At 44.1% G+C, this 72089-nt stretch overlaps 2 protein-coding genes across 9 annotated transcripts in view; both read right to left on the bottom strand.

Annotated features, from left to right (window-relative positions):
- Positions 1-487: 487 nt before the first annotated feature.
- zbtb24 (zinc finger and BTB domain containing 24) lies at positions 488-42164 on the bottom strand. Of its 4 annotated transcripts, none has more exons than XM_068027224.1 (7): positions 42135-42164; positions 33332-34333; positions 27867-28034; positions 25375-25458; positions 18805-18888; positions 8166-8247; positions 488-3020 (listed from the first exon to the last, which is right to left on the bottom strand). In XM_068027224.1, the coding sequence occupies exons 2-7, from the start codon at positions 34290-34292 to the stop codon at positions 2171-2173; spliced, it is 2229 nt and encodes a 742-aa protein (XP_067883325.1). In that variant the 5' UTR covers positions 34293-34333; positions 42135-42164; the 3' UTR covers positions 488-2170. The 4 variants fall into 4 exon arrangements, with proteins under 4 accessions (XP_067883325.1, XP_067883330.1, XP_067883316.1 ...); XM_068027229.1 differs by having other exon boundaries at positions 33332-34330; positions 42135-42156; XM_068027215.1 differs by lacking the exon at positions 42135-42164 and adding an exon at positions 35980-36236 and having other exon boundaries at positions 33332-34330.
- Positions 42165-50334: 8170 nt separating this feature from the next.
- ak9 (adenylate kinase 9) overlaps positions 50335-72089 on the bottom strand; it is a 455773-nt gene continuing 434018 nt past the window's right edge. For 4 of the 5 annotated variants that reach the window (XM_068027233.1, XM_068027231.1, XM_068027230.1 and 1 more), the window contains 3 exons: positions 54686-54788; positions 52824-52938; positions 50335-51059 (listed from right to left, as the gene is read on the bottom strand). In XM_068027233.1, the coding sequence (XP_067883334.1) occupies positions 50848-51059; positions 52824-52938; positions 54686-54788 (430 nt within the window). In that variant the 3' untranslated portion in view covers positions 50335-50847. Of the gene's footprint in view, positions 51060-52823; positions 52939-54685; positions 54789-56670; positions 56768-72089 lie in introns of those variants that run through there. The other variant, XM_068027249.1, reaches the window with a different exon arrangement.

The following is a 72089-nucleotide window of genomic DNA, read 5'->3' on the forward strand; positions in this document are numbered from 1 at the left end:
CGGCTTGTTAGTTGATTGGCAAGTTGATCACACAACTAAGGGCTGCACTAAAAAGAATTACATTGTGGGACAGCTACTGTGGCATCTGCTCCTCGGTACAGATGGGGCTCAAGACTGATCCAGGGTTCCTCCTTCTAACGAGCTGAGATCTTAAGGGTCGATTGCCAGCAGCTGGTTCTGAACAACACCAACAATGGTCCGATCCAAAGAGAATTTGGCTAATTAAGAAACAACTGCATTACCCAACATACGTTTCTCAGCACAGTAAATATTTTACTAACATTTCAAACAAGTAAACAAATTTAATATAGAATTCATAGTTTTCAGGGGACAAATGCCACCCCAGCAATCCCTGTTAGTCATGCAATTTTGATCTAGATTTGACTGTACATTATACACAAATATATAATATACAAATGTTAATAATTTAAAACATTTAAATAACACAAATGAATGAATTTAGCTCAAAAAGCTTTTATTGGGGTGGGGGGGGGGGGGGTGGGAGAGGGGGCTCACCTTTGTTTTTCTGTCCTTTTCAGGCCCAGTTGCATGTGTACCATTCATCATCTGGAATTATGCATCAAAGCCTTGTTTCCTGGCCTTCACTGGCGATGGCCTGTAAATGGCTAGGACAAAATGCTCAGGGGCATAGCAGGTGGAGGGGGAATGGAAAAAGAGAAAAGCAATTCACTGTTCAATTACCCTACTTATTTTGTGAGGAGGTTCACCACGGACAACAACATCTTACCATCTGGGAATACGGCAGGCATGTGCAGCAGCTTGCAATGACTGCACTGTAGCAATCAATATGTACTTTATTAAAAGTTCTTATCCATTTTAAAAGTTATAATTATTTGCATTGTTGTTTGCACAAAACATTTGATTTGTAAACTGATCAATGGAAGCAAAGGACCTTTAAAAAACAATCTTAAATTTAATTTAAAATTGTCTTATGCTGTTTTATTGCTGTTGCATGTTATTTGTGCAAAGTGTTGAGACCCTGATCAGTAACTGGACACACTGGGAGCAGAAACTGTGACATCCATCACAACAAAGTGTGCAAGTAACAACATTATATAATTCTTACATACATAAAATATTCTGCAAGCACTGTGTTAACATAAATATATATTTTACACACTTGGGATGTGGCAATCAGAACTATTAACTGTCCACATATCAGTACTAACAAATTGAAGCACATCATGTGCTTAAGCAAAAAAACCTAAGTGCTTGCAATGCTTAAAGCAAAAAGTGAATTTATTTGTAAAATCTGACCTCTTTTTTTAAAAAGAGAAATAATAAAAGCACACTTGTGTAATTTTAATTACCTTAACTACTACATCAGAAACTAAAGCTTAAAAATAGAGGAATAGAGGGAGAAGAAAGAAGTAACTTGTGAGGTACTGTATTACAAAATATATCTTAAAGTTGCAGAGCAAAAGATTTTTCAACTTGATGCCATTCCTGAGCTTAGGATGCAGTCTTTTTTTTAAATGTTCAGCTTCTAAAACAGAAGTGAGGCACATAATCGTACAAGTACTTTGCATTCTGTGATCTGAGAGTCATTTAGACATCATAAGAGTTTAAACTGTAAGCATAGATGAGAATTCTAATATTTAAATAACAGCAATTAGGATAGGAAGAGCAAAGGGTTAATTTTGCTGTAAAGCTTTCAAGTATCACTGGTTCAGAAAAGGCACAACAGAACACACATTTACAGCTATATTGGTGTTTGAGCATTTTTGTGTTGATCTGACAAAGAATGAGAGTGTTTTTCACGAAAAGAACATGCTAAAAAGTGTGGGTACTAACCAATGATTTTCAACCTACAGTTTAAGTATATGCAAATGATTTCACTCCCCCCTCCCATTTAATTTTGAGGGAGGAGGTAGAGGGGAAAGAAAATCGAGCATAATATTTTGCAAGACTCAACAAAATCTCTACAGAGAATGGGAAACATACAAAGAAGTAAAAACAAAAGGAGAAAAAAAATCTGTAATAAATTAACTTTGAAATGCATTCTTAAAATAGACAAATAGAGATGCTATTTTAGATATAATCTCTGGAAACTGTAGTATCTCACATTGTGGGATAACGTTTTTGTTACACGATCATTAAAAGGTATTCCATTTTCAGTAAGCAGTTTCAACTACTGTTATTGATTTTCCTAGTTGTGTGTGACTAAATTGGTGGTATAGAGATAAGAAACACTGTCCGCTTGCAACTGGAACGTTTGATCTGCAATCTGCTCTCCTTGTATTTGCTGTGAAGCTCGGTTCACAGAGATCGTTTGAGATGTTGGTTCAGAAACATGTGCAGATCGACTCCGTTGGAGGTGCTGAGCTGCTTCCTGGTTCAAATGAACTGGCTGAGTGGCTTCCTGCCCAAGACTAATAGGCTGTGATCTCCCATGTGCTATCTGCAGTTGCTGAGCTTGATCCTGGAGGTGCTCCATTGCCTCTTTTGTCAACGTGATCACATGCATCTGTTCTGTCTGTCCTGGACATTCCTGGTTTGCCACCATGCCAATGGCCTGAATGTGGTCGGTTTGCCCAGGCTGAGCTACCAAAGTCAAATTCTGCACGTGCTCTCCTTGCTGAGTCAACAGAGCCAAGTTTGAGGTCTCGTCCTCACGGAGACTCTGCGACCCCTCTGCTGAAATAATACTGATGCTCTGTCCGTGGTTGGGCATGAAATTAATGTTATGAACATCATTGGTTACCACTAGCTGTATTTGTTGCTGACCTGCAGTAGGAAGTTGGTACTGCTGCAGTTGCAAGATGGTCTTCACTTCCTCTGTACTCCCATCACCTGGATCATTCATAATTCCATGGGTTTTCCTCTCCTTGCTGTGAATCTTCATATGGGATCTAAGGTTGTCAGCACGAGTGAATCGCTGATTACATGTTGGACATTCAAAGGGCTTGTTTCCAGTGTGCATGGCATCATGACGTCTTTTTGCGCTAGGATCAGCAAAGGATTTTCCACAGATACTGCAGGAAAAGGGTTTTTCTCCCCTAGAATAAATTAAATATTGTACATTAATTTCCACATGTCAAATTTGAAAAGTGACATTATTTCCAGTTAGGTAAGGATAATATATTCCCAATCAAGAAGTACTTTTTCAGGAGTGGAGGGAAGTATACAATGGTGTTTCCCAGGGGGCTGTATTAGGACCACTGGCCTGTTTGATATATATTAATACCCTGGACTTGGATATACATGGCATAATCTTAAAGTTTGCAGATGACACAAACTCAGAAAAGTAGTAAACAGTGAGAAGGATAGTAGCAGACTTCAAGAGATATAGACTAATGAAATGGGCAGACACATGGCAGATGAAATTTAATGCAAGGAAGGGTAAAGTGATGCATCCTAGAAGGAAGTATGAGGCGAGGCAATATAAATACATGGTTTAATTGTAAAGGGGTGCAGGAACAGAGAAATTGGGGGTGAATTTACAGAAATGATTGCTCGTGGCACGACAAGTTGAGAAGGCTGTCTTTTTTTAAAATGCGTATGGAATCCTTGGCTTTATAAAGAGAGGTATAGAGCACAAAATCAAGGAGGTTAAACTAAATTGATAAATCACAATTTACGCCTCAGATGGAGTAATGGGAACCATAATATAGGAAGGATGTCAAGGCCTTGCAGAAGGTGCAGAGTATTAGAATAGTAACAGGGATGAAGGACTTCAGTTATGTGGAGAGACGAGAGAAGATGGGATTGTTCTCCTCAGAGTAGAGAAGGTTAAAGGGAGATTTAATGGAGGTGCTCAAAATAATGAAGGGTTTCAATAGAGTAAATAAGAAACTTCTGGTGGCAGAAGGGTCTGTAATTGGAGGACAGAGATTTAAGGCAATAGGCAAAAGAACCAGAGGAGAGGAGTTGAGAATTTTTTTTTTTCCAGTGAGTTATTGCGATCTGGAATGCACTGACTGAGAGGATAGTGGCAGCAGATTCAATAACAACTTGTAGTTATATAGCACCTTTAACGTAGTAGAACATCCCAAGGCACTTCAGAGGACTGTTATCAAACAAAAATTGACACCCAGTCACATAAGGAGCTATTCGGCCAGATAACCAAAAGCATCTAAAAGGAGGCAGAGAGGTGGAGATGTTTAGGGAGGAAATTTCAGAGCTTAGGGCTTTGGCAGCTGAAGACATGGCTGCCAATGGTCGAGCAATTAAAATCAGGATGATCAAGAGGGCAGAATTAGAGAAGCAGATATTGGAGAGCTGAAGGTGATTACAGAAGTCGAGAGGAACCAGGGATTGGAGGGATTTCAAATCAAGAATGAATTTTAAAATTGAGGCACTGCTTAACTGGGAGACAATGTAGGTCAGTGAGCACAGGGGCAATGCTTGATTGGGATTTGATGACATTCGACATTAGAAAGTTTAGGCAAAAAGGAAAAGGAGGTGGTGTTGCACTGATAATAAGGGATGGGATCGGTACATTAGGAAGAGAAGATCTCAGATCGGAAGAACAAAATGTGGAATCTGTTTGGGAGGAGCAAAGAAACAGCAAGGGGCAGCAAACATTGGTAGGAGTTGTTTACAGGCCACCAAACAGTAGTGATAGTGTGGGGCATGGCATTAATCAAGAGATTAGAGAAGCATGTGGCATGGGTAATACAGTAATCATGGGTGAATTAAATCTGCATATAGACTGGGTAAACCTAATTAGCACTAATGCTGTGGAGGACTAGTTTCTGAAGTGTGTTAGGGATGGTTTTCTAAAGCAGTATGTTGAGGAACTGACTAGACAACAGGCTATTTTAGATCTAGTATTATGTAATGAGAAAGGGCTAATTAATAATCTTGTTGTAAAAGAACCTTTGGGGATGAGTGACCATAATATGACAGAATTTTACATTATGTTTGAAAGTGAGGTAGTTCAATCTGAAGCCAGGGTGTTAAATTTGAACAAAGGAAATTATGAAGGTATGAGGGGCAAATTGGCTGAGGTGGATTGGGAAAATATATTAAAAGCTCTGACAGTACATAGGCAATGGATAGTCTTCAAAGAAATATTACACAGTTTACAGCAACTATACATTCCTTCAAGGCACAAAAACCCCAAAAGTAAAGGCAGTCAACCGTGGTTAACAAAGGAAGTTAAGGATTGTAGAAGATTAAAAGAAAAGGCCTATAAAGTTGCCAGAAATAGTAGTAAACCTGAAGATTGGGAGGATTTTAGAATACAGCAAAGGAGAACTAAGAAACTGATAAAGAAAGGGAGAATAGAATATGAATATAAGCTAGCAAAAAATGTAAAAACAGACTGTAAAAGCTTCTACAGGTACGTAAAAAGGAAACGTTTGGCTAAGACAAATGGGGGTCCATTACAGGCAGAGGCAGGAGAATTTATAATGGGGAATAGAGAAATGGCAGAGAAGTTAAATGATTACTTTGTGTCTGTCTTCACTGAGGAAGATACAAGAAATCTCCCAGAATTACAGATCAAAGGGATTAGGGGAAATAAGGAATTGAAGGAAATTAGTATTAGGAAGAAGGTTGTACTGGAGAAATTAATGGGACTGAAGGTTGATAAGTCTCCAGGACCTGATATTCTACATCCCAGAGTGTTGAAAGAAGTAGCTGTGATAGTGGATGCATTGGTGATCATCTTCCAAAATTCTATAGATTCTGGAGCGGTTTCTGCAGATTGAAAGGTTGCAAATGTCACCCCACTATTTAAGAAGGGAGGGAGAGTGAAAACTGGGAATTACAGACCTGTTAACCTTACATCAGTCGTTGGGAAAATGCTAGGATACTTGGATAATAATGATCTGATTGGGCATAGTCAACATGGATTTATGAGTGGGAAATCATGTTTGATGAACCTGTTGAGTTTTTTGAGGATGTTACTAACAGAATTGATAAAGAAGAGTCGGTGGACATAGTATCCTTGGCTTTTGATAAAGTACCCCACAGGAGATTGGTTAGCAAAATTAAAGCACATAGGATAGGTAGGTAATATACTGGCAAGGATTAAGGATTGATTAACAAGCAGAAAGCACAGAGCAGGAATAAATGGATCGTTCTTGCATTGGCAGGCTGTGACTAGTGAGGTACCACAGGGATCAGTACTTAGGCCCCAGTTGTTCACAATATATATCAATGATTTGGATGTGGGGACCAAATATAATATTTCCAAGTTCGTTGATGACACAAAACTGGGTGGGAATGTATGTTGTGAGTAAGATGCAAAGTGGCTTCAAGGGCATTTGGATAGACTTAGTGAGTGGGCAAGAACATGGCAGATGGAATATAATGTGGAAAATGAGAAGTTATCCACTTTGGTAGGAGGAACAGATGTGCAGAGTATTTCTTAAATAGTAAGAGATGAGAAAGTGTAAATGTACAAGGGGACCTGGGTGTCCTTGTCAATAAGTCACTGAAAGCTAACATGCAGGTGCAGCAAGCAATTCGGAAGGCAAATGGTATCTTAGCCTTTATCACAAGAGTATTTGAGTACAAGAGTAGTGAAGTCTTGCTTCAATTGTATAGAACCTTGGTTAGGCTGCATTTGGAGTACTGTGTGCAGTTTTGGTCCCCTTACCTTAGGAAGGGTATTATTGCATAGAGGGAGTGCAAAGAAAATTTACCAGACTTGTTCCCGGGATGGCGGGACTGTCCGATGAAGAGAGATTGGGAAACTGGGCTTGTATTCTCTAGAGTTTCGGAGAATGAGAGGTGATCTCATTGAAACCTACAAAATACTTAACGAGGTAGACAGGGTAGATGCAGCTAAGATGTTTCCGTTGGTTGGGGAATCTTGAACCAGGGGATAAAATTTCAAAATAAGGGGGAATCCACTTAGGACAGAGATGAGGAGAAATCTCTTTACTCAGAGAATTGTGAATCTTCGGAATTCTCTACCCCAGAGGGCTGTGGAAGCTCAGTCATAAAGCAGAGATTGACAGATTTCTAAATACAAGCGACATAAGGGGACATGGGGATAGTGTGGGAAAAAGGCATTGAAGTGGATGATCAGCTGTGATCATACTGAATGGCGGGGCAGACTCGATGGGTTGAATGGCCTGCTCCTGCTCCAACGTTCCTATGAGAGTTAGGACACTGGCAGCAGAGTTTTGGATAACCTCAAGTTTACCGAGGGTAGGATGTGGGTGGCTGGTCAGGAATGCATTGTAAATAGTCAAGTCTGGAGGTAACAGAGGCATGGAAGAGGGTTTCAGCAGCAGATGGACTGAGACAGGGGCAGAGTCAAGCGATTCAATAATAATTTTCAAAAGTGAATTGGATAAATAGTTGAAATGGAAAAATTTGCAGGGCTATGGGAAAGAACAGGGGAATGGAATTAATTGAATACCTTTCAAAGAGGCGGCAGAGGCACAATGGGTCGAATAGCCTCCTTCTGTTTTGTATAATTCTATGAATCTATGATATCCAAGTTTACTGATGAAACTAAGTAGGAAGTACAGTAAATAGTGCTTGTGGGAGCAGGAAGTTGCAAAGAGACATAATCATATTAAATGAGTGGTTAAAACCACAGCAAATGGAGCTCAATGTGGACAAGCATGAGTCAACCACTTTGGATCAAAGAAAGACACTTAGTGAAGAACAGAGGAACATAATCTTAAAATCAGAGGTAGGTTATTTAGGAGTGAAATCAGGAAGAACTATTCCACACAAAGGGTGGTAGAAATCTGAACTCTCTCCCCAAAAAGACTGTGGATGTTAGAACAATTGGCACTCTCAAAGCAGACAGATTTTCATTAGGTAAGGGTATCAAGAAATATGGAGCAACAGCAGGGAAATGGAGTTGAGGTGCATGATTTAATTGAATGACGGAGCACACTTGAGGGCTGAAGGGCTTTTCTGTTTCTTAACCCTCAACCAACACCAAAGACAGATTAGTTGTTCACTTACTACATGTTTCCCTACATTACAAATGACTATGCTTCAAAAGGACTTTATGGCTGTAAAGCATTTTGGGATGTCCCAAAATAATGAAAGATGCTATATAAATGAAAATTCTTCCTTTCATGTATAAAATTCCTCTTTCTTGAACACATAAAGCTATAAACGCACCTCCAGTTATGTTTAGTCAATGGATTAGTTCACCACAATTGTGTTATTTTTATATTCAAATCAATATGAGCAACGTTGATGCTGTAAGACACATTATATACCTGTGGATTCTTATGTGGGTCTGCAGGGTATTCTTTGCAGTAAAACATTTACCACAAATCTCACATGTAAATGGTTTCTCACCTGAAAAACCAAAAGGTAAGTGAGCATTATTGCCATATTTGGTTACCAAGACTACATATTTTTTTCTGACAGATGCTTCCCCCGAAATGTTAACCCATGTTTAATGCTGAAGGACTTTCTGTGCATTTCTAGCATTTGAACTTTGTTTCAGGAGTGCCAGTTCTAGTCTTTTGGTCTCAACGTTGTTTTGGTGGGCACAAAAAATTATTTTAAAAATAATGATGCTAGTAGCAGAGAATGGTATTGTTCCACCAATATTAGCATCAAGTACTTCTAGTTTAGTACAGTATGGGTAAATGTGGAGTAAAGCTTCTTCTGCAGTCACAATAAGGGCTGAGAATTCTTCTGTGAGTACATGTTTAACTCACTGACATCTTTGATGGTTTGTTATTCCTTTCTTGCCAAATTCTAAACGACTGTCTCTGCTCACATACACATGCCTCTCCTTCAAAAGTGCTATTGTCACCCCATCCTCAAGAAAAACACCCATATTCATTCTTTCCTTGCCAGCTATCAACACATATCTAACCTCATATTCTTCCATAAGATTCTTGAACATATTGTTGCATGAACACCCAGTTCCATGATCATCTCTCCCAAGAATATCTAGTTTACACTTTCTTCATAGGAGCAAAACTGACTTGCAACAGTCAGTAATGACATTTCCTGTGGCTGCAACCACATTGTGCCGTTGCCCCTCAAAGAACAAAGATAATTACAGCACAGGAACAGGCCCTTCGGCCCTCCAAGCCTGCGCCGATCCAGATCCTCTATCTAAACATGTCGCCTATTTTCTAAGGTTCTGTATCTCTTTTCTTCCTGCCCATTCATGTATCTGTCTAGATACATCTTAAAAGACGCCATCGTGCCCGCATCTACCACCTCCGCTGGTAACGCGTTCCAGGCACCCACCACCCTCTGCGTAAAGAACTTTCCACGCATATCCCCCCTAAACTTTTCCCCTTTCACTTTGAACTCGTGTCCTCTAGTAATTGAATCCCCCACTCTGGGAAAAAGCCTCTTGCTATCCACCCTGTCTATACCTCTCATGATTTTGTACACCTCAATCAGGTCCCCCCTCAACCTCCGTCTTTCTAATGAAAATAATCCTAATCTACTCAACCTCTCTTCATAGCTAGCGCCCTCCATACCAGGCAACATCCTGGTGAACCTCCTCTGCACCCTCTCCAAAGCATCCACATCCTTTTGGTAATGTGGCGACCAGAACTGCACGCAGTATTCCAAATGTGGCCGAACCAAAGTCCTATACAACTGTAACATGACCTGCCAACTCTTGTACTCAATACCCCGTCCGATGGAGGAAAGCATGCCGTATGCCTTCTTGACCACTCTATTTACCTGCGATGCCACCTTCAGGGAACAGTGGACCTGAACACCCAAATCTCTCTGGACATCAATTTTCCCCAGGACTTTTCCATTTACTGTATAGTTCACTCTTGAATTGGATCTTCCAAAATGCATCACCTCGCATTTGCCCTGGTTGAACTCCATCTGCCATTTCTCTGCCCAACTCTCCAATCTATCTATATTCTGCTGTATTCTCTGACAGTCCCCTTCACTATCTGCTACTCCACCAATCTTAGTGTCGTCTGCAAACTTGCTAATCAGTCCACCTATACTTTCCTCCAAATCATTAATGTATATCACAAACAACAATGGTCCCAGCACGGATCCCTGTGGAACACCACTGGTCACACGTCTCCATTTTGAGAAACTCCCTTCCACTGCTACTCTCTGTCTCCTGTTGCCCAGCCAGTTCTTTATCCATCTGGCTAGTACACCCTGGACCCCATGCGCCTTCACTTTCTCCATCAGCCTGCCATGGGGAACCTTATCAAACGCCTTACTGAAGTCCATGTATATGACATTGACAGCCCTTCCCTCATCAATCAACTTTGTCACTTCCTCAAAGAATTCTATTAAGTTGGTAAGACATGACCTTCCCTGCACAAAACCATGTTGCCTGTCACTGATAAGCCCATTTTCTTCCAAATGGGAATAGATCCTATCCCTCAGTATCTTCTCCAGCAGCTTCCCTACCACTGACGTCAGGCTCACCCTCGTTCTCCTTGACCTCCGTGCCATGGCTCGATGTTCAACCACTTCATCCACCTCTGTTTTTTTATTCATTCTTGGGATGTGAGCATTGCTGGCAGCATTTATTGCCCATCCCTAATTGTCCTTGAGAAGGTGGTGGTGAGCGGCCTTCTTCAGCCACTGCAGTCCATGTGGCATTGGTACACCCACTGTGCTGTTAGGGAGGGACTTCCAGGATTTTGACCCAGCGGCCAACATCTATCCCTCAACCAACACTACTAAAACAATGGTTATTTAATTCATTTCTGTTTGTGGGATTTGGCTGCTGTATTTGCCTAGCTTGAAATTATTACACTTCCAAAAGTAATCGGCTGTAAATTGCTTTGTGACATCCGAAAAGAAATCTGGAAATAAAAAACTTAGTTATCAGTAAAAGTAATCAAAACACTTTCAGACAGTGAGAGACTGAGTAGACTAGGCTTTGGTTCCCTAGAATTCAGAAGAATGACAGGTTATCCAACTGAAATATATAAAATTCTTAAGGGGCTTAAAGGGTAGATGCTGGGAGTATGTTTCCCCTGGCTCAGGAGACTAGAACAAGGCGTCGCAGTCTCAGAATAAGGGGTCAGTCATTTAGGACTGTGTCATGCTGGGCCCCCACCTGCCAAGAATGAGGCACATCAATTTTGTCATGCACACTGATTATTAACTGTTGCTGGAGCGAGGAAAATACTTGTTAAACAGATTAGTCGTGGCTGGAAAAAAACATTTACATACTAACAGACATCGAAGGTGAAGAGGCGCATTCCAGGGCCTACTAAGGAGGATACAATCCACAAGGGCTAGGACTGGTTAGACCAGCTGGTCACATGACTAACTGGCTGTTCCAGGGTTTTCTTTTGAACTAGCCACAAAGAGTTTGAATTCAGAAAGACTGTTTGCTCCTGGACTGAGAAGATCCCTCCTGTCTGCTCCCATCTCTTTCTCACAAGCCTCTGAATCCACTGAAGACACATGAAACCCTAGAGAGAAAAGTCTCCTGCAGTGAACAAGGTTTAAGAAGAATACTGGGCCCCAACGAAAAGCAAGATCTACCTACAATCAAGGACTCTACAGTGAGCTTGAAAAACCGTAACAACAACTCTTCAAATATTGCCTCAAATTTTTCCACTTCATTTTTCTTTTGCTCTTTTCTGTCTCTATTTGCATGTGTGTATTGTATATGCATGCTAGAGTGGGGCACGTTGCGTATCCATAGGCGTTAACCGAATGAGAGTTTAAGTTTAATAAATTTCAACTTTTCTTCTGTTTGCGCTGGTTTCTTTGCCTTATAATTGGAAAGCAGTGAACAAGGATTCACCAAGAGGGAGCTAAAAACAGTGTGTTTAAAATTAAACCCTGTTACGGTAAGACCAGGTGAAGGCTGAGAGGGATCCCTAGACACCTTTCTCACCTGGTCGTAACAACTGAGATATGGAGAAATTTCCTCACTCAAAGGGTTGTGAATATTTAATTCTTTACCCCAGAGAGCTGTGCATGCTCAGTCGTTGAGTATAATCAAGACAGAGATCGAGAGATTTTGGGTACTAAAGAAATGAAGGGATATGGGGATAGTGTGGGAAGGTAGAGCTGAGGTAGATCAGCCTTGATCTTATTAAATGGCAGAGCAGGTTCGAAGGCTGAAAGGCCTACTCTTGCTCCTATTTTTTATGTTCTTTATAATATGTACATGGTCTGACCTTTTTGTGACTCTAGTTTCACATCAACATGTTGACTCTCAACTGCCTTCTGAAGTGGGCAAACAAGCCATTCAGTTGTGTCAAACTGCTACAAAGATTTCAGCAGTTCAAGAAGGAGGTCTACCACAATCTTCTCAGGGCAACTAGTGATGAGCAGACTTTCTGGCAATGTCCACATACTGAGAATTAATGAAAAAAAATCATCTATGCAATATCATATCCATTACTAATAAATCTAAGGGAACAAAATGGGAATTAACTGTTTGACAAACCTGTTATTTCAACATTATTTCCGTGATATAATGGTTGAGATATTACATTTTGCAGAACATAAATAAGCAAATATAATGACCATATTGTACAATTTTTACGTCAACTGCTGCAAAATCTGAAAATCCTCAGAATTTAAGCTTCAGCTAAACTGATTTATCATTTTTTTTTTATTCGCTCATTGGATGTGGGCATCGTTGGCCAGGCCTGCATTTGTTGCCCATCCCTAATTGCCCTCGAGAAGCTGAAGGTGAGCCGCCACCTTGAACTGCTGCAGTCCTCGGGGTGTAGGTACACCCATAGTGCTGTTAGGAAGGGAGTTCCTGTTCTACAAAGGTGACATGGATAGGCCCTTAATAATTCAGGTTATCAACACTAATTCAAATGCAGATTAAGGAGTGGCCTCTCTATCCAACAACAAAACAGACAAAGGACCCCCCCTCAATGAACACCTTTACAGATCTGCAACTGTGATGTTGCATCTATGGAATGCTCTCAAAATTAAACGTTTTTTGAAAACTACATACAAAAGTTGTAAAGGATATTATGGGATTATACCTTTGACAAAATGTACACAAGTAATTGTGTTTACTTATTGTAAATGTGTAAACAAAGCTGATAGGAGATTGTGCAAGGGAGACAGCACACCTACTGCTAGGTCTAAGCACTTTAAATTTAGGTATTGCATCGCTTACACACCGTTATTCCAATAACAATCACTGACTCCTACTTAACGAAATCAAACACTAGATCTTTCATCTGTCTCAATTTCTATCATGCTTGTAGGGAACTGCTGAATCTGAGACTTTTGAGGGCTGTTTTGTATTGTGAACTCATTGAAAATTGACATCAATTCAGCTGTCAGGTAGAAAAGCAACCTGCCTCAAACCATGTTAAAATATTTGCATTTAACAGGCTGAATCATTGAAATCCCCATTATATTCAGTACCTGACTCATTATTTAAAATAGTTTCTAGCCACGATTAATGTTAGGGTGTAAAGGTGGTCGCCCTTTCAAACAAAGTACCCATTTCACAAATCAACAGATGGTAGGCAACCTTACATAAGAACTAGGAGCAGGAGTAGGCAATTTAGCTCCTCAAACTTGCTCCGCCATTTAATACGATCATGGCTGATCTCATCTTGGCCTCAACTCCACTTTCCTGCCCATTCTCCATAACCCTTCAACCCATTACTAATTAAAAATCTGTCTATCTCCTCCTTAAATTTATTCATTGTCTCAGCATCCACTACACTCTGGGGTAGTGAATTCCACAGACTCACGACCCTTTGAGAGAAGTAATTTCTCCTCATCTCTGTTTTAAATCTGCTACCCCTTATCCGAAAACTGTGACCTCTCGTTCTAGATTGCCCCACAAGAGGAAACATCCTCTCTATGTCTACTTTGTCAATCCCCTTAATCATCTTATATACCTCAATTAGATCTCCTCTCATTCTTCTGAACTCTAGAGAGTAAAGGCCTAAACTGTTCAATAGAAATTTGCCTTTCTATTCTTCCGACCAAAATAGATAACCTCACACTTATCCAAGTTAAACTCCATCTGCCAAATTTTGGCCCATTCACCTAACCTATCCATTTGTAAATTTCTTATTCCTTTATTGCAACTTACTATCCCACCTATTTTAGTGTCATCTGCAAATTTGGCTATAGTACCTTCTATCCCTGCAACCAAGTCATTAATATAGATTGTAAATAGTTGGGGCCCGAGGACCGAACCCTGTGTCACCCCACTAGTTACATCTTGCCAACCAGACAAAGACCCATTTATCCCGACTCTCTGTTTTCTGTTGGTTAGCCAATCCTCTATCCAAGCTAATAAACTGCCCCTAACCCCATGTGATCTTACCTTGTGTATTAACCTTTTGTGCTGCACCTTATCAGATATACTACATCTACAGGATCTCCATTATCCACTTTACTTGTTACATCTTCCAAGAACTCTAGCAAATTAGTCAAACATGACTTACCCTTCATAAAACCATGCTGACTCTGATGGATTGCGTTTTGACTTTCTAAATGTCCTGTTATTACTTCCTTAATAACAGATTCTAACAATTTCCCAACAACAGATGTTGAACTAACTGGTCTATAGTTTCCTACTTTCTGCCTCCCTCCCTTTTTGAATAAGGACGTTATATTAGCTTTTTTCCAATCCACTGGAACCTTTCCCATATCCAGGGAATTTTGAAATATTATAACCAATGGATCCACTATCCAAGCTGCCACTTCCTTTAAGAACCTAGGATGTAGGCCATCAGGTCCTGGGGACTTGTCTGCCTTCAATCCCAATAGTTTGCTCAGTACTTTTTCCCTAGTGATGATGACTGTTCTAAGTTCCTCCCTTACTATAACCTCTGCATTTCTCTTTGGCCTCCTTGTCTTGAGAGACAATGGGTAAGCGCCTGGAGGTGGTCAGTGGTGTGTGGAGCAGCACCTGGAGTGGTTAAAAAGGCCAATTCTATAGTGACAGGCTCTTCCACAGGTGCTGCAGAAAAATTTGTTTGTCGGGGCTGTTGCACAGTTGGTTCTCTCCTTGCGCCTCTGTCTTTTTTCCTGCCAACTGCTAAGTCTCTTCGACTCGCCACACTTTAGCCCCGTCTTTATGGCTGCCCGCCAGCTCTGGCGAACGCTGGCAACTGACTCCCACGACTTGTGATCAATGTCACAGGACTTCATGTCGCGTTTGCAGACGTCTTTAAAGCGGAGACATGGACGGCCGATGGGTCTGATACCAGTGGCGAGCTCGCTGTACAATGTGTCTTTGGGGATCCTGCCATCTTCCATGCGGCTCACATGGCCAAGCCATCTCAAGCACCGCTGACTCAGTAGTGTGTATAAGCTGGGGATGTTGGCCGCCTCGAGGACTTCTGTGTTGGAGATACGGTCCTGCCACCTGATGCCAAGTATTCTCCAGAGGCAGCGAAGATGGAATGAATTGAGAGGTCGCTCCTGGCTGACATACGTTGTCCAGGCCTCGCTGCCATAGAGCAAGGTACTGAGGACACAGGCTTGATACACTCGGACTTTTGTGTTCCGTGTCAGTGCGCCATTTTCCCACACTCTCTTGGCCAGTCTGGACATAGCAGTAGAAGCCTTTCCCATGCGCTTGTTGATTTCTGCATCGAGAGACAGGTTACTGGTGATAGTTGAGCCTAGGTAGGTGAACTCTTGAACCACTTCCAGAGCGTGGTCGCCAATATTGATGGATGGAGCATTTCTGACGTCCTGCCCCATGATGTTCGTTTTCTTGAGGCTGATGGTTAGGCCAAATTCATTGCAGGCAGCCGCAAACCTGTCGATGAGACTCTGCAGGCATTCTTCAGTGTGAGATGTTAAAGCAGCATCGTCAGCAAAGAGGAGTTCCCTGATGAGGACTTTCCGTACTTTGGACTTCGCTCTTAGACGAGCAAGGTTGAACAACCTGCACCCTGATCTTGTGTGGAGGAAAATTCCTTCTTCAGAGGACTTGAACGCATGTGAAAGCAGCAGGGAGAAGAAAATCCCAAAAAGTGTGGGTGCGAGAACACAGCCCTGTTTCACGCCACTCACGATAGGAAAGGGGTCTGATGAGGAGCCACCATGTTGAATTGTGCCTTTCATATTGTCATGGAATGAGATGATGATACTTAGTAGCTTCGGTGGACATCCAATCTTTTCTAGTAGTCTGAAGAGACCACGTCTGCTGACGAGGTCAAAGGCTTTGGTGAGATCAATGAAAGCAATGTAGAGGGGCATCTGTTGTTCGTGGCATTTCTCCTGTATCTGACGAAGGGAGAACAGCATGTCGACGGTCGACCTCTCTGCACAAAAGCCACACTGTGCCTCAGGGTAGACGCGCTCGGCCAGCTTCTGGAGCCTGTTTAGAGCGACTCGAGCAAAGACTTTCCCCACTATGCTGAGCAGGGAGATTCCACGGTCGTTGTTGCAGTCACCGCGGTCACCTTTGTTTTTATAGAGGGTGATGATATTGGCATCGCGCATGTCCTGAGGTACTGCTCCCTTGTCCCAGCACAGGCATAGCAGTTCATGTAGTGCTGAGAGTATAGCAGGCTTGGCACTCTTGATTATTTCAGGGGTAATGCTGTCCTTCCCAGGGGCTTTTCCGCTGGCTAGAGAATCAATGGCATCACTGAGTTCCAATTTTGTTGGCTGTATGTCCAGCTCATCCATGACTGGTAGAGGCTGGGCTGCGTTGAGGGCAGTCTCAGTGACAACATTCTCCCTGGAGTACAGTTCTAGGTAGTGCTCAACCCAGCGGTCCATTTGTTTGCGTTGGTCAGTGATTATGTCCCCTGATTTAGATTTTACCTGTTACTATTGGGATGGTACTCGTGTCCTCCACCGTGAAAACTGAGGCAAAATACTGATTTAGTGTCTCCGCCATTTCTGTGTTCCCCTCTTAACTTCCCAGTCTCATCCTCCAAGGGACCGACATTCACTTTAGCTACTCTCTTCCCTTTTATATACTTATAGAAGCTTTTGCTATCCGTTTTTATATTTTGCGCTAGTTTTCTTTCATAATTTACCTTTGCTCTTTTTATTACTTTTTTAGTAACCATTTGTTGATGTTTAAAAGTTTCCCAATCTTCCAGCCTGCCACTGACCTTTGCAATATGGTATGCCTTAGTTTTTGTCTATGTTATTCTTAACTTCCTTGCTTACCCACGAATGTTTTCTCCCCCTCTTAGAATCTTTCTTCCTCTCTGAAATATATTTTAGTTGGGAGGAATTGAATATCTCCTTAAACATCTGCCACAGCTCATCAACTGTCCTACCTTTTAGTCTTCCTGCCCAGTCCACTAGGGCCAAATCTGTCCTCATGCCTATGTAATTACCTTTGTTTAACTCCAGAACGCTAGTGTGGGACTCCAGTTTCTGGCCCTCAAACTGAATTTGAAATTCTAGCATGCTATGATCACTCTTCCCTAGAGGATCCTTAACTATGAGATCATTAATTAATTCCACCTCATTACACAATACCAAATCTATAATAGCCTGCTCCCTGTTGGTTCCACAACATATTGCTCCAAAAATCAATCTCTAATACATTCAATGAACTCTCCCTCGAGGCTACCCATGCCAATTTGATTAATCCAGTCTATATGCATATTAAAATCACCCATGATATTGCCGTACCTTTCTTACAAGCCCCCAGTATTTCCTGGTTTATACTGTGCCCCACTGCGGAACTACTGTTTGGGGACCTATAGCTTCCTCCCATCAGGGACTTCTTTCCCTTGCCATTTCTTAGTTCTACCCAGACTGATTCTACGTCTTGATCTCGAGTGCCTATATCATTTCTCACTACAGCACTGATCTCTTCCTTTACTAATAAAGATACACCACCTCCTTTTCCTTCCTGCCTATCCTTCCGAAATACTGAGTACCCTTGGATATTCAATTCCCAAACCTGGTTTCCCTGCAACCACATCTCAGTAATCGCCACTAAATCATACCCATTCGTCTCTATTTGCGCTGTTAACTCATTTACTTTATTCCGAATGCTTCGTGCATTCAGATACAAAGCCTCTAAGTTTGTTCTATTATCAAATTTCCCTACTCTTGTACGATTCCTTGGTGCAATCTGATGTTCACACGCTTTGTTCCTTCCTTTTATTTTCTGGTAACAATCAGCTTCATCACTAACCTGCACTCCTGCCTTCTCCTTTATATTTCATTTATTTATTTATTTCATTTAGAGATACAGCACTGAAACAGGCCCTTCGGCCCACCGAGTCTGGGCCGACCAACAACCACCCATTTATACTAACCCTACAGTAATCCCATATTCCCTACCACCTACCTGCACGAGGGGCAATTTACAACGGCCAATTTAGTTTTAGAGATACAGCACTAAAACAGGCCCTTCGGCCCACCGAGTCTGTGCCGACCACCAACCACCCATTTATACTAATCCTACACTAATTCCATATTCCTACCTCATCCCCACCTGTCCCTATATTTCCCTACCACCTACCTATACTAGGGGCAATTGCTAATGGCCAATTTACCTATCACCTGCAAGTCTTTGGCTGTGGGAGGAAACCCACGCGGTCACAGGGAGAACTTGCAAACTCCACACAGGCAGTACCCAGAATCGAACCCGGGTCCCTGGAGCTGTGAGGCTGCGGTGCGAACCACTGCGCCACTGTGCCGCTTTGACTTCCTAATTTTCCATGCAACTGAACCCTTCCCCCCACTATTTAGTTTAATCCCAGTTTAGTTCATCCAAGCCAGTATCAATGTTACTCGTTCTAGAAACTAGAAGGTGTATGAAAGCTGCTTCAGATGACTCAGGCAATTTTCTCTCTTCCTGTGGGGAAGAGCGTGGTATCTGTCCAGCATATCCACTCAATGCATGATTTGGTGCAAAAACAAAATAGAGGTAAAATAATAACAAGTGATTCTCACTTGTGTACCACATTGTCTCTAAAAATGTGTTCCTGTGCCATACATGGTGCAAGTTACCTGTGTGAGTTCTCAGATGTTTCTTGAGCTGAGCAGCATCCATGAATTTATGATGACAGTGCACACATTCTGGCATAGACTGACCTAGTAAAACATATCAAGGGAAAATATTTATGATAAACATCGATACATTTTGTGAAACTACAGCTGTGCTGTAAGGTCCAGCTGAAAATAATTGATTATCTTTAATAGTTTATCACATATAGTATATAAAAAAGGTAGGATAGAAGTAACTATAGACTTTGCCACCTTATTAATGCCAATGAAATTATATCAAATAATTTCCTGGGAGTATATGTGCACAAATCATTGAAGGTGACACAGCAGGTTGAGAAAGCAGTTAATAAGGCAAAGGGGATCTTGAACCTTATAAACAGAGGCATAGAATACAAAAGCAAGGAAGTTATGGTAAACCTTTCTAAAACACTGGTTCGGCCTCAAGTGCAGTATCGTGTCCAACTGAGCGCACCACACTTTAGGAAGCATTTGAAGGCACTGGAGAGGGTGCAGAAAAGATTTATGAGAATGGTTCCACAGATGATGGACTTCAGTTATGTGGACAGATTGGAGAAGCTGGAGTTGTTCTGCTTAGAGAAGGTTGAAAGGAGATTTGATAGAGGTGTCCAAACTCATGAGAAGTTTAGACAGAGTAAACAGGCAGAAACTACTGCCATTGGCGGAAGGGTTGAGAACCAGAGGACATCGGTATTTAAGGTGAATGGCAAAAGAACCAAAGGTGACATGAGGAAAAAACTTTTTTTTTTTTAAAGTGAGTGGTTAGGATCTGGAACGCACTGCCTGGGAACATGGAGGCGGCAGATTCAATCGTGGCTTTCAAAAGGGAACTGGACAAGCACCTGAAGAGATAACATTTGCAGGGCTACGGGGAAAAGACAGGGGAGTGGGACTAGCTGAGTTGCTTTTGCAGAGATGGCACAGATATGATGGGCTGAATGGCCTCTTTCTGTGCTGTAACCATTCCATGAATCTATGAAATAACTTTCTTTACTTCAATGAAGGTATTAACCCAAATGATTAAATGTATTGAGAATTCAGACAGTGATTCACCGATGCTAATTTTTACCCTGTAGAGAGCATCTCATCAAGGGTTGTGCAATGCATAAAACAAGACTGTCTTACAGACATTGTAAATCTAGCACTGGGGTATTATGGAAATTACACAAATGAGCATTTTTCATGGCTCTAAAATGGCCATTTCTTACAGGCATTATGGCACAGCTGTAGAGATTTCTGTAATAACCTCTGTTTCTGACAAAACCTGGGGTTAACCCGGGTCTGTAACCAGCATGCACAGATTTCAGAAAGTCAGGAGCAGAAGAGAAGAATTTTTCTTGATGACATTACTTGATCTTATGATTATGAGGATGGTGAAGAAAAGGAAAACAAACTTCTAAAATAAGCAAAACACCCAACATAAGAATACTGCATTATAGGATAATAAGTGAACTTAAAGGAAGTTAATGTATGAACCTACAAGGTTTATAGCATGCCTCCTTTATGTTGTCATCTCTGAAGAGTAACAAGGGATCAAATTTAATTGATCAAATACATAAAGAATCCTCATCTTTGTTTTCAAATCCTCCATGGCCTCACTACTCCATTCCCTATCTTTATAACATCCTCTAGACCTACAACCCCCTGAGATCTCTGCACTCCTCCAATTCTGGCCTCTTGCACATATTTGATTTTCAGCGCTCCACCATTGGCAACTGTGCCTTCAGCTGCCTGGACCCTAAATTCTGAATTTCCTCCCTAAGCCTTTCCACTTCTCTATGTTTTGTTCCTCCTTTAAGACGTTCCTTAAAACCTACCTCTCTGTCCAAGCTTTTGGTCATCTGCCCTAATAGCTCTGTGTGTCACCCTCTTCTGTCAAATTTTGTTTGATAAAATTCCTTGAAGCTCCTTGGGAAATTTTAAAAAGAAACACTTTAATTTATATAGCGCCTTCCATGACAGCAGCACATCCCACAGTGCTTTACAATCAATGAAGTAGAGTCATAGAGTTTTACAGCACAGAAACAGGCCCTTCGGCCCAACGCACCTGCGCCGACCAATTAGCACCCGTCCTAACTAACCCCATTTTCCAGCACTTGGCCCGCAGCCTTATCGGTTATGGCATTTCAAGTGCTCATCTAAATATTTCTTGAATGTCGTGAGTGTTCCTGCCTCTACCACCCCTTCAGGCAGTGTGTTCCAGATTCCAACCAACCTCTGGGTGAAAAAATTCCTCAACTTCCCTCTAAACCTCCTGCCCCTTACATCTACGCCCGCTAGTTATTAACCTCTCCGCTAAGGGAAAAAGTTTCTTCCTATCTATCCTATCAATGCCCCTCATAATTTTGCATACCTCAATCAGGTCCCCCCTCAGCCTTCTCTGCTCCAAGGAAAACAACCCCAGTCTATTGAGTCGGTCTTCATAGCTGAAATGCTCCAGCCCAGGCAACATCCTGGTGAATCTCCTCCACACCCTCTCCATAGCAATCACATCCTTCCTATAGTGTGGTGCCCAGAACTGTACACAGTACTCCAACTGTGGCCTAACCAGCGTTCTATACAGCTCCATCATAACCCCCCTGCTCTTATATTCTATGCCTCGGCTAATAAAGGCAAGTATCCCGTATGCCTTTCTAACTACCTTATCTACCTGTGCTGCTGCCTTCAGTGATCTATGGACAAGCACCCCAAGGTCCCTCTGACCCTCTGTACTCCCTAGGGTCCTACCATCCATTGTATATTCCATTGACTTGTTAGACCTCCCCAAGTGCATCACCTCACACTTCTCAGGATTAAACTCCATTTGCCACTGCCCCACCCATCTGTATCATCCTGTAGTCTAAGGCTTTCCTCCTCACTATTTACGACACCACCAATTTTCGTGTCACCTGCGAACTTACTGATCATACCTCCTATATTCACGTCTAAATCATTAATGTACGCTACAAACAGCAAGGGTCCCAGCACCGATCCCTGTGGTACACCACTGGTCACAGGCTTCCACTCGCAGAAACAACCCTCGACCATCACCCTCTGCCTCCTGCCACTGAGCCAATTTTGAATCCAATTTGCCAAATTGTCCTGGATCCCATGGGCTTTTACTTTCTTAAGGTCCCGCATGGGAGATTGGTTATCAAAAGCCTTACTGAAGTCCGTGTAGACTACATCAACTGCTTTACCCTCATCTACACATCTAGTCACCTCCTCGATAAATTCAATCAAATTTGTTAGACACGATCTCCCCTGACAAAGCCATGCTGACTATCCCTGATTAATCCCTGCCTCTCCATGTGGAGATTAATCCTGGCTCTCAGAATTTTTTCCAATAATTTCCCTACCACTGATGTTAGACTCACCGGCCTGTAATTACCTGGTTTATCCCTGCTACCCTTCTTAAATAATGGTACCACATTCGCTGTCCTCCAATCCTCTGGTATCTCTCCTGTGGCCAGAGAGGATCTGAAAATTTGTGACAGAGCCCCCGCTATCTCCTCCCTTGCCTCACATAGCAGCCTGGGATACATCTCATCTGGGCCTGGGGATTTATCCACCTTCAAGCCCGCTAAAACAGCTAATACTTTCTCCTTTTCAATGTTAATTTGATCAAGTATATCACAATCCCCCTCCCTGATCACTACACCTACATCGTTCCTCTCCATAGTGAACACAGATGAAAAGTAATCGTTCAAAACCTCCCCTATGTCCTCCGGCTCCACACACAGATTGCCTCTATGATCCCTAATGGGCCCCACTTTTTCCCTGATTATCCTCTTGCCCCTAACATACTTATAAAACGCTTTGGGATTTTCCTTTATCTTGTCTGCCAGTGATTTTTCATGCCCCCTCTTTGCTCTCCTAATTACTTTTTAAGTACTCCCCCACACTTTCTATATTCCTCTAGGGCCTCCACTGTTTTCAGCACTCTGAGTCTGCTATACGTCACCTTTTTTTTCCTGATCCAATCCTCTCTATTCCTTGACATCCAGGGTTCCCTTGACCTGTTGGTCCTACTCTTCACCTTTACAGGAACATGCTGCACCTGAACCCTCACAATTTCCCTTCTAAATGACTCCCACTGGTCTGATGCAGACTTTCTTGTCAGAAGCTGCTCCCAGTTCACTTTGGCCAGATCCTGTTTTATCATATTGAAATCTGCCTTCCCCCAATTCAGTACTCTTATTTCCAGTCCCTCTATGTCCTTTTCCATAACAATCTTAAATCTTACAGAGTTATGGTCACTATCCCCAAAATGCTCCCCCACTGCCACTTCTACCACTTGTCCGGCTTCATTCCCTAGGATTAAGTCCAGTACCGCCCCTCCTCTTGTAGGACTCTCTATGTGCTGGCTCAAAAAGCTCTCCTGAATACATTTGAAGAATTCCGCCCCTTTAAGCTTTTTGCATTAATACTATCCCCTCTAATATAGGGGAAGTTGAAATCCCCTACTATTATTACCCTATTATTTTTGCACCCCTCTGAGATTTGCCTACCTATCTGCTCCTCTATCTCTCCCTGACTGTTTGGAGGCCTGTAGTACACTCCCAGCCAAGTGATTGCCCCCTTTTTGTTTTTAAGTTCTATCCATATGACCTCATTAGAGGAACCTTCTAGGATATCATCCCTCCTACTGCAGTAATTGTCTCTTTAATCAACAGTGCAATGCCACCTCCTCTTTTATCCCCTCCCCTATCATGTCTGAAGATTCCATACCCTGGAATATTAAGCTGCCAGTCCTGCCCTTCCCTCAACCATGTCTCAGTAATAGCAATATCATATTCCCATGTGTTAATCAACACCCTCAATTCATCTGCCTTACTAATAAGACTCCTTGCATTAAAATAGATGCAATCTAGTCTTGCATTATTTGCCTGAGCCTTAACAGGTCTATATTTATTCTGTCCTCCGGACTGACTTAGCTTCACATTAATATTTGATTGTACAGCACCCCCTACTGTGCATCCACTCTGTATCCCATCCCCCTGCCAAATTAGTTTAAACCCTCCCCCTCCCCCCCAACAACAGCATGAGCAAACCTCCCAGCAAGGATGCCGGTCCTGTTTTGGTTCAGGTGCAACCCGTCCATCTTATACAAACAAAGAACAAAGAACAGTACAGCACAGGAACAGGCCATTCGGCCCTCTAAGCCTGCGCCGATCTTGATGCCTGCCTAAACTAAAACCTTCTGTACTTCCGGGGTCCGTATCCCTCTATTCCCATCCTATTCCCACCTTCGCCAGAAACAGGTCCAGTGATCCAAGAATCTAAAGCCCTCCCTCCTGCACCATCTCCCCAACCATGCATTAATCTACTCTAACCTCCTATTCATATACTCACTAGCCTGTGGCACCGGAAGAAACACAGAGATTACAATCTTTGAGGTCCTACTTTTTAAATCTGCTGCCTAGCTCCCTAAATTCTTTTTGCAGGACTTCATCCCTCTTTCTACCTATGTCATTGGTACCAATGTGGACCATGACCTCCGGTTGTGCACCCTCACCCACCAGAATACTTTATAGCTGCTCAGTGATATCCAAGACCCTTGCACCAGGGAGGCAACATACCATCCTGGAATCACGGCTGCGACCACAGAAACACCTATCTGTTCCTCTAACCATAGAATCCCCTACCACTATTGCCCTCTTTTTACAACCCAGCACAGCCGAGTCAGCCATGTCATTCCGGTCATGATTTTCGGTGCATTTTCCAGAGGAACCCTCTCTCCTATCGTTAGTCAGAACTGAATACCAGTTAGAAAGTGGGATGTCCTCTGGGGACTCCTGCACTACCTGCCCTGACTTCTTTGTCCGTCCAGCAGCCACCCAGTCACCCCCCAACTGTGCTTGCTTAGGCACCGGTTTAACTACCTCCTGAAACGTGTCATCCATGTAGTCTTCCACCTTGCGGATGCGCCACAGGGACTCCAGCCGCCGCTTTCTTTCTTTCTTTTTTAAGGGTAGTCTTTGTTGTAGTGTAGGAAACATGGCAGCCAATTTGCTCACAGCAAGCTCTCACAAACAGCAACGTGATAATGAACAGATAGGCTTTTTTTTTTTAAGGGATGTTGATTGAGGGATAAATATTGGCCAGGGCACCTGGGATAACACTGCTCTTCTGCAAAATACTGCCATGAGAACATTTACGTTCACCCGAGAGAGCAGGCGGGGCTTCAATTAATGTTTCGTCTAAAAGATGGCACCTCCAGCAATGCAGCACTTCCTCAGTACTGCACGGGAGTGTCTCCCTAGATTTCTGTTTTCAACTCTCTGGAGTGGAACGAATATATGACCTTCTGATTCAGAGGCGAGAGTGCTACCAACTGGGCCACAGCAGACACCGTACAACTAAATACAAGTTGCTGTTAAGAAAATACTTGGGATGCTCACAAAGCAGTTATCCAATTCAGAGGCTTTCAAAATCACAAGAGCAACATTTCGGCCATTTATAATGACCTTTTGATAACAACTGCACCCAGTGCAGTCTTCTTTTGGAATTCGAAGAAGTCGGGTCACATGTTGGATTTCCGAGACTGATAATTAGAACAAATATACATTATACCTGTATGGACTCTGTAATGGCTCTTCAGTTGTCTCTTCTGAGTAAAAAGCTTTCCACACTGGTCACAATTAAAAGCTTTCTTCCCTTAAAATGAAAATTTCATTTTTAGTGAAGGTTTTCTGAAGAGATGTCCATATAACACACATGGGCCCATTCACCAAATGCATTGTTGCAGGAATAGTACTGCGTAATAAAATATATAGCATAATTACATATTGATGTTTAATAGATTAGCAGGTGCTGAATATTTAGTCAGTGGCAACACAAATGGAGAGCACTGTTTTCATTAATAATTTCAAATTGCAAAGGCCTTTGTCAGGAAACATGCCTGACTTCATATTACCGCAAATCACTTTTTGAACAATGCAAAACACTTGTCAGCTGAGTGAATGCAAGAATCTTGTCAAACATATCTTGTTCTCAACAAAGGTTTTATTCAAACAAACACAGTAATTTACTCAATAAGCAGATTATTATCCCATTTCTTTTTTTCAAGTCTTCCAGAATCTATACCGTTCTCTTGTTGAGAAGGTGAACAGGCAAACTTCTCCTACCAATGGTGATCTATAACTCGTGCAATGACAACAGCCAGGGGTAGAGGTGACATGTGACAAGAGGCATGTGACTTCACTTGAAGCTTTCCTCACCCCAAAGCAGCATCCAACTTTCACATGGATTAGTTAGGGAACACACTGTTTAGGCTGATGAAAGGTCACAGATCTGAAATGTTAACTCTATTTTTTTCTCTCCACAAATACTGCCAGACTATTTCAGATTTCCTGTATCTGCAGTATTTTGCTTTTGTATCACTGTTTAATATTGTTCCTTACTCTACAATTTCCAAGCTTTTATCTAAGATCACTTACATAGGTAAATTACAACTCCCTATGCCTTGCAGAGTGTCTCAGCAAGCATTACTATTTAGGTGCATGTTTGTTAATGTTCCTAGAATTAACAAACAGAAAACACAGTCTATTAATTACTCTTAAACTACTAGAATTAGCCCATATCTTCCTTCAGTCTTTCATAAGTGAAAGTGAATCAAGTCAGATCTTGCTCTAGATTTAAACTATGGAGCTACTTTACTGAACAATGAATGAATTAAATTATAATATGACCACACAGTACAAATACCATCATCACTTTGACATGATAAACAAAATTTTAGAATTTCACAACTGCTACCACATTCAAAGATTACTAGTTCAGTTATGAATCTGAAAGCCAATCTCAAAAACTATATATTCAAAATGTGTATTTGGCTCTCTCAAGATTATCCTGGGTGAGTGGTGGAGTCGGGGGTGGAGAGAAACTCCCAACTTTGTAATGCATTTATCAATCTAGCTGACTCAGTACAAGTGGATTTTTAAATTCTAGGCATTGTATCTGAATTCAAGGAATAGCCGCCAGACCAAAACAAGATAGAACCGCTTCACTTTTGTCACACATGCAGTATACATGTGAACTCATTGAGCAATTAATCATACTACTTACATGTAGCAATTATCAAAGCTCAACATAAAATCATAAAACATCACAAAATCACATAATTAAGTGATTCCATGATCACTTAAATCACCTCTTTCAACATTCAGAATTTGAAGTATTGGAAGTCAGTATGTGAAGTTAAAGACATTTTTGATTATTTGAAAAAATGGAGCTACATGCACAATAGAAAAACCAAATTAGGGATATTATAAACACATCATTTTCAGCTGTTGCCCAAAGATCTATTACATCGGTTTCACTGACACAGAAATCCATTATTTTGGTCACAAGAAAAAAAATGATCTGAAATCAGGGCAAACTTAATGAAAAGGGAATTGAGAAAAACAGAAAAGTTTGGAGTGGAGTCTTGAAGCTTCACAACAATCACAAAAGAGCAAATGAGATATTCATCAAACAGATCACAAAACACTAACTCATTATGAGATATGGAACACAGTTTTGTAAGAAAATGCACACACAATCAAGATGAACAGTAACCTACAAGAAGATAACTGTTGTGTTGATTTATTAGAGAAGCACGCTGCTCAAGCTGATAGCTTCCTGCTTTGTCTGGCTCAGTATTATAATACAATTATATATTTATAATACAATTTATCTACTGAGCCAAAGAAGCATGATTGGAATCTATTGCCAAATAAAAATATTCTCTAATCTCTCCTGTCATTGAAACATGAGTATAGGATAATTGGATAGGCACACGAGGGAAATAAACTTGCAGGGCTAGAGCAGGGGAGTGGGACTGACTGGATTGCTCTAAAGATAGCCAGCATGGACTCGATGGAGCAAATGGCCTCCTTCAGTGTTGTGTTGATTCAATGACTATGAGTACACCACTAAAACTTGATTCTGTTACTCAAGAGGAATCACTGATACAAACCACTTCTCTGCAGTGCACAATATTGGTATGTTCCTTATATTTTGTCTGTGATGATCTTTTCATTATTCAAATTATGATATAAAAGAACAAGGTGCAGGACAGTTACCTGTGTGCAGACTCATATGCTCCAAGAGGGAGTGCTTGGTGGTCAAAGCCTTTCCACAAACTGTGCAGCGATAAGGACGTTCCCCAGTGTGCATTCGCTCGTGAACCTGAAGCGTGTGCTTCTGTGAAAATCCTTTACCACACTCAAAACACTTAAAAGGACGTTCACCTACCATGGAACAAAATATTTAAAAAAAACATTCAAGTGTCAAAATTTGCATTCAGCCCTTATGACAACAGAATTATGTGAAGTTTTTTTTCCTTCTTTTCCCTTGAAGGTGCTAACTTAGGTACCTAGGAACAGGGGTAGGCCATTAAGCCCCTCAAGCCTCTTCACCATTCAATTAGATTATGGCGGATCTGTATCTCAATTCTATTCAGGAGAGTGACTGCCCTTGATATCAAGGCAGCATTTGACCCAGTGCAGCATCAAGGAGCCCTAGCCAAATTGAGTCAGGGGGAAAACTCTCCATTGGCTGGTGTCATACCCAGCACAAAGGAAGATGGTTATAGCTGTTGGAAGCCAATCATCTCAGACCCAGGACATCACTGCAAGAGTTCCTCACAGTAGTGCCCTAGGCCCAACCATCTTCAGCTGCTTCAATGACCTTCCCTCCATCATAAGGTCGGAAGTGGGGATGTTCGCTGATGATTGGACAATGTTCAGTTCCATTCGCAACTCCTCAGATAATGAAGCAGTCCATGTCCATATGTAGCAAGACCTGGACAACATTCAGGCTTGGGCTGATAAGTGGCAAGTAACATTTTCACCACACAAGTGCCAGGCAATAGCCATCTCAAACAAGAGAGAACCATCTCCCCTTGACATTCAACAACATTACCATTGTGAAATCCACCACTATCAACAGCCGAGGGGCTACCATTGACCAGAAACTGATCTGGAGTAGCCAGATAAATACTGTGTCTACAAAAACAGGTCGAAGGCTGGGAATTCTACAGCGAGTAACACAGCTCCTGACCCCAAAGCCTGTCCACCATCTACAAGGCACAAGTCAGGACTGTGATAGAATACGGTCCACTTGCCTGGATGGGTGCAGCTCCAACAACACTCAGGAAGCTCAACACCATCCAGGAAAAATGGCCCGCTTGATCGGCACCCCATCCACCACCTTCAACATTCACTCCCTCCACTACTGACGCACAGTGGCAGCAGTGTGCACCATATACAAGATGCACTGCAGCAACTCATCACGCCTCCTTAGATAGCACCTTCCAAACCCGTGACCTCTTCCAACTAGGACAAGGGCAGCAGACGTGTGGGAACACCACCATCTGCAAGTTCTCTTCCAAGCCACACCCCATCACCGTTCCTTCTGGCGTACCTACACCAGATGGACTGCAGTGGTTCAAGAAGGCAGCTCACCACCACCACCATTCTCAAGGGCAATTAGGGATGGGCAATAAATGCTGGCATCGCCAGCTGCACCCACATCCCATGAAAATGAAAAATTTAAAAAATCCTTTATTCTGTATCTCTTAATATTCTAAACTAATTTTAAAATCTGTCAATCTCAATTTTGACATTTTTGACTGATCCCCAGCCTCAACAGCTTTTTGAGGGAAGGAGTTCCAGGTTTCCACTGCCCTTTGGGTGAACAAGTGCTTTCTGACATCACCACTCATTCCTAGCTCTAATTTTAAGGTTATGCCTCCTTCTTCTGGACTTTCCCACCAGAGAAAATAGTTTTTAATCAACTTCTTTAATCATGTTAAAGACCTCAATTAGATCACCCCGTAGTCTTCTACGGTTAAGGGAATGCAAGCCTAGTCTACACAACAACTTATATTCGGCTACAGTTCTGCAAGTGATGGTGTCTTTTCAAATGCCTGAACTTCATAATAGTCTTGCCAGCAAAGTTGAAGCCTATGGAATGAAAGGGACAGTGGCTGCATGGATATGAAGTTGGCTGACTGACAGGAAACAGAAGAGTGGCAGTGAACAGTTGTTTTTCAGATTGGAGTAAAGTTACAGGAGTTGCCCAGGGGTCAGTTTTAGGACCATTGCTTCTCTTGATATATTTTAATGACCTTGACTTGGGTAACAGGGCAGAATTTAATCTCTCCTGCCCTCTGCTCTATCAAGCACTTTCCCTTTTGTTCTCTTCCCCACCAAATACCCCTCCTTCACTTGCTTAAAACCTAGTCCTTTTCTAACCTTTGCCAGTTCTGATGAAAGGTCACAGACCTGAAACATTAACTCTGCTTCTCTCTCCACAGATGTTGCCAGACCTGCTGAGTATTTCCAGCACTTTCTGTTTTTATTTCAGATTTCCAACATCGACAGTATCTTGCTTTTATTTCAGAAGTTATGATGAACCTTGCTTCAACTGGAGAACTGTGTCCAATTGTGGGCACTGCACTTTTAGGAAGGATGTGAAGGCTTTCGAGAGGGTGCAGAAAATATTTATGAGCGAGGTTCCAGGGATGAGGGACTTCAGTTATGTGGATAGATTGGAGAAGCTGGGGCTGTTCTCCTTAAAGACAAAGTTGAGAGAAGATTTGATAGAGGTGTTCAAAATCATGAGGGGTCCAGACTGACTAGATAGGGAGAAACATTTCTCACTGGTAGAAGGGTTGAGAACGAGACAATACCAATTTAAGGTGACCGGCAAAAAAAACATTGGTGACATGAGGAAAAATTGTACGCAACGAGCGGTTAGGATCTGGAATCTGAGAGTTTGGTGGAGGTAGATTCAATTGCGGCTTTCAAAAGCAAATATGATAAGCGCCTGAAGAAAAAATGATTTGCAGGCCACCAGAACAGGGCGGGGGAGTGGGACTAGCTGAGAGCTGGAATGAACATGATGGGCTGAATGACCACCTTTTGTGCTGTAACCATTCTATGTGCAAGTCTCAGAGTGAGAGAGACTGTGTGCACTGTTCCACCATGGGGCTAATCCTAACTGACACCAATTTTCTGAGTTTTCCAGAAGATATTACTAGATAGTCACATCTGATGATGTCACCTTCCATACCAGTCCTTCCAACGTCTTCCATTTTCCTCAACCAAGGATTCCCCCCATCACGGTTGAAAGGGCCCTCAACCGTGTCTGTCCCATTTCCCGCACTTCTGCCCTCACCCGTCTTCTCCCTTCCAGAACCGTGACATGGTTTCCCGTGTCCTCACCTTCCACGTGACCAGCCTCTACATTCAATGGATCATTCTCCACCATTTCTGCCAGCTCCAGCGTGATGCCACCACCAAACACATCTTCCGCTCCCCTCCCTTTTCAAAGGGACCTCCATAACAGCCTGGTCCACTCTTCTGTCACCACCCCCCCACCCCACAACACTTGCATCACTTCACAGGGATCCTTCCTATGCAAGCACAAGAAATGTTACACCTGACCTTTCACCTCCTCCGTTCCCACCATCCAGGGTCCCAAACACTCCTTCCAGGTCAAACATTGATTTACTTGTACTTCTTTCAACTTATTTGTTTTCACTGTTCACGATGCAGTCCCCTCTATGTGGGAGATCAAATGTAGATTGAGTGATAGCTTTGCTGAACACCTCCATTCAGTCTGCAAGCTTGATCCTGAACATCTGGTTGCTTGCCATTTTAATTTTCTGCCCCACTCCCACTCTGACCTCTCTGCCTTCAACCTCCTACACTGAACTTCCATTAAGCTTCGTTGGAACAAAGAACTTTGATCTTTCATTTAGACACTTTATAACCTTATGAAATCAACACTCTAATTTCAGATCATAACCACTGCTCCTACCTTTTCAGCTCGCAACTGTTGGTAATGATTCTGCTATTCTCCATTTATAGTTCCTCTAGCCTCATCTTTTGTTTCTTTACATAATCCCATTACTAGTCTCTTTTGCCTCACACCATAATTCCTTATCATTTAATCTCTCCAGCAATTCGTTTTACCAGACCTTCCTTTTGTCCTTTCCTTTTCTACCCGCCCTTTCCCTGCCTTGGCATCACATATAGGCCATGCGTCCCGAAGACTGGCGGATCGTATCAAACAACATGTCCCTTCCGCTGTTCGCAACAGCCAAGGTACAGGCCGCACCCAATCAGCCCGTGCTTGGAAAACGTCAAAACGCAGTGTCCAACATTAGATGCGATTCCGCGATTGGACAACATTTGCTAAATAATCCTCAGTGTGCTAAGAATTACGCTGGTAACCAATTTAAGATTCAGTAGGGCTCGCAGTGTGGCACATTTGTGCTTACTGGAAGCTACATATATTAATACACAGGGCCCTGTTCTTTGCAGACAGAAAGAACATGTAACACATTCCCCCTGTTTCAGCTAAACAAAATAAGTGACAGCCATTTGCTGGTTCATTCCTCAGGGCAATGCCTTGACCAGAGTCAAGCCTGGTTTAAATTTCAAACAAAGTTTGGCAATTAACTGTCAGTCACTGTAAACTGGTGCATTCGCCATGACACTACCAATCAGAGTTCACTTGCCAACCAATCAGCACTCTCTTCTCATACAGTATAAAGTTGTTGTTTTCTCTTACATTGGTATTCTTTTGTATTGTCCTGATGAGTGCAAGATAAAAAGCTTCGACAACAATTTTCAGCAATACTCAAATTAGACAATAATTCAAATGTAACAACTGAAAAAAAATTTAGTGCCCAAAAGTAAAATCATATTATGAGATAAAATGCACCAAAGTGTATTTTTGAATTAGAAAAAAAGTACTTTGTATTATCAGGGCCATTCATTTAAAATCAAATTACATTTTTATATCTTTATATTCTGGAAAGTGTGTGTGTGTATGTTTGGCAGAATGAAATCCATGCTTCATTGAATCTTTTTTCATGAAAGCTGATCACGGTCTTGATTGTTACATGTTCATTTATCAATGTACTCAACTTTTCTAAAGCCCAAAATGCACAGCAAGGTGATAGGCAGTACGTGCTAGGTTGGCACTTAGCAGTATTGGGAAGAAGGGGTCATAGGATTTACGAGTGGGGGTGGGAGAGCTTAGATTTTACAGCATTGAAGGGGTCCTAGAATTCAGTAACAGGTTAAGGATAGACCCTGAGGTTTGGGAACACTGGTGATGGCGCAAGGTCCAGAAAACACTTTGGAAGGGAAATCTGGGTTTTGACAGATCTGGGAAATGGATTGTGAGGTTTTATCAGCCTAAATGAAGGGTTTTAAAGTCTAATGCTACTAAGACAGAGGGAAAAAGTTGGCAATTTTCCCAGAGACACTGCTTTCTTATTATTTATTGATGAACAAATTTGTGGTGTCAGACATAGTAAATAAATAGATGGCTATTTTAATAAGCATAAAGTATATATATAAGCAATCCCTCATATAAAAACAAGAAATGCTGGAAATACTCAGCAGGTCTGGCAGCATCTGTGGAGAGAGAAGCAGAGTTAACGTTTCAGGTCAGTGACCTTTCAGCAGAACTGATGTGTTCGAATGCTCTCCTAACCACAAAACGAAAAAAGTTATTCATTGCTCACCTGTGTGTGTCCTTCGATGTATAGCCAAGAAGTGGTGATTTTTAAACACTTTGTCACAGTCTTCACATCTAGCCTCCACATCTGGATACTTTCTCTTCCTCCCTCGCTTCCTCACATCCTCCTGTTCCTCCTCTACCGTGCCAAGCTTGTACCCCATTAACTTAATAGGCCTTTGAATTCTGCGGTTGCTATAGCGGCTGCGACTCACCAGTGCTGCTACTTTATGTTCATAACCTTCTTCTGTCTGAGAATCTGTGTCAGCACCAGTATCAAAATGGGATTCTGGTTCTGATGCCTTACAGCTTTGTCTCCCTTCACTGACAGCCTTACTGCTTGTTTTACAATTAGTTTCCTCTGCAGGTTGTTTAAATGTGCTTTGATGTTCTTGTGGGTCAGCTGGAGTCTCACTGTCAACTTCATTCCTTTCTGCTTGCACCTGCTCACATTTTCGAGGCCTTCCCCTCTTGCGTTTTGGCTTTGAGGGCTGATCATCATCAACATTGGGTTCCACAACTACTACTTTAATTCCATTGGAAGCCAATGATACCTTAACATGTAAATGGTTGTCCTGATAGTCTGAGTATGCTTTGATCAAATCATTCACTTTCAGAACCTCTGCTGTGGTCATGATGTGCTCAATAGACTTTTCAGTGACATTCAGACGACCAGTGTATATGAATTCCAGCACAGCACTGAATGTGTCTGCAGCCATTCCATTGAGCATATAGATAGCCTGGCCTTGCTGGTTCTCATCAGCAAACATCAGAGAGAAGTACTCACTGCTGGCAGCAAGCAGTGCTTTGTGTGCTTTGAAGTGAACATCTTCAGCAATTAGAGTGATGTCACACAAGAAATTTCTTCTTCTTTGTTCTGCAAAGTTTGTTAGAACAGTATCTTTATGAGTCTTAGATTGGATGATAAGAGACGAAGGAGGTGGGACACCAGGCAATGTCTCAGCCATCTTGCTGACACTCAGTCAAACGTACTTCCCTGGCATACCTGCTAAGGAAAAAAAAACAAACGTAAACAATAAGTATTGTCAGTAGGGTTAGTTAGTATTAGACACCGATTCAGACAGCAATTCAGATCTCAGGTCACATTTATGTTTTTCCTCATAACAATGTGGTATAGAAAAACCTTTTCACATGTCAACTAATTAGTGTTGTGTATTACTCTTAACTCATCATCTTAAATTGTTCTTTCCTCCTTAGCAGACCTGCAATCACAGGTATTTCTTCACAAATGTTAAACTTCACTTCTCTAAATAGAAGTCCAACACTAAGTACTTAGATTTTGCAGTCACAGATTTGTCCCATGTATAATGCAATCTTTTGTACTGCCTTAATGATTTGCTTGGATATATATGTGAGAACATAGCAAACAGCATGAAAACAATTCATCTATTTCATCAACTTTTTTTTTTTACACACAGTGAAACTAAGAGTAAAAAGTTTACAAAATACAGTTTCTCTATCTTGCCTATCTTCATACATAGACAGCCACATGCACACAAATACTCCTCACATTCATTTATTTTGTTAATTTATCAAAACTCCTTTCTCCCTGCCCTAAGTTAGAAACCCTATTAGGTAAGAACAACCTGCAAGCTTTAATAACCTGGATCAAATATCAAAAATATTTAAAAAGTGAATACCTTAGAGCTTCAATACTGAGGTTCAATCTACCTAATTCCCTGACAAAGCATGGCTTGCTGACTTACCCTGTCCCAGGATACCTTCTGACAATTAATCTCCATTTATTACATGATCACACTGGACTAGACCAAGTACTTGTTTCTCCACCTTAATTCTACCTCCTAGTCTCCCAATTACAGCATACTTGGGTGATACAACCAAAATCTGCAGCAGCAACATTTGCATCAGTCTGTTACAACAAAATTCAAGTATCAACACAGAACGTACTCTGAACATAGAAGTATAGAACATTACAGCGCAGTACAGGCCCTTCGGCCCTCGATGTTGCGCCGACCTGTGAAACCATCTGACCTACACTATTCCATTTTCATCCATATGTCTATCCAATGACCACTTAAATGCCCTTAAAGTTGGCGAGTCTACTACTGCTGCAGGCAGGGTGTTCCACGCCCCTACTACTCTCTGAGTAAAGAAACTACCTCTAACATCTGTCCTATATCTATCACCCCTCAACTTAAAGCTATGTCCCCTCGTGTTTGTCATCACCATCCGGGGAAATAGACTCTCACTATCCACCCTATCTAACCCTCTGCTTATCTTATATAACATATATAACATAACAGGCTTCCTGCTTCAAATCAAAATGCTACTAAACCTTTCACAATTGAAATGAGAAATTTGGCATATATACTTGTTAGAAACAATACTGTCTTTTAAAATCACTATTGGATTTTCTCTATCAGCTCAAACATCAGACTGTCAATTACAGAAACTTTGCTTATGTGTAAAATATTTGAAATTCTCAGCTGCATGAAAGACATAATTTGCATTTATATAGTGCCTCTCATAACCTCAGGTTGTCCCAAATTCCTTATCAGCCAATTAAGTACTTTTGAAGTGTAATCACTGTTGTAATGTACAAAAAGTAGCAATCTGCATGTAGTAAGGTCCCACATGATGACCAAGTATATGTTTATAACAGCAAAGAATCACCGTTGTATCACACTGCCTCCTGCCCTTTCAGATTTCGTATGGGAAAGTAAGATGGGAAGATAAAGATACAATTTTTTGAGGAATTGAGAATAATAATTCCATGTCCGTCTCCCTCTCTGTACTCTATCCCACGCCTGTCTCTCTCCACTTTAGCCCATGTCACTCTCTGCATTTTATCTGCCCTATCTCTCCCTCCCATCCCCTCTCTCAATATCCAATGGTCCCCACCCTCTCTCCTCTACCTTTCAATCCCCTCTCTCTCCTTCACCCTCTCAGTCCATGCCAGCTCTCCTTTCCCCTCTCAGTCAACAGTCCCCACCTTGCCCTCCCAGTACCCCACCTCAGTCCTATCCACCATCCCCTCCCTCAGTCTTAGCCCACCGACCCCACCAGTCCTACACCAACCTTCCCCCCCAACCCCGAGTCCCCCCTCAGTCCCCTTTCCTTCCCCCACCCGCCTCCCTCCCTGTCCCCTTCCCCTCCCCCCCACTCCCTGTCCCCTTCCCATCCCTGTCCCCTTTCATTACCTTCCCCCCCGCCCCCCCATTCCCTGTCCCCCCATTCCGTCTCCCCGCCATTCCCTGTCTCCCCCCCCATTTCCCTCCCCCCTTCCCTGTCTCCCCCACGCTTTTCCTCCCCCCATTCACTGTCTCCCCCACTTTCCCTGTCTCCCCCACTTTCCCTCCCCTTTCCTCGTCTCCCCCCCATTCCGTCTCCCCCCCTTTTCCCTGTCTACCCCCCTTTCCCTCCCTCCATTCCCTATCTCCCCCCCCTTTTCCTCTCCCCATTCCCTGTCTCCCCCCTTTCCCTCCCCCCATTCCCTGTCTCCCCCCCTTTTCCCTGACTCCCCCATTTTCCTCTCCCCCTATTCCGTCTCCCCCCCTTTCCCTCCACCCATTCCCCGTCTCCCCCCCTTTCCCTCCCCCATTCCCCATCTCCCCCCCTTTTCCTCTCCCCATTCCCTGTCTCCCCCATTTTCCTCTCCCCATTCCGTCTCCCCCCCTTTCCCTGCCCCCATTCCCCGTCTCCCCCCCTTTCCCTCCCCCCATTCCCCGTCTCCCCCCCCATTCCCCGTCTCCCCCCCCCATTCCCCGTCTCCCCCCTTTCCCTTCCCCCATTCCCCATCTCCCCCCCTTTCCCTCCCCCCATCTCCCCCCTTTCCCTTCCCCCATTCCCCATCTCCCCCCCTTTCCCTCCCCCCATTCCCCATCTACCCCCTTTCCCTGCCCCCATTCCCCGTCTCCCCCCCTTTCCCTCCCCCCATTCCCCGTCTCCCCCCCTTTCCCTCCCCCATTCCCCATCTCCCCCCCTTTTCCTCTCCCCATTCCCTGTCTCCCCCATTTTCCTCTCCCCATTCCGTCTCCCCCCCTTTCCCTGCCCCCATTCCCCGTCTCCCCCCCTTTCCCTCCCCCCATTCCCCGTCTCCCCCCCCCTTTCCCTCCCCCCATTCCCCGTCTCCCCCCTTTCCCTTCCCCCATTCCCCATCTCCCCCCCTTTCCCTCCCCCCATCTCCCGTCTCCCCCCTTTCCCTTCCCCCATTCCCCATCTCCCCCCCTTTCCCTCCCCCCATTCCCCGTCTACCCCCTTTCCCTGCCCCCATTCCCCGTCTCCCCCCCTTTCCCTCCCCCCATTCCCCGTCTCCCCCCCTTTCCCTCCCCCCATTCCCCGTCTCACCCCCTTTCCCTCCCCCCATTCCCCGTCTCACCCCCCTTTCCCTTCCCCCATTCCCCCCCTTTCCCTCCCCCCATCTCCCCCCATTCCCCGTCTCCCCCCTTTCCCTCCCCCCATTCCCCGTCTCCCCCCTTTCCCTCCCCTCATTCCTCGTCTCCCCCCTTTCCCTCCCCCATTCCTCGTCTCCCCCCTTTCCCTCCCCCCATTCCCTCCCCCATTCCCTTTCCCTCCCCCCATTCCCTGTCTCCCCCCCTTATTCCCTGTCTCCCCCCATTTTCCTCTCCCCATTCCGTCTCCCCCCCTTTCCCTCCCCCCATTCCCTTTCCCTCCCCCTCCCCCCATTTTCCTCTCCCCATTCCGTCTCCCCCCCATTCCCCGTCTCCCCCCCTTTCCCTCCCCCCATTCCCCGTCTCCCCCCCTTTCCCTCCCCCCATTCCCCGTCTCCCCCCCTTATTCCCTGTCTCCCCCCATTTTCCTCTCCCCATTCCGTCTCCCCCCCTTTCCCTCCCCCCATTCCCTTTCCCTCCCCCTCCCCCCATTTTCCTCTCCCCATTCCCTGTCTCCCCCCCTTTCCCTCCCCCCATTCCCCGTCTCCCCCCCTTTCCCTCCCCCCATTCCCCGTCTACCCCCTTTCCCTCCCCCCATTCCCCGTCTACCCCCTTTCCCCGTCTACCCCCTTTCCCTCCCCCCATTCCCCGTCTACCCCCTTTCCCTCCCCCCATTCCCCGTATACCCCCTTTCCCTCCCCCCATTCCCCGTCTCCCCCCCATTCCCTCCCACCATTCCCCATCTCCCCCCTTTCCCTCCCCCCCTTTCCCTCCCCCCATTCCCCGTCTCCCCCCCTTTCCCTCCCCCCTTTCCCCGTCTCCCCCCCTTTCCCTCCCCCCATTCCCCGTCTCCCCCCTTTCCCTCCCCTTTCCCTCCCCCCATTCCCCGTCTCCCCCCATCTTCCCCCCTTTCCCTCCCCCATTCCCTGTCTTCCCCCCACTTTCCCTCTCCCCATTCCCTGTCTCCCCCCCCCACTTTCCCTCTCCCCATTCCCTGTCTTCCCCCCCCACTTTCCCTCTCCCCATTCCCTGTCTTCCCCCCCACTTTCCCTCTCCCCATTCCCTGTCTTCCCCCCCACTTTCCCTCTCCCCATTCCCTGTCTTCCCCCCCACTTTCCCTCTCCCCATTCCCTGTCTTCCCCCCCACTTTCCCTCTCCCCATTCCCTGTCTTCCCCCCCACTTTCCCTCTCCCCATTCCCTGTCTTCCCCCCCCCCCCACTTTCCCTCTCCCCATTCCCTGTCTTCCCCCCCCCTTTCCCTCCCCCATTTCCCCCCCTTTCCCTCCCCCATTTCCCCCCCTTTCCCTCCCCCATTTCCCCCCCTTTCCCTCCCCCATTCCCCGTCTCCCCCCCTTTCCCTCCCCCATTCCCCCCCTTTCCCTCCCCCATTCCCCCCCCCATTCCCCCCTTTCCCTCCCCCATTCCCCCCCTTTCCCTCCCCCATTCCCCATCTCCCCCCTTTCCCCCATTCCCCATCTCCCCCCTTTCCCCCATTCCCCATCTCCCCCCTTTCCCTCCCCCATTCCCCATCTCCCCCCTTTCCCTCCCCCATTCCCCATCTCCCCCCTTTCCCTCCCCCATTCCCCATCTCCCCCCCCATTCCCCATCTCCCCCCCATTCCCTCCCCCATTCCCCATCTCCCCCCTTTCCCTCCCCCATTCCCCATCTCCACCCCCCTCCCCCATTTCCCTGACTCTCCCCATTTCCCCATCTCTCCCCCAATCCCTGTCTCCCCCCTTTCCCTCCCCCAATCCCTGTCTCCCCCCTTTCCCTCCCCCAATCCCTGTCTCCCCCCTATTCCCCATCTCCCCGTCTCCCCCCCATTCCCCATCTCTCCCCCCCTTTCCCCATCTCTCCCCCCTTTCCCCATCTCTCCCCCCCTTTCCCCATCTCTCCCCCCCTTTCCCCATCTCTCACCCCCTCCCCGTCTCCCCCCCTTTCCCCGTCTCCCCCCCTATCCCCGTCTCTTCCCCCTTCCCCATCTCTCCCCCCCCGTCTCCCCATCTCTCCCCCCCTTTCCCCATCTCTCCCCCCCTTTCCCCATCTCTCCCCCCCTTTCCCCATCTCTCCCCATCTCTCCCCCCCTCCCCCGTCTCGCCCCCTTTCCCTTCCCCCATTCCGTCTCCCCCCTTTCCCCATTTCTCCCCATTCCCTGTCTCCCCCCTTTCCCCATTTCTCCCCATTCCCTGTCTCCCCCTTTCCCCATTTCTCCCCATTCCCTGTCTCCCCCCTTTCCCTATCTCCCCATTCCCTGTCTCCCCCCCACTTTCCCTCTCCCCATTCCGTCTCCCCCCCCACTTTCCCTCTCCCCATTCCCTGTCTTCCCCCCACTTTCCCTCTCCCCATTCCCTGTCTTCCCCCCCACTTTCCCTCTCCCCATTCCCTGTCTTCCCCCCCACTTTCCCTCTCCCCATTCCCTGTCTTCCCCCCCACTTTCCCTCTCCCCATTCCCTGTCTTCCCCCCCACTTTCCCTCTCCCCATTCCCTGTCTTCCCCCCCCACTTTCCCTCTCCCCATTCCCTGTCTTCCCCCCACTTTCCCTCTCCCCATTCCCTGTCTCCCCCCCCCACTTTCCCTCTCCCCATTCCCTGTCTTCCCCCCCCACTTTCCCTCTCCCCATTCCCTGTCTTCCCCCCCACTTTCCCTCTCCCCATTCCCTGTCTTCCCCCCCACTTTCCCTCTCCCCATTCCCTGTCTTCCCCCCCACTTTCCCTCTCCCCATTCCCTGTCTTCCCCCCCACTTTCCCTCTCCCCATTCCCTGTCTTCCCCCCCACTTTCCCTCTCCCCATTCCCTGTCTTCCCCCCCCCCCCACTTTCCCTCTCCCCATTCCCTGTCTTCCCCCCCACTTTCCCTCTCCCCATTCCCTGTCTTCCCCCCCACTTTCCCTCTCCCCATTCCCTGTCTTCCCCCCCACTTTCCCTCTCCCCATTCCCTGTCTTCCCCCCCACTTTCCCTCTCCCCATTCCCTGTCTTCCCCCCCACTTTCCCTCTCCCCATTCCCTGTCTTCCCCCCCACTTTCCCTCTCCCCATTCCCTGTCTTCCCCCCCACTTTCCCTCTCCCCATTCCCTGTCTCCCCCCCCCACTTTCCCTCTCCCCATTCCCTGTCTCCCCCCCCCCACTTTCCCTCTCCCCATTCCCTGTCTTCCCCCCCACTTTCCCTCTCCCCATTCCCTGTCTTCCCCCCCACTTTCCCTCTCCCCATTCCCTGTCTTCCCCCCCACTTTCCCTCTCCCCATTCCCTGTCTTCCCCCCCACTTTCCCTCTCCCCATTCCCTGTCTTCCCCCCCACTTTCCCTCTCCCCATTCCCTGTCTTCCCCCCCACTTTCCCTCTCCCCATTCCCTGTCTTCCCCCCCACTTTCCCTCTCCCCATTCCCTGTCTTCCCCCCCACTTTCCCTCTCCCCATTCCCTGTCTTCCCCCCCCCCATTTTCCCTCTCCCCATTCCCTGTCTTCCCCCCCCCCACTTTCCCTCTCCCCATTCCCTGTCTTCCCCCCCACTTTCCCTCTCCCCATTCCCTGTCTTCCCCCCCCCCACTTTCCCTCTCCCCATTCCCTGTCTTCCCCCCCCCCACTTTCCCTCTCCCCATTCCCTGTCTTCCCCCCCACTTTCCCTCTCCCCATTCCCTGTCTTCCCCCCCACTTTCCCTCTCCCCATTCCCTGTCTTCCCTCTCCCCATTCCCTCTCCCCATTCCCTGTCTTCCCTCTCCCCATTCCCTGTCTTCCCCCCCACTTTCCCTCTCCCCATTCCCTGTCTTCCCCCCCACTTTCCCTCTCCCCATTCCCTGTCTTCCCCCCCACTTTCCCTCTCCCCATTCCCTGTCTTCCCCCCCCCCACTTTCCCTCTCCCCATTCCCTGTCTCCCCCCCCCACTTTCCCTCTACCCATTCCCTGTCTCCCCCCCCACTTTCCCTCTACCCATTCCCTGTCTCCCCCCCCACTTTCCCTCTACCCATTCCCTGTCTCCCCCCCCACTTTCCCTCTACCCATTCCCTGTCTCCCCCCCCCCCTTTCCCTGTCCCCTCCCCCCCCCCCCAAGTCCCGTTCCCCCTCCCCCTTTCAGTTCTCCTTCCCTCCCTCCTCAGTGTCCCGCCCCTCACACTCAGTCCCTCCCACCACAACCCCTCACTCTCAGTCCCCCTCCCCCTCCCGGGCCCGCCCGTTCTCTCTCTCCCTCCCTCAGTCTCTCTCTCTTCCACAGCCCCAGTTTCGGTGTGTCGCTGAGGTTTGAACCTTGCACCAAGGCCCCTCTCCGTCCACTGACTCCCAAGCAATAAAAATATTATTTAACACAAGGCGTTTCTTAAACACGGGGCTTTTTAACGGATTACAATACGAATGAAACGGAGAGATCGGGAGAATTTATGAAGCAGGAGGAGCGCAGGCACCGCGGTTTAAAGTTAAATATTAAACATTCTGCTGCCAGGACCTTACCATGCAGCACCCAACAAGATAGCGCCGACCAGGCCAAGTAACTCTCGCGAGATTGATCTGGAACTGCAGCTCCCACTACTAACACACAGGGGGCAGCATAGAGCAGTGCCTTTACCTCAGTGCGACTGAGCAATTTGCATTTATATAGCACCTTGATGATAGCAGTGTTCAGTACCATTCACAATTCTTCAGCTACTGAAGCAGTCTGTGCCTGCATGCAACAAGACCAGGACAGCATTCAGGCTTGGACTGGTAAATGGCAAGTAACATTCGCACCACACAGGCAATGACTATCTCCAACAAGAGACAATTTCACCATCTTCCCTTGACGTTCATGGCATTACCATTGCTGAATCCCCCACCATCAACATCCTCGGGGTTACCATTGCCCAGAATGAATCATAGAATGGTTACAACACAGGAAGAGGCCATTTGATCCCTGCTGGCACTCTGCAACAGCAACTCACCTAGTCCACTCCCATGCCTTTTCCTCATACAATCTTTTTCTGGACCGGCATGTAAACACTGTGGACACAAGACCAGGTCAGAGGTTGGGAAATCTGCAGCAAGTAATTCACCTCCTGACTTCCCGAAGCCTGTCTATAAGGCACAAACCAGGTGTATGAAGGAATACGCTCCACTTGCCTGAATGAGTGCAGCTCCAACAATACTCACCATCTAGGACAAAGCAGCCTGCTTGATTGGCACCCCATCAACCTTAGATATTCACTCCCTCCACTACCGGCACACAGTAGCAGCAGTGCAGGAGCAAGGATGTCTTACTGCAGTTATACAAGGTCTTGGTGAGACTGCATCTGGAGTATTGTGTGCAGTTTTGGTCTCCTTATCTGTGGAAGGATTTCTTGCCATGGAGGGAGTGCAAAGAAGATTTACTAGGCTGATTCCTAGGATGGCAGGATTGACGTATGAGGAGAGATTGGGTCGACTATATTCACTAGCGTTTTGAAGAATGAGAGGAGATCTCATAGAAACCTTTAAAATTCTAATAGGACTAGACAGGCTAGATGCAGGGAGGATGTTCCCGAAGGCTGGGGTGTCCAGAACCAGGGGTCACAGTCTCAGGATATGGGGTATGCCATTTAGAACCGAGATGAGAAATTTCTTCATTCAGAAAGTGGTGAACCTGTGGAATTCTCTACTGCAGAAGGCAGTGGAGGCCAAGTCATTAAATATATTCAAGGAGATAGATCTATTTCTTAATGCCAAAGGGATCAAGGGATATGGGGAGAAAGCGGGAACAGGGTACTGAATTAGACGATCAGCCATGATCTATTTTGAATGGCGGAGCAGGGCCGAAAGGCCAAATGCCCTACTCCTATTTTCTATGTACATCTACAAGATGCACTGCAGCAACTCACCAAGCCTCTTTAAACAGCACCTTCCAAACTCATGACCTCTATCACCTAGAAGGACAAGGGCAGCAGATGCATGGGAACATCACCACCTGCAAGTTCCCTTCCAAGCCACACGCCATCTTGACTTGGAAATTCTTCACTCTTGCTTGGTCAAAAACCTGGAACTCCCTCCCTAACAGCACTGTGGGTACTTAACCACATGTACTGCATCAGTTCAAGAAGGCAATTAGGATGGGCAACAAATGCTGGCCTTGCCAGCAACACTCGCATTCCATGAATGAATCTAAAAAAAGGTAATAAAACATCCCAAGGTGTTTCACAGGACTTTATCAAGCAAAATCTGCCTCTGAGCCACAGAAGGAGGTATTCAAGCAGGTGACTAAAAGTTTGGATAAAGAGGTAGATTTACCATTTCATAATTACATACTGCACAACTTTAAGGAAGACAAGTGTGAGTTGTAGAAAAAGGCGACACTACTGTGTGCTGTAAGATTTTCAATTGCGATTCGCCCACGTATGAAACGCTTCAGCTCCCTTCAAAACTTGGAACAAGGTTAAAAGTAGCAAACAATGCTCCCTAGGGTTGCCAACTTTGGTTGGATCTATTCCTCAAGGTTCATTCATGTGACATTCAATCAGAGTAGAGACAACAAGGAACGAGTGCTAACTTGGTGCAAGAGGGGGAAGGAGTTTTATATCTTTTTTTCTGCCTCCAGTCACTGGTAAACTTTTGAAGGCATTAATTACGTGAACAGGTAGGAGACTGGTTGGTGAGTTTAAGATTTTAGCCCACTAAACGGGGGAAGTAGTTCAAACCAGTACTGGGGAAGTATAAGTATTGCCCATAACTCCATTAAAAAAAGGAAGTCGAGCACTAGGCTATATTTCTAGAAGGGTAGAATTGAAAAGTAGGGAAGTTATGCAAAATCTGCATCAAACTTTGGTTAGACCACACTTAGAGGACTGCATGAGGTTCTGGTCGTCATATTATAAAAAGGATATAGAGGCACTGGAGAGGGTGCAGAGAAGATTTACAACGATGATAGCAGAAACGCATGGGTATTGTGATGGAAATCACACCTGCCAAATGGAAAGATATTAATTTCGTCATATGGATCACTACTTGAACCTTTTTTCACTAGACATTGCACATAACGTGTTTAAAAAAGATGACAGAGTTGAACAGCTGAAAACATGGTTGCACATTTGCATTCTGAGAGACAGTTGAATAGAGAGACAATGGGAGTGCTCACTGATTCAATTAACAAGATTGGTCTGGGCAATCATGATATCAACATTCTTTGTCTGTGTAAGAGCCAGAACTCCATGCCCCCTGAGCTTTGAGAATCAATAATCCTCCCAGAAGATGCTGTCTCAAACAAAGAGATGGTCACATGACATACCTGCTGGCCAGACTGGGAACTGTTTGAATTATGTCTCACAGAGAGGTTTTTTGAAGACTGCAACTGAACTCAAAGAAGAAAGCACCTCTCTCTCTGTCTCTCTCTCTCCAGCACAGTCCCAGAGACCCAAGGTAGCAGCTTTTGCCTCAAGACAGAGCACCTCTTCAGCCTTCTGGTACCAGAGAAGGACGTTGGAAATTGTGCACTGGGCCCCATCGAGAACTCCAAGACCTCAACTTCAACCAGGACTTTATATCAGAAACAAAAGACAGCAACTGAATTCCATTTATTGCCAACCCTACTTCAACCCCCCACCCCCCAATCCTTTCTTCCCCTCTGTATTTGTGTGTGTTTATCTCATATGCATGGTTGCATCGCGTATTTTAGTAATTTCAACTGAGTTAGAGTGGTAAGGCTAATAAACCTCCATCTTTCTTGTTTAAACCTAAGAAAACCTGTCTGATTGCTCTCTAATTGTAATTGCAAATGGACCAGAGAGCAAGGACTCACTGAGCTGGTAGCTAAAAACACTGTGTTTTAAAAGATAAACCCTGTTACGGCCAAATCAGGAAAGGCGCAAGAGGGGAGCTTGAGACCACTTACTCACCCGGTCATAACAGTATACATATCAGGAAAGGTTGAACAGGCTGGATCTCTTTACTCTTGAAAAAGGAAAGCTGATGGGTGACCTAATAGAAGTTTTTAAAATTATGAAAGGTTTTGATAGAGTGGATACAGAGATAATGTTTCCACTTGTGATGAAGAGTATAACCAGAGGCCATCAATATAAGATAGTCACTAAGAAATCCAATAGGGAATTCAGAAGAAATTGCTCTACCTGAAGAGTGGTGAGACTGTGGGACTTGTTACCACAGAGAGTGGTTGAAGTGAATAGTATAGATGCATTTAAGGGGAAACTAGACAAGATATGAGGGAAAGGGAATAGAGGGTTACAATGATAGATTTAGATGACAAAAGGTGGGAGAAGGCTTGAGTGGAACATAAATACCAGCATAGACTGGATGGGCTGAATGGCCTGTTTCTGTGCCATATATCCTTTGTAGTCTGCATCCATGTTAGTACAGGAACTTTATGCTGTTCATTGCAATCAAATGGGAAGCTAGACGGTGAGTTGCTGGTTTTTACAGCTTACAGCACATCTATTACAGCAACTTCTGGATGTTAGCCTCTCTATTGTTTTCACAGCAAAATCTGGCCAAATATCTTCAGCACACAGTATCTTATTCAAACGCAATGATTTCACCTTGTGCTTTTATAAACCACTTAGTCACAATAAATTTTCTTGGTTCTTATTTTTGACTATCCTCAAAGTTCTTTTGCTTATTACTTTTCAGCAGTTCATTATTTTCAAAGCCACTGAAGTTGTTGCAACTGCAAAAGCCATCCTTCTTTTGCAAGTAATTTTTTAAATCGGCATGATTACTTAACTGTTTCTATTGAGTTCAATTTCTACAGATACTTGACTGTCGATAGCATAGCATTATAATCCATAATATCATAGAATCTTACAGTACAGGAGGAGGCCATTTGGACCATCATCTCTGTGGCGGCTCGTTGAAAGAGCTATCTAGTTAGTTCCCTGCTCTTTGCTGTTGTAATGCAGGGAAACACAGAAGCCAATATGTACACAGCAAGGTACCACAAACAGCAATGAGATAAATTATGAAATAATCTACTTTAGTGATGTTGTTTGGGAGCCTTCTTTGAACAGTATCATGAAATCTTTTACGTCCACTTGAGAGGGCCTTGAATCCGAATGACACCATCTAATGCCATATATCTGAAACTAACACATATATTATTGTTTGTATAGGGAAACCTTCACCACAAAGGCATGTTATGGCAGCTAGTAGTAGTGCAAAATATAGTCTGTTCACCAAAGAGTCATTCCTCATTTTCTGACCAATTTAACTAGAGTATTGTTGTGTAGTGGTAATGGTACTGGACTTGCAACTTAGAGGTTGTGAATCCAAATCTCATAATGGCAAATTGTGGAATTGAAGAATTGAATTCAATAAATCTGGTAATCTGTGTTCAGGAAAAATTACCATGAAATTTGCCATAAAAACCAATTGGTTCATTCATTCAGAAGTCTGGCTCAGTGATTTCAGCTCCAGATGTATTTCTATGAAGTTTAATAATAATAAAAAGCAAAGTTTCCTCACCCTCTATTGTGTTATGTGGCACTGCCAAAAATAGCAGAAAAGAGCAGTGGTCCCACAACCAATGGATCAGAGCAAAGCGGTAGCTGGGAATGGTTTTAGGAGGAGAAGGAGTTGGAGCCCAGCATGTGCTTGGACAAGGTTGTTGTGTTTTCAAACATCTACAGTCAAATGGTTGAGTGGATGATCCTACTTGGCCTCCGTCAATGCAGATGTGAGTGTCCAGCCAATTCAGTTCGCTCGCTGTGACATTAAAAAGTGGTTGAGTGTATTGGACACAGTAAAGGCTGGTGCTGAAGATCTGTGTACCAGAACTAACCACTACCATCAGCCAAGCTGTTCCAGTGTCACAGGCATCTACCCAATAAAGGTCAGCAAAGTGAAAAGGCCATCAAATAGCACTTTCCTGAGTTTGGTTGCACTTGGCTCCTGACTTCTTCACAGCTTTAATTGAGTCATGTTCACAAGAGTTGAATGGCAGAGGAGAGATGAAAGTCACAGCCCTCAGTATCAAGGTAGCATTTGACCAGTTATTGAACCAAGGAGCTCCAACAAAACTGAGGTCAATGGGAAATCCTTCTGTGGCTGGTGTCATACAAGATACACAGGAAGATGATCGTGGTTGTCAAAAGACCAATTATCGTAACCCCAGAATATTGCTGCAGGTGTTCCTCAATGCAGTGTCCTCAGCAGCATCAACTTCAGGTGCTTCATCAATGACCTTCTCTCCATCACAAGTTGGGACCAGCTCCATTCACAATTCTTCCAATAATGATGTAGCCCTACCACACTACATCAGGATTTGGATAATTTCCAGGCTTGGGCTGATAAATGGCTGATAACCTTTATGCCACATAAGTGCTAGGCAATAACCATGTTTAAAAAGAGAAAGCCCAACCACCTCCCTCAGATGTAGTATACATGGATTTCCAAAAGGCATGCGATAAGGTGCCACACAGAAGGTTAACAGACAAGGTAAGGGCTCATGGGGGAAATATATTAGCATGGATAGATGATTGGTTTACAGACAGGAAGCAAAGTGTGGGAATAAATGGGGCATTTTCAAGTTGGCAAGCAATAAATTGTGGAGTTCCATAAGGATCAGTTCTGGGGCCTCAGCTATTTACAATCTATATTAGATGAAGAGACAGTTTGCTGATGATACAGAAATAGGTGGAAAGCTGTAGGGGAGAACACAGAGAGGCTGCAAAGAGATACAGACAGGTTAAGTGAGTGGGCACCAAAACGACAGATGGAATATAATGTAGGGAAGTTTCGTCGTAAGAATAGAAAAGCAGAATATTTTTTAAAAGTGTGAAACTTGTAAGTGTCAATGTTCAAAGAAACTTCGGTGTGCTTGTACAAAGAATGCAGAAAGTTAGCATGCAGGTACAGCAAGCAATTAGGAAGGCAAATGGCTTGTTGGCCTTTATTGCAAGGGGATTGGAGTTCAGGAATAAGGAAGTATTGCTACAATTCTACAGGGTTTTGATGAGACCACATATGGAGTACTGTGTGCAGTTTTGGTCTCCGCATTTAAGAAAGGATATACTTGCATTGGAAGTGGTACAGCAAAGGTTCACTAGATTGGTCCCTGGGATGAGAGGGTTGTCCTATGATGAGAGGCCGAGTAAATTAGGCCGATATTCTCTGGAGTTTAGAAGAATGAAAGGTGATCTCATTGAAACACATAAGATTATAAAGGGGCTGGATATTGTAGACACTGAGAGATTATTTCCGCTGGTCGGGGAATCTAAAACATGGGGCAAAGTGTCAGGATAAAGGGCTGATCATTTAGGACTGAGACGAAGAGAAATTACTTCACTCAAAGGGTTATGAGCCTTTGGAATTTTCTACCCCAGACGGTTGTGGATGCTCTATCGTTGAATACATTTAAGGCTCAGATAGACAGTTTTGGTCTCTCTGGGAATCAAGGGATATGACGAGCTGGAAGGAAAGTGGAGTTGAATCCCAAGATCAGACATGATCGTTTTGAATGGCAGACCAGGCTCGCAGTGCCATATGGTCTACTCCTGCTCCTAATTCTTGTGTTCTTCAATGACATTACTATTGCAATGCCCCCCCATTAACTTGGGGGGAGAGGGGGGGGGGGAGATCACCATTGGCCAGAAGCTTAACTGGACCACCCATATTAACACCAAAGTAGCAAGAACAGGGTTGAGGGTGAGGACCCTGCAGAGGGGGCTTACCTCCTGACTGCTTAAAGAATCTCCACCATTTACAAAATTTACCTGGATAGGAAGCAGAACACTCAAGACATTTGATACAGTCCAGGAGAAACTACTTTGCTTGATCTTCCAAATCATATATCATCTTGATGGACCTATATTTGCTGTTCCTTCAATCTCAATGGGTGCCGGAATCAACTATAACACCTTTGTGGGAGCACCATCACAACAAAGAATGCAGTAGTTCCAGAGAAGACACACCTTCACCTTCTCAGGCCAACTAGGAATGACAATAAATGTAACATTGGCAATGTTGCTCACTTCCTAAAAACACATTTTTGGAAGTTTCAATTCCATAGGAGAAAGCAGAGAAGGTTTCCTGATGGTTTTAGATGCCTATTAGGAAGCAGCAAATGCTCCAAATATCTAGATGATAGAAGCAGTGTTTGTTTCCACAGTTGTGTGGAGCATTCAATAGCATGGTAGCATGAATGCTTAAGTTATACTAAACCCAACTAACACCCTGAACAGGAACTTTTTATTATTTTGATTTGTAACAATGCCATGTAACTCACTCAACTTTCTAGCTGATAAAAATGTCATGAGTGTGATAGTTTTCTAGCTGAGAAACGTTATCTGATGGTTCCATAGAATCAGTTGGAGGACATGTGAATTTATGTTGTGTCATATTTAGGTCTCAAGGAATTACAAACTATCTGTTTCTGTAAACCATAGGTTCAGGCCAAGCAATTTAGCAGTCAAGGATGTTAAGAGCTTTGAGACATATCCTTATTTAACTTCCTACAGTAAATACCAATGTTTCCATTATTTTTTCTGCAGAAACACATATGCATTAAATTAGTTTTTATTGTTGAATTAGTTTTTATTGTTATCTGCACATAAAGCCATAGTAGGTATCTCTACTGCTTATTTCAAGTGAATAATTCTAAATGCATTTCTTATTTTTAACAAAATATTAAATCAGAATAAAGCATAAAGAAATAAAATGAAAATCTTTAGAAGTAATATTGCAACAAGTACATTGAATAATAAACAGAATTGTATACTAAGGTGGTGCTATATGAAACTTATTGGTGTGTTAATATGTTACTCTTTAGTAATAAGAAAGTTCATGGCTGTGATTCTATGCAAAGAAATTATTAAATCTGAGCTGTACCATCACAGGCAGGGAGCAGGCACTTAACCAGAGCAATGTAGAGGGAAAAAGCACAAAAATTACAAAACAAGCATCACTAGGCTGCTCTTATACACATCCTAAGGACTAATGAGATAATGGAATTGATAAGATGCCTGGGAACAGGATGGTTATACACTTTTGTGGATGGGTAAAAGCTCATGCTATGGAGATAATAAACATAAAGCAACATTGTTGACTATTCTAAAACGTGATGTATAAAAATCTGTAACTAACAGTGTAGCATCTGCCCCTTATTGAAGAACCAACAGAAATTGTAGAATGTAGAACTCAAAGGCAAAAGTTTACTGGCTAAAGGATGATTCAATCTGAAAAATTGTGACATGTTCAACAAAGACAAATCTCCCTAAGGAACACTAGTTAATGTAGGTTCAACATTTTTGAGTGCTAGAAATGTTTGTAATTTGTGATCAAAGTCAATAGGTCTATCTTTGGGCTCTTTGTACTTTCTGGTCATTTTTGATCCAAGGTAACGGATTAGTTCACAGTGTTCTTCATACTGCTGCAGCTTCTTTTTGTATTTCTTTTTCACATAGTCATAGCTTTTTGGATTGTATGCTGGAAACAGAAACAATAACATTTGAAATGATTTTTCTTCCTATAAATCAACACTAAGCATTTTCATTAAATTTTTACATAACATATTTGGATTAAAATTGTAACCAAGTAAAAAACATAATTGGAGCAATCCTGGAGTTTAGACTGAATAATGTTGTAACACCCACTTACAGAAAATATTTGAGATTTGTGTGATGGTATAACGCGCCTAAAAATGTTCTTCTAACGGAAGCAGACCTATTCTGTATGGGTACGCTATGAGTCATTTATTTGCCACTTTTCATAAGTTGGCTCCTGGATTAGGATTGACTTAAAATCTGTTGCATATTATGAAATAACTTTAACTTCTACATGATAATTGTCACGTGCAGCGGTATGTTATGTTACCAAATACTGCAGATACTGAAGCAGCCCATATCCATATGCAGTAAGACCTGGACAACATCCAGGCTTGGGCTGATAAGTGGCAAGTAACGTTTGCGCCACATAAGTGCCAGGCAATGACCATCTCAAACAAGAGAGAATCTAACCATCTCCTGCTGATGTTCAACGGCATTACCATCACTGAATCTACCACTATCAACATATTGGGGGTCACCAATGACCTGAAACTGAACTGGACCAGCTGCAGAAATGCTGTGGCTACAAGAGCAGGTCAGAAGCTGGGAATTCTGTGGCGAGTAACCCACCTCCTGACTCCCCAATGCCTGTCCACCATCTACAAGGCACAAATCAGGAGTGTGATGGAATACTCTCCACCTGCCTGGATGGGTGCAGCTCCAACAACACTAAAGAAGCTCGACAAGAAGCATCCCGCTTGACTGGAACCCCATCCACCACCTTCAACATTCACTCCCTTCACCACCGATGGACAGTGGCAGCAGTACGTACCATCTACAAGATGCACTGCAGCAACACACCAAGGCTCCTTCGACAGCACCTTCCAAACCTGCGACCTCTACCACCTAGAACAAGGGCAGCAGATGCATGGGAACACCACCACCTGCAAGTTCCCCTCCAATTACACGCCATCCTGACTTGGAACTATAATGCTGTTCCTTCACTGTTGATTGGGTCAAAATCCTGGAACTCCCTTCCTAACAGCACTGTTGGTGTACCTACACCCCAAGGTCTGCAGCGGTTCAAGAAGGCAGCTCACCACCACCTTCTCAAGGGCAATTAGGGATGCGCAATTAATGCTGGCCGAGCCAGTGACGCCCACATCCCACGAATGAATAAAAAAAATCTGAGAAAAACTACAACCATGTAAAAACAGCTGTAAAGGCTTTCTGTTATGAGTTTAAGTTTAGCCAAAGGAAATCATTTTAAAAAATGAATTGTAATGAATAAACTATTTTCTGAAGCTCGTCCAGCATTAGAACATCTCTTGACTGCAACATTCCTCAATTACAGGCAATAGTGACATATCACCACTTTTTAAAAAGCTTTTGTATATATCACTGTCAATGTGTTTCAATGGTGAAGAATGATTCCTTGCAGCTTTGTTGACAATACTTGCATAGATTGGGATCAGGTGTCAGTTTTATTTTCACATACAAGACATTTTACTTTGTGATTTACCAGAAAGCTGCTGGGCAACCTCAGATAGATAATGAATATTTTCAACATTTCTTACATTGGTAACATGGAAACAATCAAAAATAATTATGAAAACAAATGAACAATTTTAATACCCAAGCTTTGCAGGAATAAATGCCCTTGAACTACGCAGAGTTTCCAATGATATCTAATGCAATTTGTTACCTTTCAGATGATAAGAAATGTAGAGAAGTGCAGATTTCTTCACACTTAAGAAGGGATATTTTGGCTTCAGGCATCCTACAGCTGTCAATGCTTTAATTATTGATAATGCTGCACCCTACAAAACATCAGTTTTAGATAATAAATATGTATATGTCATTAGGTTTTCTGCTTATACATATTAAACATATCACTGCAGCCAGTAAGATTTCTTAAACTCCAGCTCCTATGTCCCTATGTTCTTTTCAAAAAAAAGAAATAAACCTGTTGCGGTCAAACAAGGAGAAAAGAGGGGAGCCATTCGATCCCTCCTCACCTGATTGTAACATAAGCCTAGAGGGGAAAGCGAACCAAGCTCAGTGGCTTCTACGTATTGGTGCGAGCTGAAGAGGATAGTTTCAGTTTTGCTGACATTCAACTGGACAAAGTTTCAACTCATTAACAATTTGAGATGGTGGCAGCAGGATCAATGTAGAAAATGGTAAAGTAGAACTAGGGATCACCAACATGCCTATTAAAGCTGCCCTGGTGCTTCTGATACCCAGTTAAGGGGTGATGTTTAAAGGATGGAACTCAGGTACAACAGAAGTAACTGTCCAAGCATTGCTGGAGAAACCATTTGAGGCAATGCAACCTTTATGAAGTTATCAGGTAAACAATGGGCCCAGGAAAAAGCATAATACACCGTACATGCATCTACATAGTATGTGCAGCACAGAAACAGGCTATTCAGCCTAACAGGTCTATGCCGGTGTTTATGTTCCACATGAGCCACCTTACATCATGTTTAGAGAGAGGCTCTGGATCGGCGCAGGCTTGGAGGGCCGAAGGGCCTGTTCCTGTGCTGTAATTATCTTTGTTCTTTGTTCTTTAACCCTATCAGCATATCTTTCTATTCCTTTAATCCCTCATGCACTTATTTAGCTTCCCCTTAAATGCATCTGTGCTATTCACCTCAACTACTCCATGTGGTTGCGAGTTTCACATTCCAGCCACACTCTGTTTATCCTGAACTCCCAAATTTATGGCTGAGTTTTGGACTCTCCAATCTTCTCTACATCCATCCTATTGAACCCTTTCAAAATTTTAAAGACTGCCATCAAATTAACTCTCAACCTTCTCTTTTTTAGGGAAAAATGCCACAGCCTGTTTAGTCTTTATTGATAGTTATAACCTCATAACAGCCTAAACGATCCAATTAATTTTAAACAGAAGCTGTGCCTAATATCATGAAGATGGGCTATTGAGGAGAGATATTTGAGGAGGATGAAGTGTTGAAGCACCAAATACAGTCATGTGAGATGTCATTCATGGTGACTTTGATGCAGTTTTCATGCTGTGGGTGTGCGGAAACCCGATTCAAGGATTTGTACCAGGAGTGGACAGAGAGGTAGTAGTGATCCAGTGCATTCAGGAAGTATGGAAACTACAACTAATTCAGAAAGTATAGTAGTTACAGCTACAGTTCAGTAAGAAAGCATCGGATGTGGAACTCAATAGGAGGTCTCAGCAGGTCAGGCAGCATCTGTGGTGAGAAAAACAGTGTTAATGTTTCAGGTCTGTGACCTTTCATCGGAACAGACCTGAAAGATTAACTTGTTTTTCCTTCCACAGTGGCTGCCTGACCTGCTAAGTATTTCTAGCATTTACTGTCTTTGTTTCAGATTTCTAACATCCACAGTATTTTGCTTTTGTGTCAATTGGAGGTCTATTCTGTTAATACCTATAACGGTTATTTATTTTTGGGAACGTAAAGAAGTTTTCCAACGGACATAAATAAACACGTTTGGTATGGGTACACAAGCACTGCCATTACAATTTATAGTAATTGTAAATATTAAATAATCAGCAATAAATGCCCTTACTTGTTCCATATATCCAAGCATCGGAAGTGAAGTGGGAAGTAACAGGTCCTTCATTGGTGGAAGTTTATTTGGGAGTGTCAGATCCCAATACTTCTCAGGACGTCTGAAAGAGATTAAAACTCAAGACCAGTGATTTTAAGATACTGACGCCTTAATTTTCTGATCAGAGTTCCCTGTTTTACTGGTGTACATCAGATGGCCCTGACTGGAAAATGTGCTGGAATTCCGTTCTGCTGGAACTCCGCCAACTTTAGCACATATAGGGCTGGATTTTGTTGTCCCACCCCTGGGAGCAGCAGCGGGTACAGAAAATGGCGGCCATCCCACATGGGACCCGCGCCGCTACGCTGCCGCAATTACACGGCAGGCGACCATTTAACATATCGATGGCGGCTGCCCCCTCCCACCCCAATCACATGGCAGGGGCAGCTTTGTGACACTGTTCACAGCAGGTGCTGGTGCCATTTTCAAAAAGCTGCCAGCCCTGCAAACAGTTCTACATAATGCAAAGTTGACCCCTTCCCCCCACGAATCAGGCAGAGTTGACTCCTTCCCCACCACAGTTGTGCCAGCTTCTTTTGGACAGAAAAGTGAGGGTGTGTCAGTGCAGCACAACGTGGCCAAGATTGGAAACTGAAAGTAAGATCATGGGGAATTAAATTAAAATTTACGCAGAGAGGTGTTTTAAATATGTAAAGTAGGATCCCATCACAGAACGGTGGAGGTACCACCATGGAGACTCGCCACCGGGAAGACTGGACCCGGCAATCCCAGCATCAGGCTCCATGGTGGCCACTGCCGCGCTGATTCTCCGGCCCCGCCCCCCCAGACACGGAACCCAACGTCGGGCTGACAACAAAATCCAGCCCATATTTTCTGCTGTCATTTCCAGCAGCCAAAGGTAGCACCCACCCAAATAGTAGCCCATGCAAATAGTGATGATATGGTGCTGTTATATGTTGTTACAGAATTACCATTGTTTGTGTTAAAATTTGGGAATCCATTTTTTTTTAAACTAAAAAAAAATTTCACAGACATTGAAACATCTGGTGATAACTGAACTTTATGGATGCTTTTAAAAAAAAGAAAAAGGAAGGTCAACAAGAGGTTCCTGGTTTTGACCAGTAAACAAATACTGAAAACAGGTGATTTCAAGTAAGCACCACAGTGGGGTTGACTTAAGAGCTATCCTTTGTTGCGACAAGAGAAAATTTATGATTAGCATGAGACTTGCTTGGAATAGTAGTTTCATTTTGAACTGTTAAAAGCCAGGGGTTTGCACTAAAGCAAGCAATTGGAATTTAAGATGGACCTGCCAGGAGTTCAGAAGAAAGCTATTACCTCTCTTTGAAGAATCCCTGCTCTTGAAAAGCAAAACCTTGTATGAAATGGTACTGTTGCTTCCTGCATTTTTGAAGAAACCCTGAATATTTACAGAAAGCTTGCATCTTCAAATGAACTTTGTAGTGAATGTGTATGAGAACTGACATCTGTTGCTGCACACCTGATGAATTTCTTTGAATGCCTACCCAAACAGACTGTTTAGCAACCTCGCCTGGAAAAATTCCTTGTGGCAGCCAACTGTGACTTTGGGACACCTTGCTAAAACAATGGGCTTCCAGCTCTTCTCTTCAGTAAAAGTTATTTTTTTATCTCTTCTATTTCTTTGTAAAATCTGTAAACAAAAATCCCTTTTTTCCCCAGTTAAATGGTTTTTGGATGTATGTGTGTATGCCTGAGGGCTAGGACATAAAAAATATGGGGCTTTAATATTTCGATTTGCATACATATTTATTTCATTATTGGTTAAGACTTGGTTTTACAATAAATGGATAATTTTGTGGTTTATTAAAGAAATCTAGTTGGTGTGATTTATTCTGGGGACAAATAGAGTATCAAATTGGCTGCTTCGGTAAGTGGGAAAATTTATTGATATCCTGTGACCTGTGGAGAAGTGGGACTGAATTAACAGTGCAATCCTCCCGCCTCGGTCATACCTGTCACATTGCCTGGCATTACTACCTCCTTTACATGAATTCATGGTCTCATCCATATTGAACTAACATCCAGAGTTGCTACATGCTGTGGAAAAGGGAAACAAATTTTTAAAGAGCAATATACATGTAGGTTTTCCAGAAACCTTCAGGGCAGATGACAGAAAGGCAAGATCTGTACATCTGTTGCAACTTTCTCCTACTGTTATGGACTACCTTGTCCTTGAAAAAGAAAATTATTTTTTGTTGTAGTGAATGCAGCTCTTAGCCTGTAGCTTATAATGGGTCTGATGACAAAAGAATGCAACAGGCAGTTATTTATCATGCAAAGCTTTTTAAGGAGTGAAAGCGTGTGATTGAAGGACCACGCAAAGATGAAAGCTGGGGGTATGAAGGGTACCAACCTATGCCATACACATTGGTGGTAACTATTCTGGAGCTTTAATAAAGTATAAGGGAGAGGCCATTGTAAGTGGTAGACATGCTTAGTAATATGCATTCTTAGAAAATGTGGCTGACTTCTCTTATGATCTACTCGTGTCATTAAGTTTTTTTTCTGACGCTTAATGGTCATGAATGATTTGCCAACATGCCTTTGTCACATTATTCACTTGCTGCTAGGCAGTGCTGTTTGGCGACCTGCGTTGTTCATTCCAAACAGAGCCTCCCTACTCTGCTTGATCTCTTAAACCTCTTAGGCTCAGCAGAATCTATGATATTATGCTTGTCTTTTTAAGTTTCTGCCACTCCTTAAATCTTGCAGCAACATGCTATTTCCTGTTCCTGACATGTGAGCTTCCAATCAAAGGTGTTTCTAATGCTTGGCATTCGCCCACATTATTGTAATGAGGCTGACATTACAAATCACCATACTATTACCACTCATGGTATTGTTACGACCGACCACTCCTGCCAAAGCCCCTAATCAAAATATATGATTCTGATTGTAGTGGGAGAGACACACTGATAATTCAATCCCGCCGCTCCACAGATTGCCTAATATATCATTTAAAACTTTCCAAATTAAAGAAAGAGCCAGCCAAATTGTACCGTCTATTAACCCCCGAATGAGGCTAACCAAACCAGGTGTCTTTAAATCAACAAATTAACTCTTCAATTAGAAGAACTAAATTCTTAAACACTATGAACATTTAAAAATAGAAAAATTAGAGTCCTTGCAAATGTTGTTCGAAGTCCCTCGCAGAATGTTGTTCAAAGTCCAGGGAATTTCAACAATTAACGACTTGCAAACACTTTCAACAGAATCAATCTGACTTTAGAGTTTTTTGAGGGATAAAAGATTGTCACAGTCTAACTTCCCTTTCTTCAATTTAAATTACCAGAGATCTCTGTCTTGGCTTGACTTTTTAGAGTTTCGAGAGATAATAAGTAAACAGACAAAAATCCTATTTCCTCCAATTTAAATGGTTGAGAGTTCTTTTTCAGTGCTGACACCACAGCTGTCTGTGTTTGCTGTCTGTGTGTTCAAACTGTCTTACTAACAGCCAGTTCAAACTGAATTGTAACAAATGTATCGCATCAGGCACACTCCCAGTGGCTGTTTCCATGGTATCGTGAATGCACCCTTTGAATCGCAGTCTCCAAATGGCTGTTTCTAAGGCAACAAAAATGTACCTTCCTGTAACTCCTAAGGCCTGCTGGCTCGTAAAGCAATACTGATCCCTTGCAAGCTTTAAAGAAGACCGCATAGTCCAAAATAAAAACTGCAGGACCATGACAGTATAAATTGCACTTTGCCATAATTCTCAGGGAGCTTGTGACTGATCATAAAATTCAGGCTGGACAGTTTTGTGACAGTAAGTTATTTACAATAATCACAGAGCCATTAACATGCATATTCTGTTACAGTCACTGGGGGCAAAAAGATAAATCACATTGTTGCAATAATCAATTGTGAAGCACCCAAACAATGATCAGTGGGGAAGTGAAGGTGGGGGTAGTGGTGGATGTGAGTAGAATACGTAACTGCTGCTGTAAGACAAGCTGCATTCCTCCACTATAACCAATTGTCTGAAAAAAAGGAAGGCAGATTTTTGAAACATGGGCAGGAAAGTCTCAATATTTAGAACTGATATAAATTCTGTAACCTGTGCACAAAGAGAAAGAAGGTTGCATGGAAGTTGAACGCACTATTTTTATATTTTTATACAGGCTAGATGCAGGGAGGATATTCCTGATGGCTGGGCAGTCCAGAACCAGGGGTCACAGTCTCAGGATACAGGGTATGCCATTTAGAACCGAAACAAGGAGAAATGTCCTCACTGAGGGTGGTGAACCTGTGGAATTCTCTACCGCAGAAGGCAGTGGAGGTCAAGTCAAGAAGGATATAAATATATTTCTTAATGCCAAAGGAATCAAGGGATATGGGGAGAAAGCGGGAAGGATCCTTTCTGAATGGAAGAGCTGGCCTGAAGGGCCGAATGGCGTACTCCTGCTCCTATTTTCTATGTTTCAATGTTTTATGTATGAAATAACTTGACAAGAGGTCAGGAGAAGAAAATTATTAAGAAGATTGTGTTCACCTACCAAGCCAGGACAGCAACAACTGATAAAACTTCCTTAAGTTGCCCAGGAATGTTTTGATGAAGCATAATGGGAAACTTCACAAATGACTCTGATAAGGATCCTCCGGATGTTTGTTGTGCCTTTTTGAATATGGCACTGATGTTCTGGGGTAAGGACTGCAATGGAGTTAGTGGGCACAATGTGAAATATGATCATTTGCATCAGACAAGAGCTCGGCAGTCTGTTTTGAGAGGTGGTTTCTGACATCCTCCCCCAGAAACTTAATATTGACTGTTTTAATAAGGGGACCAAATAAAGCTTTTACTGGGAACAAATCTTTGCGGGTCCAGGCCCTGGGTCTTTTTGGTTCCTAGATGCGCTATTGAAGGGGCTTGAATGGCCTCTGAAGAGCTATGATGTCTTTGTGAGGCCTTACATGCACCCCCAAAGTAGGCATTCCCAACCACAGCCTCTTTAAGCGATGGGAGAAGTCGCCACCTCTTACAAGCTCATGGAAATGATCTGCAGGTTGGGACCTTGGATATCTGGATCTCTATCTATTTTCTGACTCTTAGCTTGCATTTCACTGGTATTAATAGCAGGAATGTGGCAGATGGGCAGAGGACTTTTGGGTCCTATATTTCAAAATCAGTTTCTGGGGATCTACCAATAGAAAAATACAACAGTACTGGTGCTCGTGTCAAACAGCATTTTGTATGGTGACTTGCTGTGGGTAGAAGCCATGCTTCTGCTATACAAAGCCTTAGTTAGCCCACTTGGAGTACTGTGAGCAGTTCTGGGCACCACACCTTAGCAAGAATATACTGACCTTGGAGGAATGCAGCGTAGATTTATTAGAATGATACCTGGACTCCAACTGTTAAATTACGAGGAGAGATTACACAAACTAGGGTTATATTTCCTGGAATTTGAAGATTAAGGGGTGATTTGATCGAAGTTTTCAAGATAGTAAGGGGAACAGATAGGGTAGATAAAGAAAAACTATTTCTGCTGGGTCAGAGTCTAGGACTAGGGGGCAGTGTCTAAAAATTAAAGCCAGACTTTTCAGGAGTGAAATTAGGAAACATTTCTTATACGCAAAGGGTGATGGAAATTTGGAACTCTCTTCCGCAAATGGCATTTGATGTTAGATCAATTGTTAATTTTGAATCAGATATTGATAGATTTTTGTTAACTGAAGGTATTAAGGGATATGGGGCAAAGTTGATGATATGGAGCTAGATCGCAGGTCAGCCATGATCTCACTGAATGGCGAAAAGAACTCGAGGACCTACTCCTGTTAAAATGTTCTTAAATTTACATTAACCATACTTTGCTAATGCTATCATAAAGATTGTGTGATACACGGCCCTTCTGTGAACTGATCAATAGCACAGTGATTTTTTTTAAAATTCATTCATGGGATGTAGGCATCATTGGCTAGGCCAGCATTTATTGCCCATCCCTATTTGCCCTTGAGAATGTGGTGGTGAGCTGCCTTCTTGAACCGCTGCAGTCCATGTGAGGTAGGTACACCCAGGTACACTGTTAGGAAGGGAGTTCCAGGATTTTGACCCAGTGACAGTGAAAGAACGGCAATATAGTTCCAAGTCAGGATGCTGTGTGACTTGGAGGGGAACCTGCAGGTGGTGATGTTCCCATGCATTTTCTGCTCTTGTCCTTCTAGTTGGTAGAGGTTGGGGGTTTGGAAGGTGCTGTGTATGGAGCCTTTGTGTGTTGCTGCAGTGCATCTTGTAGATGGTACACACTGCTGCCACTGTGCATCGGTGGTGGAGGGAGTGAATGTTTGTAGATGGGGTGCCAATCAAGTGGGCTGCTTTGTCCTGGATGGTGATGAGCTGCACCCATCCAGGCAAGTGGAGAGTAGTCCATCACACTCCTGACTTGTGTCTTGTAGATGGTGGACAGGCTTTGGGAAGTCATGAGTCGCCGCAGGATTCCTAGCCTCTGACCTGCTCTTGTAGCCACGGTATTTATAAGGCTACTCCAGTTCAGTTTCTGGTCGATGAAAGCCCCTAGGATGTTGATAGTGGGGGATTCAGCGATGGTAATGCCATTGAATGTCAAGGGGAAATGGTTAGATTCTCTCTTGTTGGACATGGTCATTGCCTGGCACTTGTGTGGCACAAATGTTACTTGCCACTTATCAGCCCAAGCCTGGAGATTGTTCAGGCCTTGCTGCATTTCGATACGGACTGCTTCAGTATCTGAGGAGTCACAAATGGTGCTGAACATTGTGCAATCATCAGTGAACATCTCCACTTCTGACCTTATGATTAAAGGAAGGTCATTGATGAAGCAGTTGAAGATGGTTGGGCCTAGGAGACTACCCTGAGGAACTCCTGCAGTAATGTCCTGGAGCTCAGATGACTGACCTCCAACAACCAAAACCATTTTCCTTTGTGCTAGGTATGACTCCAACCAGCGGAGGGTTTTCCCCCTGATTCTCATTGACTTCAGTTTTGCTAGGGCTCGTTGATGCCATACTCGGTCAAATGCTGCCTTGATGTCAACGGCAGTCACTCTCACCTCACTTCTTGAGTTCAGCTCTTTTGTCCATGTTTGAACCAAGGCTGTAATGAGGTTAGAAGCTGAGTGGCCCAGGAGAAACCCAAACTGAGCATCACTGAGCAGGTTATTGCTAAGCAAGTGCCGCTTGATGGCACTATTGATGACACCTTCCATCACTTTACTGATGATTGAGAGTAGACTGATGGGGCAGTAATTGGCCCCAGAACATTAGTTCTGAAGAAGGGTCACTGACCTGAAACGTTAACTCTGCTTCTCTCTCCACAGATGCTGCCAGACCCGCTGAATGTTTCCAACATTTCTTGTTTTTATTTCAGATTTCCAGCATCCGCAGTATTTTGCTTTTAAATTGCCCGGGTTGGACTTGTCCTGCTTTTTGTGTACAGGACATACCTGGGCAATTTTCCACATTGCCGGGTAGATGCCAGTGTTGTAGCTGTACTGGAATAGCTTGGCTAGGGGCGTGGCAAATTCTGGAGCACAGGTCTTCAGTACTGTTGCCGGAATATTGTTAGGGCCATAGCCTTTGCAGTATCCAGTGCCTTCAGTCATTTCATGATATCACGTGGAGTGAATCGAATTGGCTGAAGTCTGGCATCCATGATGCTGGGGTCTTTAGGAGGAGGCTGAGATGGATCATCAACTCGGCACTTCTGGCTGAAGATTATTGCAAATGCTTCAGCCTTCTCTTTCGCACTGATGTGCTGGGCTCCCCCGTCATTGAGGATGGGGATTTTTGTGGAGCCACCTCCTCCAGTTAGTTGTTTAATTGTCCACCACCATTCATGGCTGGATGTGGCAGGACTGCAGAGCTTAGATCTGATCTGTTGGTTATGGGATTGCTTAGTTCTGTCTATCGCAGTTTGGCACACAAGTAGTCCTGGGTTGTAGCTTCACCAGGTTGACACCTCATTTTGAGGTATGCCTGGTGCTGCTCCTGGCATGCCCTCCTGCACTCTTCATTGAACCAGGGTTGGTATCCTGGCTTGACGGTAATGGTAGAGTGGGGGATATGCCAGGCCATGAGGTTACAGATTGTGATTGAGTACAATTCTGCTGCTGCTGAAGGCCCACAGCGCCTAATGGATGCCCAGCTTTGCATTGCTAGATCTGTTCAAAATCTATCCCACTAGTGCCACACAACACGATGGACGGTATCATCAATGTGAAGACGGGACTTCGTCTCCACAAGGACTGTGGGGTGGTCACTCCTACCAATACTGTCATGGACAGATGCATCTGCGGCAGGCAGATTGATGAGTACGAGGTCAAGTATGTGTATCCCTCACCACCTGCCGCATACCCAGGGTAGTATAATGGGTGACTTTAATTATCCAAACATAGACTGGGATAGTAGTAGTGTAAAGGGCAGTGTGGGGCAGGAGTTCCCAGAGTGTGTTCAGGAAAATTTTCTACAGCAGTATGTTGCTAGTCCAATGAGAAAGGAGGCACTGCTCGACCATGTTCTTGGGAATGAGGTGGGCCAAGTGGATCAAGCGTCAGTAGGAAAGCATTTAGGGGACAGTGATCATTGTATCATTAGGTTTAGGCTGACAATGAGAAAGGACAAAGAACAATCCAGAGTAAGAAATAATTAACTGGGGGAAAGCCAACTTCAAAGGGGTAAGAATGGAGCTGGGGCAAATAAATTGGAGTCAAAAGTTGGCAAGAAAAACAGTCGTTGAACAATGGGCTACCTTCAAAGAAGAGATAATTTGGACACAGTCAAGGTATGTTCCCTCGAAGGGGAAAGGGAAGGCAAACAAATCCAGAGTTCCCTGGATGACAAAAGAGGTAGAGATTAAGATAAAGAAGAAAAAGTGTGCTTTTGACAGATGCCAGGTGTGAGAACCAGGCTGAATATAGAAAATCCAGAGGGGAAGTGAAAAAGCAAATAAGAGAAGCAAAGAGCGAGCATGAAAAGAGACTGGCAGCTAGCATTGAAGGGAAATCCCAAAGTTTTCTATAGGCATATAAATAGTAAAAGTGTGGTAAAAGGAAGAGTGGGACCAATTAGGGATCATAAAGGGGATTTACACATGGAGGCAGAGGGCATAGCTGAGGTATTAAATGAATACTTTGCATCTGTCTTTACCAAGGAAGAAGATGCAACCCAGGCAATAGTGAAAAAGGAGGTAATTCAGACACTAGAAGAGTTTAAAATTGTTAAAGAGGATATATTAGATAGGCTGTCTGTACTTAAAGTGGATAAACCACCAGGGCCGGATGAGATGCATCCAAGGATATTGAGGGAAGTGAGGGTGGAAATTGGGGAGGCACTGGCCATAATTTTTCAGTCTTCCTTAGATTTGGGGGTGGTGTCAGAGGACTGGAGAATTGCAAATGTTACATCCTTGTTCAAAAAAGGGTGTAAAGATGAGCCCAGCAACTACAGGCCAGTCAGTTTAACTTCGGTGGTGGGAAAACTTCTAGAAAAAATAATTCGGGACAAAATTAATAGTCACATGGACAAATATGGGTTAATTAAGGAAAGCCAGCATGGATTTCTTAAGGTAAAATCATGTTTAACTAACTTGCTGGAGTTTTTTGAGGAGGTAACAGAGAGGATTGATGAGGGCAATGCTGTTGATGTAGATGTTTGATACAGTGTCACACAACAGACTTGTGCGCAAATGGAATAAATGGGATGGTAGCAAAATGGATACGGAATTGGCTGAGTGACAGGAAACAAAGAGTAGTGATTAATAGATGTTTCTCGGGCTGGAGGAAGGTTTGTAGCCGAGTTCCTCAGGGGTCAGTGTTGAGACCCTTGCTTTTCCGAGACCGAGACCTTGGTGTACAGGGCACAATTGCAAAGTTTGCAGATGATACAAAACTTGGAAGCATTGTAAACTGTGAGGAGGATGGTGTAGAACTCCAAAAGGACATAGACAAGTTGGTGGAATGGGTAGACAGGTGGCAGATGAAGTTCAATGCAGAGAAATGTGAAGTGATTCATTTTGGTAGGAAGAACATGGAGAGACAATATAAAATAAAGGGTACAATTCTAAAGTGGGTGCAGGAGCAGAGGGACCTGGGTGTATATGTGTATAAGTCATTGAAGGTTGCAGCACAGGTTGAGGGAGCGGTTAATAAAGCACACAGTATTCTGGGCTTTATTAATAGGGGCATTGAGTACAAGAGCAAGGAAGTTATGTTGAACTTGTATAAGACACTAGTTCGGCCTCAGCTGGAGTATTGCGTCTAGTTCTGGGCGCCGCACTTTAGGAAAGATGTGAGGGAATTGGAAAGAGTACAGAAAAGATTCACGAGAATCGTTCGAGGGATGAGGAACTTCAGTTATGAAGATAGATTGGAGAAGTTAGGACTGTTTTCCTTTTTACAATTTATATAAATGACTTAGATGAAGGGACCGAAGGTATGGTTGCTAAATTTGCTGATGACACAAAGATAGGTAGGAAAGTAACTTGTGAAGAGGACATAAGGGGGCTACAAAGGGATATAGATAGGTTAAATGAGTGGGCAAAGACCTGGAAAATGGAGTATAATGTGAGAAAGTGTGAAATTGTCCATTTTGGCAGGAAGAATAAAAAAGAAGCATATTATTCAAATGGTGAGAGATGCAGAGCTCTGAGATGCAGAGGGATCTGGGTGTCCTCGTGCCTGAATCGCAAAAGGTTACGTAATTAGGAAAGCTAAAAGAATGTTATTGTTTATCGCGAGAAGAATTGAATACAAAAGTAGGGAAGTTATGCTTCATCTATACAGGGCATTGGTGAGACCATATCTGGAGTACTGTGTGCAGCACTGGTCTCCTTATTTAAGGAAGGATGTAAATGCATTGGAGGCAGTACAGAGAAGGTTTACTAGACTAATACCTGGAATGGGCAGGCTATCTTTCGAGGCAAGATTGGACAGGCTAGGCTTGTATCCGCTGGAATTTAGAAGAGGAAGAGGCGACTTGATTGAAACATATAAGAACATGAGGGGTCTTGACAGGGTGGATGTGGAAAGGATGTTTCCCCTTGTGGGAGAGTCTCGAACTAGGGGTCACTGTTTAAAAAGGGGTCACCCATTTAAGACAGAGATGAAGAGAATTTTTTTCTCTCAGCGGGTCATGAGTCTTTGGAACTCTCTTCCTCAAAAGGCGGTGCAAGCAGAGGCTTTGAATATTTTTAAGGCAGAGGTAGATAGATTCTTGATAAGCAAGGCGGTGGAAGGTTATCGGGGGTAGGTGGAAATGTGGAGTAATCAGTTCATCCATGAACTTATTGAATGGCACAGCAGGCTCAAAGGGCCGAGTGGCCTAACTCCTGCTCCTAATTCATATGTTCGTATGAAGAGAAGGCAGAGACGTGTTTTGATTGAGGTATTCTAAATCATGTGGGGTCTGGACAGAGTAGATAGAGAGAAGCTGTTCCCACTCGTGAAAGGATTGCGAACAAGAGGGCACAGATTTAAAGTATTTGATAAGAGAAGCAAAAGTGACATGAGGGAAAACTTTTTCATGCAGCGAGTGGTTAAGGTCTGGAATGCACTGCCTGAGAGTGTGGTGGAGGCAGGTTCAATTGAAGCATTCAAAAGGGAATTAGACTGTTATATGAAATGGAAGAATGTGCAGGGTTAGGAGGAGAAGGCGGCAGAATGGAACTTAGTGAATTGCTCTTTCAGAGCGCCAGTGAGAACACAATGGGCCTCCTTCTGCAGGTTTTATTTTATTATATACCTCAGGAAGTGTACCCAGTTGCAGCTCCTCACAGACCACATGGATCGGTTGGAGCAGCAACTGGATGCATTTAGGAGCATGCAGGTGGCAGAAAGCGTCATAGACAGGAGTTTTGGAGAAGTGGTTACACCCAAGGTGCAGGCAGATAGATGGGTGACTGCTAGAAGGGGCAGGCAGTCAGTGCAGGAATCCCCTGTGGCTATCCTCCTCTCTAACAAGTATACCGTTTTGGATACTGTTGGGGGGGGATGGCCTATCAGGGGAAAACAACAGCAGCAGCCAGAGCAGTGGCACCATGGCTGGCACTGTTGTTCAGCAGGGAGGGACAAAGCGCAGAAGAGCAATAGTTATAGGGGACTCTATAGTCAGGGGCACAGATAGGCGCTTCTGTGGACGTGAAAGAGACTCCAGGATGGTATGTTGCCTCCCTGGTGCCAGGGTCAAGGATGCCTCTGAACGGACAGGGGGCATTGTGAAGGGGGAGAGTGAACAGACAGAGGTTGTGGTACACATCGGTACCAATGACATAGGCAGGAAGAGTGATGAGGTCCTGCAGGGGGAGTTTAGGGAGTCAGGTAGAAAGTTAAAAGACAGGACCTCTAGGGTTGTAATCTCGGGATTACTCCCTGTGCCACGTGCCAGTGAGGCTAAAAATAGGAAGCTTGTGCAGCTAAATATGTGGCTGAACAGCTGGTATAGAAGGGAGGGTTGCAAATATCTGGATCATTGGGATCTCTTCAGGGACAGATGGGACCTGTACAAGGACGGGTTGCATCTAAACTGGAGGGGCACAAATATCCTGGCTGCGAGGTTTGCTAGCGTCACTCGGGAGGGTTTAAACCAGTGTGGCAGGGGGAACCAGAGCAGTAGGACAGCAGGTGAAATAAATGAGGAGGAACTAGTAAATAAGGCCAGTAAGACTAAGAAGAAAAGCAGGCAGGGAGATGTTGTGGAGCACAGCGGGACTGGTGGTCTGAAGTGCATTTGTTTCAATGCGAGAAGTATAACAGGGCTGTTAAGAAGGCATATGGTGTGTTAGCTTTTATTAGCAGGGGGATCGAGTTTCGGAGCCACGAGGTCATGCTGCAGCTGTACAAAACTCTGGTGAGACCGCACCTGGAGTAGTGCGTGCAGTTCTGGTCACCGCATTATAGGAAGGATGTGGAAGCTATGGAAAGGGTGCAGAGGAGATTTACTAGGATGTTGCCTGGTATGGAGGGAAGGTCTTACGAGGAAAGGCTGAGGGACTTGAGGTTGTTTTCGTTGGAGAGAAGGAGGAGGAGAGGTGACTTAATAGAGACATATAAGATAATCAGAGGGTTAGATAGGGTGGATAGTGAGAGTCTTTTTCCTCGGATGGTGATGGCAAACACGAGGGGACATAGCTTTAAGTTGAGGGGTGATAGATATAGGACAGATGTCAAAGGTAGTTTCTTTACTCAGAGAGTAGAAGGGGCGTGGAACGCCCTGCCTGCCACAGTAGTAGACTCGCCAAATTTAAGGGCATTTAAGTGGTCATTGGATAGACATATAGATGAAAATGGAATAGTGTAGGTCAGATGGTTTCACAGGTCGGCGCAACATTGAGGGCCGAAGGGCCTGTACTGCGCTGTAATGTTCTAATTCTAAAAAGGTAAGGCAGGTGAACTTAGAGCTTGGATTAGTACTTGGAACTATGATGTTGTTGCTATTACAGAGACTTGGTTGAGGGAAGGACAGGATTGGCAGCTAAATGTTCCAGGATTTAGAAGTTTCAGACGGGATAGAGGGGGATGTAAAAGGGGTGGGGGAGTTGCATTACTGGTTAAGGAGAATATCACAGCTGTACTGCAGGAGGACACCTCGGAGGGGTCATGCAGCGAGGCAATATGGGTGGAGTTCAGGAATAGAAAGGGTGCAGTCACGATGTTGGGGGTTTACTACAGGCCTCCCAACAGCCAGCGGGAGGTAGAGGAGCAGTTATGTGGACAGATTTTGGAAAGATGTGTATAAAGAGCAAGAGGGTAACCAGGGAAAGGGTTGGCCCACTCAAGGACAGAGATGGGAATCTATGTGTGGAGCCAGATGAAATGGGCGAGGTACTAAATGAGTACTTTGCATCAGTATTCACCAAGAAGAAGGACTTGGTGGATGATGAGCCTAGGGAAGGGAGTGTAGATAGTCTCAGTCATCTCATTATCAAAAGGAGGTGGTGTTGGGTGTCTTGCAAAGCATTAAGGTAGATAAGTCCCCAGGGCCTGATGGGATCTACCCCAGAATACTGAGGGAGGCAAGGGAAGAAATTGCTGAGGCCTTGACAGAAATCTCTGTATCCTCAATGGCTACAGGTGAGGTCCCAGAGGACGAGAGAATAGCTAATAATGTTGTTCCTTTGTTTAAGAAGGGTAGCAAGGATAATCCAGGAAATTATAGGCCGGTGAGCCTTACGTCAGTGGTAGGGAAATTATTAGAGAGGATTCTTCGGGACAGGATTTACTCCCATTTGGAAACAAATGGACTTATTAGCGAGAGGCAGCATGGTTTTGTGAAGGGGAGGTCGTGTCTCACTAATTTGATTGAGTTTTTTGAGGAAGTGACAAAGATGATTGATGAAGGAAGGGCAGTGGATGTTATCTATATGGACTTCAGTAAAGCCTTTGACAAGGTCCCTCATGGCAGACTGAGACAAAAGGTGAAGTCACATGGGATCAGAGGGGAGCCGGCAAGATGGATACAGAACTGGCTCGGTCACAGAAGACAGAGGGTAGCAGTGGAAGGGTGCTTTTCTGAATGGAGGGCTGTGACTAGTGGTGTTCCACAGGGATCAGTGCTGGGACCTTTGCTGTTTGTAGTATATATAAATGACTTGGAGGAAAATGTAGCTGTTCTGATTAGTAAGTTTGCAGACGACACAAAGGTTGGTGGAGTTGCGGATAGTGATGAGGATTGTCAGAGGATGCAGCAGGATATAGATCGGTTGGAGACTTGGGCGGAGAAATGTTAGATGGAGTTTAATTCGGACAAATGTGAGGTAATGCATTTTGGAAGGTCGAATGCAGGTGGGAAGTATACAGTAAGTGGCAGAACCCTTCGGAGTATTGACAAGCAGAGAGATCTGGGCGTACAGGTCCACAGGTCACTGAAAGTGGCAACGCAGGTGGATAAGGTAGTCAAGAAGGCATACAGCATGCTTGCCTTCATCGGTCGGGGCATAGAGTATAAAAATTGGCAAGTCATGCTGCAGCTGTATAGATCTTTAGTTAGGCCACACTTAGAATATTGCGTGCAATTCTGGTCGACACACTACCAGAAGGACGTGGAGGCTTTGGCGAGGGTACAGAAGAGGTTTACCAGGATGTTGCCTGGTCTGGAGGGCATTAGCTATGAGGAGAGGTTGGATAAACTCGGATTGTTTTCACTGGAACGACGGAGGTGGAGGGGCGACATGATAGAGGTTTACAAAGTTCTGAGCAGCATGGACAGAGTGGATAGTCAGAAGCTTTTTCCCAGGGTGGAAGAGTCAGTTACTCGGGAACATAGGTTTAAGGTGCGAGGGGCAAAGTTTAGAGGGTATGTGCGAGGCAAGTTCTTTACATAGAGGGTGGTGAGTGCCTGGAACTTGCTGCCGGGGGAGGTGCTGGAAGCAGGTACGATAATGACGTTTAAGAGGCATCTTGACAAATACATGAACAGGATGGGAATAGAGGGATATGGTCCCCGGAAGTGCAGAAGGTTTTAGTTTAGGCAGGCATCAAGATCGGCGCAGGCTTGGAGGGCCGAATGGCCTGTTCCTGTGCTGTACTGTTCTTTGTTCTTGTTCTTTGCACTGTAACAATTCTGTGATTCTGTAATCCAGAGGCCTAAAGATTTGGAGACATGTGTTCAAATCCTACCACAGCAATTTAAGCTCAGTTGATAAATAACTCTGGAATAAAGAGCTTGTACAGTACTGGTGACCATGAAAATACCAGACTGTCACTTAAAAAAAACTCATCTGCTTCACTAATTCCCTTCAGGGAAGGAAATCTGCTGTCCTTTCCTACTCTGGCCTATATGTGACTCCTGACCAACAGCAATGTGATTGACTCTTAACTGCCCTCTGAAATGGCCTAGAAAACCACTTAGTTAAAGGAATAGTCGTTTGGTAGTACCGAACATGAGTATTGCTGAAAACAGAGACATTTTGTTGAAGCTTTTCGTCTTGGATTCATCAGGACAATTTGCCATAATACCACTGTAAAGGAAGCAACAAGTTTATACTATCATTTATTAGTCTGAAATTTAAACCAGGCAGCTTGACTCTGGTCAAGGCATTGCCCTGAGGAATGAAGCATACAACATACGACTTAGGAGCAGAAGTACGCCATTCGGTCCCTCTAGCCTGCTCCGCCATTCAATAAGATCATGGCTGATCTGTTTGTGTCTCAAATTTCACACTCCCATATAACCCTTTGATTCCCTTGCCTAACAAGATACATATATTAATGATTTGGACTTAAATGTGGGAGGCATGATTGGTAAATTTGTTGATGACACAAAAACTGGCCATGTAGTTGATAGTGAAGAGGATAGCTGTAGACTCCAGAATGATATCAATGGTTTGGTTGAATGGGCAGAAAAGTGGCAAATGGAATTCAATCTGGAGAAGTGTGAGGTCATGCATTTTGGGAGGGCAAACAAAACAAGGGAATACATAGCGAATGGCTATCACTTATTTTGTTTAGCTGAAACAGGCGCAATGTGTGTCCATATTCTTTCTGTCTGCAAAGAACAGGGCCCTGTGTATTAATGTATGTAGCTTCCAGCACACATAAATAAGCCATACTGCAAGCCTGACTGACAATCTTAAATTGGTTGTCAGCGTAATTCTTAGCTCACTGAGAATTATTTAGCAAAGTTGTTCAATCGCGGAATCACATCTGATGTTGGAAACTGTGTTTTGCGTTCTTGCAAGCACGGGCTGGTTGGGTACAGTCTGTACCTTGCCCATTGCGAACAGCGGAAGGGACATGTTGTTTGATACGATCCATCAGTCTTTGGGACGCATGACATATATACCTAGCATCGTCTGGCATTGAAATTCCTATATCACATTACTCATTTGTGTGATAGGCAGAATGTCTTTTTGGCTTGATGGCAGCATTCTGTTCAGTGGCGAACAGCACACATGTTGCTACTGCATAGTAGCAATGTGAAACAGCTAGCTTCACCTATTGCTCAAATTTTTGGGATACATTACCCTTCCAGGGTAATCTGAGGTATACTGGGCACTTTTCAGTGCCGAAAATGACAGTCTTAGGCCAGTTCATAAGTTTGTGAGATATACAGCGAGAGATGATCTGATCATTGTCACGCAGGATGCCTTTGTTTTCCCGATTTCAGCAGCAAGCTTGCATGGTGAGAAAATGGCTCAGGCCGGATTTACGAGGTTGATAAGGCCAATCTTATAGCGTGTGGAACTGTAAGAATCCCAACGCATGTACTGACCAGTGAAGGTAGGCTTGCAGTAAACCGTGGTAGAGAACCCCTTAACAGATTTCTCAACTAGTATGTCAAGGAAAGGGAGCTCATTTACCTGCTCCATTTCAAAGGTGAATTTGAGTGCAGAATGGAGCCCATTAACACGTGTAAGGAAATTATTACATGCCGCTGCGGATTCAAATATAGC

The sequence above is a fragment of the Heterodontus francisci genome, chromosome 3 (genome assembly GCF_036365525.1).
Source record: "Heterodontus francisci isolate sHetFra1 chromosome 3, sHetFra1.hap1, whole genome shotgun sequence".
Taxonomy (NCBI): domain Eukaryota; kingdom Metazoa; phylum Chordata; class Chondrichthyes; order Heterodontiformes; family Heterodontidae; genus Heterodontus; species Heterodontus francisci.

Bases quoted from the DNA above. Each gene is read 5' to 3' on its own strand.
- zbtb24 (XM_068027224.1), bottom strand. From the start codon at position 34,292: ATGGCTGAGACATTGCCTGGTGTCCCACCTCCTTCGTCTCTTATCATC. The intron at 8,248-18,804 runs GTAACTTGCACC...TTGGTTTTTCAG, and splicing joins ACATCTGAGAACTCACACAG to GTGAGAAACCATTTACATGT. The intron at 3,021-8,165 runs GTATATAATGTG...AATTTATTCTAG, and splicing joins ACCCACATAAGAATCCACAG to GGGAGAAAAACCCTTTTCCT.